Source organism: Nannobrachium achirus, assembly GCF_963921795.1.
Source record: "Nannobrachium achirus genome assembly, chromosome: 12".
NCBI classification, from domain to species: Eukaryota; Metazoa; Chordata; class Actinopteri; order Myctophiformes; family Myctophidae; genus Nannobrachium; species Nannobrachium achirus.
Window position 1 is genome coordinate 33,301,098 of NC_137832.1, and position 57,038 is coordinate 33,358,135.

General features: G+C 40.6%; 6 protein-coding genes across 7 annotated transcripts; 4 read left to right on the forward strand and 2 right to left on the reverse strand.

Moving 5' to 3' along the window:
• The first annotated feature begins 12,726 nt into the window (after positions 1–12,726).
• LOC308295951 (Rieske domain-containing protein-like) lies at positions 12,727–16,518 on the forward strand. The gene is made up of 5 exons (XM_080739030.1): positions 12,727–12,787; positions 13,973–14,041; positions 14,163–14,402; positions 14,707–14,741; positions 15,374–16,518. Exons 3-5 carry the CDS (start codon positions 14,180–14,182, stop codon positions 15,674–15,676), a joined length of 561 nt encoding a protein of 186 aa, XP_080595156.1. The 5' UTR covers positions 12,727–12,787; positions 13,973–14,041; positions 14,163–14,179; the 3' UTR covers positions 15,677–16,518.
• Positions 16,519–16,993: 475 nt separating this feature from the next.
• gtf2h3 (general transcription factor IIH, polypeptide 3) lies at positions 16,994–19,950 on the forward strand (the record flags this gene model as incomplete). Its single annotated transcript, XM_080738584.1, has 14 exons — positions 16,994–17,022; positions 17,117–17,200; positions 17,382–17,461; positions 17,553–17,659; positions 17,767–17,915; positions 18,385–18,447; positions 18,562–18,591; positions 18,868–18,896; positions 18,981–19,055; positions 19,144–19,197; positions 19,340–19,408; positions 19,512–19,647; positions 19,755–19,791; positions 19,881–19,950. The coding sequence occupies exons 2-14, from the start codon at positions 17,191–17,193 to the stop codon at positions 19,948–19,950; spliced, it is 909 nt and encodes a 302-aa protein (XP_080594710.1). The 5' UTR covers positions 16,994–17,022; positions 17,117–17,190.
• Positions 19,951–20,435: 485 nt separating this feature from the next.
• On the reverse strand, positions 20,436–22,846 carry psmd9 (proteasome 26S subunit, non-ATPase 9). The gene is made up of 6 exons (XM_080737972.1): positions 22,700–22,846; positions 22,459–22,558; positions 21,848–22,041; positions 21,162–21,263; positions 20,974–21,062; positions 20,436–20,883 (listed from the first exon to the last, which is right to left on the reverse strand). The coding sequence occupies exons 1-6, from the start codon at positions 22,823–22,825 to the stop codon at positions 20,856–20,858; spliced, it is 639 nt and encodes a 212-aa protein (XP_080594098.1). The 5' UTR covers positions 22,826–22,846; the 3' UTR covers positions 20,436–20,855.
• A 738-nt stretch (positions 22,847–23,584) lies between these two features.
• Positions 23,585–27,435, reverse strand: LOC308296090 (rab5 GDP/GTP exchange factor-like). The gene is made up of 9 exons (XM_080739211.1): positions 27,278–27,435; positions 26,535–26,756; positions 26,289–26,413; positions 25,842–25,993; positions 25,649–25,718; positions 25,404–25,545; positions 25,144–25,238; positions 24,742–24,998; positions 23,585–24,629 (listed from the first exon to the last, which is right to left on the reverse strand). Exons 2-9 carry the CDS (start codon positions 26,738–26,740, stop codon positions 24,219–24,221), a joined length of 1,458 nt encoding a protein of 485 aa, XP_080595337.1. The 5' UTR covers positions 26,741–26,756; positions 27,278–27,435; the 3' UTR covers positions 23,585–24,218.
• A 2,152-nt stretch (positions 27,436–29,587) lies between these two features.
• cfap251 (cilia and flagella associated protein 251) lies at positions 29,588–36,072 on the forward strand (the record flags this gene model as incomplete). Its single annotated transcript, XM_080738585.1, has 20 exons — positions 29,588–29,866; positions 29,977–30,117; positions 30,276–30,385; positions 30,477–30,585; positions 30,993–31,073; positions 31,155–31,232; positions 31,315–31,359; positions 31,515–31,717; positions 31,818–32,006; positions 32,124–32,374; positions 32,528–32,679; positions 33,490–33,663; positions 33,758–33,942; positions 34,057–34,171; positions 34,462–34,625; positions 34,737–34,827; positions 34,951–35,094; positions 35,290–35,518; positions 35,657–35,758; positions 35,957–36,072. The coding sequence occupies 20 exons, from the start codon at positions 29,588–29,590 to the stop codon at positions 36,070–36,072; spliced, it is 2,958 nt and encodes a 985-aa protein (XP_080594711.1).
• A 958-nt stretch (positions 36,073–37,030) lies between these two features.
• On the forward strand, positions 37,031–56,239 carry mlxip (MLX interacting protein). 2 transcript variants are annotated; one of them, XM_080738929.1, is made up of 17 exons: positions 37,031–37,599; positions 41,402–41,508; positions 42,287–42,372; positions 42,654–42,743; positions 42,836–42,877; positions 43,386–43,626; positions 43,982–44,071; positions 44,259–44,353; positions 46,267–46,849; positions 48,261–48,364; positions 49,680–49,791; positions 49,944–50,053; positions 50,338–50,445; positions 51,066–51,193; positions 51,308–51,431; positions 51,760–51,889; positions 52,989–56,239. In XM_080738929.1, exons 1-17 carry the CDS (start codon positions 37,289–37,291, stop codon positions 53,108–53,110), a joined length of 2,583 nt encoding a protein of 860 aa, XP_080595055.1. In that variant the 5' UTR covers positions 37,031–37,288; the 3' UTR covers positions 53,111–56,239. The 2 variants fall into 2 exon arrangements, with proteins under 2 accessions (XP_080595055.1, XP_080595056.1); XM_080738930.1 differs by having other exon boundaries at positions 52,208–53,103.
• The last annotated feature ends 799 nt before the right edge of the window (positions 56,240–57,038 follow it).

Sequence of the window (57,038 nt, forward strand, 5' to 3'; positions counted from 1 at the left end):
AGAAACCAGCAAATAACAGGGATGTGACAGCAAATCTGACCATATCATGCTGCTGACACAGTAATGTTCCTTCTTTGTGACATAAAGCCTCCATCTCTTCTAGCTGCTCCAAATGTGCCTGGACAACACGCAACCTGACATAGAGAGAGGGGGGGGGACAGAGAGAGAGAGAGAGAGAGAGAGAATTATGTTATTCCTTTAGGTTTTGAAATTCAACTTTTATTTAGGAAAATAATTCCCAATTTGACTTTGACCTCTCATATGAACAAAATGTCATTACAATTAACACATTTACTTCCATTTAGATACACTGTAGGCCTATGTCTCTCAGCAAAGTGCAAGATCAGAGTAAACAGCATGAATGAACTCCAGTCGACTAATGACAGGAGTTAACAGTGTGAATGAACTCTCGTCAAAGAATGACAGGGTCAAGTCTGGTCTGGTCAAGTAGAGTACCAAGAAAGCAAGGCTAGCAGTAGACATGAAACCTAGCATCTGCCTAAATAGCATACTATCTACAGTAAATAACATAAATGGCAGCTGTGGACAAGAAAACGACATACATGTACAGCATCTAAATAATGTACCTAGCATACACAGTATGTGAACTATCAATTGAAAGTACTGATACATACAGTAAATATGAACACAACTATTTCAAAGAAGTACTGCTCAAAGAAGTACATCCAAAGGTGTAGACCGCAGACTTACTCTTTTTATACAGTAAATATGACTAATACAAAACATTAGACATAACTAAAAGGTTGCGCTCCTACAGACTTTGCCCTAAAATCACACAAAGCGGTACACAGTATCTCTAAAGTCATGTCATGAACATGGCTCTGCATCGAAAAGTAGAGTGGCATTTTGTCATTGCTAGGACAGAATAAATTGGAACACAGTGTAAGCATTATAGCTTACCGTATATTGCAACATCTTTAACATCTCAACAACAGTCCCAATGGCAATGTCAGTAAAATCCCACATAATTGTTTCTATCATTCAAGCTAGCTACTGTACTGTACTCTGTAATATAACAGTAAGACTCCCTAATCGGGAGATATGTGACCGTCAGGTCACATACACAAACTTTAGAAGGCAATGGTAGCCAATCAGGATGGAATATGGGAAATGGGACAGAGCCATGTTCATGACATGACTTTAGAGATACTGTGTACCGCTTTGCGTGATTTTAGGGCAAAATCTGTAGGAGCAGTGTCCAAAAATGTGTTTTGCAAGAATCGGCCTCATGGTGGTGCTAGAAGAGGGCCATGTGAGGGGTTGTGGCAGCCAAGGAGTGTGTGTGCAAAGTTTGGCATAGATAGGGGCAACGGTGGCGGAGATATTAGTAGGGCAAAAGTGTGACGTGACAGACAGACTGATAGACAGACTGACAGACAGCCGGTGGAGGTTTTGATAGTAACTCCTAACGGTCGCAACAAATCGATTGTTTACTTTGAGGATTGAGGACCTTAGCCTGTTGTCAGCATGCACAACCAATATGATGCTTATCGGCCTAGTAGATTTAATATTAGCTGCTGACAGATACGCACACAGGGCCGAAAGTATGATCTCCTGGCGGAGATAATTAGCGGCACACACTCTGCAACCAGACATTTATAATTTAATTTGGGAAGTTGGTACTCACTGGGCATTATCCAAGTCTTCTTGGGCAGAGTGGTTGTTTGTGCCTCTAATGTGCTGTTGGCTAGTGATCTCAGACTTTGCTAAATTGGTCATTCGGATGGGTCTGTGTAGGTTGTTGGAATGGTGTGATCTGACTGAGTGACACTGGCTCTGTGTTGTGTTCAAATGGCCAAAGTCCCCCTCTGCTTGGGGTGTTATAATGGTAGGGACTGGGTGGTTGTCTGTGTCTCTAAGGGAATGCATCGAAACAATGGTAGACTTGCTGTGAGGAGGTGCTGGTGTAGTTTTTGTGGAAAGATTAGGGATTGCAATTTGTGAGTTGAGCATAGCAGTGTCCCCTGAGCAACAGTTAAGATGTGAAATGGATTGAAGGGGAGAGGGATGTGTAGTGGTATATGGAAAGGGTCTATGAGGAGAAGCCGAGCCAGTGCTGCCAGAAACCTCCGTCCGTGACTGGGCTTGGTGTTTCTGATGGTTGCCTTGGTTCTGGTGGGAGTTCTTGGCCACCACAGGGTTGGAAGGCCTATTTAATCCTGGTAAAAATATAAATAAATAATAAAATACATAAAAAAACAGCAGGATAAACCCAGCTATCACATAAAATAAAGATATTATTTTGATGTTTTCTGTTTTATGGCACCAAACATGGTGATTTTTTATTATTTTTTTATTATTTAAAATGAAATCCATATAAATAGTGTGAAAACCTTTGAAACAGCAGCTACCTCAGTTCTCATCTGTTTAAGATAAAGTTTATGTGTGCATGAAATTACAAATTACATAGTTAAGCAATATAGCATAATATTAATAATACAAATAAGCATGTTATTTGATGGTGAGATATTTTTATCTTGAGCCTCTATGTTGGACCACAACAATATACAGAAATGATATCCAAGCAAAATCTGCTAATACAATCATATGCCACATACTTACACTCAAACCTCCTCACTTACCTATTCCCCAAAGCTCATCAGCAACACTGTAGACGTCTTCCTCTTGCTCAACGTGATCATTTGCCATAGTGGTTTTGAGGGAGGGCGCATAGCTGGACTTCACGCTTAGCAGCTGCAGAAGGGACAGATCACATTTTCCCTCTTGGTCGTCCATCAATGTACATGGTTGTTTTTCATCCTCCTCTATTCTTCTATTGCCCTGTCTCTTCCCTTCATGATCCCCACAAAGGAAAGAATATGTGGCTGCCTCCACCTGAAGCTGGGAGAAACTCAGGAGATCCATGGTGCAGCTGGGAGAATCACCAGAAGAGGATTCCACTGTAGGCAAATTACTTGTGTCATCTTCATCATTGAGACTGTGGTGGATGTGAAAACAAGATAGAGATGCAGTGGATGAGGTCGCTACTGTACTTGGTTCTCCAGAGTGCTTTTTGACTGTCTTGGCAGGTGCTTCGCTTCGAGGAAAGAGGGAACTTGAAATTTCAGATGCCCTCTCTCTTGCACAACTCAATGGCACACACCCCTGTGGAGCATGAACAGGGTTCACATTATGTAGTGATAAAGGCAGGTTGTTGGAGGTGTGATTCGTGTGTTTTGACTCCAGTGAGAGGTCGTTGAGTTCGATGAGGGACGGGATGCTGTCTATATGATCACAGTCAGGAGAGAGGGGCCGTTCAGCTGTCTCTCGATGGTGGAGACGTTTGGGTTGATGGCGTGCGGGCCAGAGGGTGTGGTTGAGGCTATTATTGTCGCTATTACTGTTACTGTCTATGGACCGTAAAGTATAGCTCCCAATTCCAACTTCCTCCTCCTCAGTGCTCCATTCTGCCTCAGTTAGGATGCCTGAGGTGTCTGGTATTTCCACACCATCTTCTGTTGGCCTCCAACTCTCCTGTGAGTCACAGCTAGAGGACACCCGTGCCTCTCCACGACTCAATGTGGCGCTCGATGCCCTGTCTTCTTCTTCGGACTCTGTTGATACCACCCACGCCCACCTTGGCTGTCCTCCTTCCACCTCTGTTTGCCTCCAATCTTCCCTCCTTCCTCTATTCTCTCTTCCCCCTACCCTCTCCTCCCTTGTCTCTCTCTCACCACAGTCCTCTCCACTCACTGTCTCCATTCCGTCCCTAGAGACCCTCCACTCGCCACCTGAACCACCATGAACATCGTCATAATCACCTTCATCTTCATCGTTGTTGCGGCTGGGAGAGGTTAACAAAGAGTGTATTTCATTCAGCCTACCAATCTCTCCACGGGTAAAGTGGAGGTGTTCTCTGTTAACTTTAGGCACGCACAGATCTCCCAGTCCATGACAGACAGGGGGAGAGACAGATGGGCAGGAGGAGGGTTGGTGGGTAGTGGAAGTGGACGGGCAGAAAGAAGGCTGGACAGATTGATGGCCAGACGACGGCTTGAACCGCTGCAGATTCTGATGGTAACATCTCAGATGCCTCTCTCTTTCGGTTTCCCTTTCTCTGACCCTCAGTGAATCCCTTTCTCCCCTGCTGTCCGGAGCACTGCACATTTCACTGGTGTCTCCTCTGTCTCTTTCCCCAGCAGTTACCATTTTCATTCTATTTTCTATAGTGCATTTGTTCCCATGTGTCTCCACTCCTTTCTGACATAATCTACCCACTATTCCATCACTGGTAATATCACAAGAGTGAATCTGCTCTCCCACTGGTTGTCTCACCTTCACCCCCATGTTCAGTCCTGTGATTGCCTGGTCCGTACTCTGTATTTCATGAGACCCTTTGTTCACTTCTCTTCTCTCTACTCTCGCTCTTCTCTCCCCATTTCCTGCTTCCTCTTTCCATTGCATTCTAGCACCAAGTCCTTGTAAACCTCTAACTGGTGTAATATGTTCAAGTCCAATCTCTTTTCTCCCTCGGCCATTCTCTCCCTTTGTCCCAGTGCTGTTCTTTGGTGTGGAGCAGAAGATATCACTCGCTGTGGATACCCTCCTGGAAGGTGTGCTGAGGCCAGCATCACCCCTTTGTCTCCCCAGTTTAATTGGGCTTTTTCCTTGGTTCATGCAGCTAGCACCACTGCTATTGCTGCTGGTCTGGTTCTGTTTAGGGGAGGTGATTCCTTTGCTTCTTCTGACTCCTCTTGCTCCACCTTGCCCTCTAAGCTCCTTCACCCTATGTGAAGATAAACAGACCCACCATTAACGTAGCTTTCAAATACATCATTTCTACCTGTTTTGTCCTTTATGCTGATTTTCTTTTAAGTATATGGCACTACATACATTTTAGATAATGTCTGTACTTTGTTTTTCGAAAGCCTCTTCAAGTTGTCCAGTGGGATTAGGGTTTTTAAAGCAATCTTACATGCCCTATACTGGTTCAGGATCAAATCCCAGTAGAGAGCCACACTGTGCGCCTATGCTGTCTCCCTCTCTGTTTTTTCTACTGTCTATCCCAGTAAATACAAAATAATAATAATACACAATAAACACAAAATTAACACACCAAAAAATAAAAATAATCAAAAATGTATTAAAATTGTGTTCGACATATCTAATTTTTGTTTTGTTTGGACTAGCTCTTTCATCTGTTTACCTGTCGTGACACTTTGCCTATTATGACATACCCAGAAAAGGGACAATAGGGTTCCTGTGGTTAATATCTTAGCCACTCCCATCCCAGACACAGACTTACCGGTCAGCGTATCTCAGTGTATTGAGGGTGTGTTCAGTTGCTAAGTGACCAGGTGAAATGTTTGCAATCATGCATGTCTTTGAGTTACCAACAAAGGAGTCTTTCAAAACCTGCAATGGAAAAACAGCCAAATATATAAACAGTTGAAGAAGGGAACAAAGTGTACCCTGTTTTTGCAAACGAAATCCTTTAGACATCAGTTAAAGGGGAATACGACTCATTTTCAACTTTGAACTATGTCACTGCAAGCCAAAGAGTACATCTTCATTATGTCACTGATCACATGACCCCATCAATCCTCCAGTTCTAGGCAACACAGAAGGGGTGGACATTTTTCAACTCTAAGGTATTAATGACATCGTTCAAAGTTGAAAATGAGTGGTATTCCCCTTTACGTGCGACGTGCGTGCGTGTGCGCATTGGCTACTGTGTGTACACGGTAGGTGTTCTTTACCTGGGTGAGTTTGCTTTGTCGGAAGGGTGTGTGTGACTGCTCCTGGTCCAATGACCGAATGCATTCCTTAAGCTGAGACAAAACATAAATAAATGAGTATATACAGTACAAATTTGCATTCAACTGTAATCTCTGTGTATTCAGTTGGCTTATAGCAGTGTGTGTGCATGCGTGCCGTGCGGGAGCACGTGTGTGTATTTTGTTGAACCCACAGCCAGTAAACTCTGGTTAATCTCAGCTCCCTCCATCCGGCTCCGTCTGTCTGGCTCTCTGGTGTCTGCTGCCCTCTCACTACCTGCCAGGTCCACAAACCACATCCTACACACACACACACATGCACGCACGCACGCACGCACACACGCACGCACGCACACACGCACGCACGCACGCACACACGCACACACGCACACAGTCAAAATGGTGTCAAAGTTGGAATAACTGGAGTCATTATTCAATCTTTAATTGAAATGTTACTATGCAATTAGTCTAGTGAGTCCAACTCTTTGTACACCTTTGCACCACGAGAGTTAAATATACAAAATGTCAAACTAAGAGCACTAACCTGCCAGCTAGTTGCTGTTTTGGACTTCTGATCTGAATCTGTAGCAGAGCGTGAGAGCGAGATGAGACTGGATTCACCCCACTCACTCCCTGAGTACGCTCTTCTGTACCCCATGAGATCACCTACACAAAGAGGACAAAGCCTAATTTATATGTCATACAAATCATGGTGTTAGCTTCTAAATCAGATATGTTTGGTTGTGCATTGAAGTATAAATCATAAATTGGGTGAAGAGGACAGGAAAAAAAAACGGGGGTGGTGATGATAATGTTGTAGAGATTCTTATGAGTTCTTAAGTTTAATAATTTCTTGTGCCTGTTTGTACAACATCTAATAATAATAATAGTATCTTCAAAACTGGACTGTTACATCTACCAGATGTATAGCATATATCTTATAATGTTTTGTTTTTCTTTAACCACTTAAACCCTAGAATCCCTGTTCTGGGGCTAACATTCAGCAAAGATATAGCAGACCTACAAGCTCTGTGAGTTGGTAGATCGTCCATTTTTGGCAAAGAGATTTGGTGTGTATACTAGGGGGAAAAAGAGCAGACCAAGCACAGAGCCAACCTTGGTTAAGGTTACTAAGTAGAGGGTTTAACTTGTTGATGATATAATACTGTATATACACTGTATTGTAAATATAGAAAGGCTGAAGCACATGAAGGATGGTTATACTGTATATGCAGTAGTTTAAAGGACTCTTGTGGACACAGCATGAAAAATTAGCTCAGTTGTAAAGAGAGGGCCTCACCTCTAGCAGTGAGTCCACTGAGTCCACTCTGACCTCCCTGAGCCCTGCAATCTGGACCACTCTCTGGCCATCCTCCCTCGCAAACAACCTACAGCAAGACAAATAGATTAAAATAAGAGATAACAATGTTATGAACAAGATTAAGACACATTTCACATGTGCAGGAATTGGACAAAATGTAAGCAGATGTAGATGAGATGGAAGATAAAGTGGGAAAAGACAACTATACAGTGAATCTGAATCTACTGTATAAGCATTCATAAAAGGACAAATGTCTGCGCGCACATACCGGTACATGCAAATACAGATATACACATACACACCGTTTCCTGTGGTCCAACAGGTCATAAAGCTGGCCGCAGTATATCTCAAAGAAACTGATGTAGACCAGCAATGGCGATTGTCTGTGTGTGGTGGACAGGTGTGTGAAGATGTCCTGAGCCGCCAACACATACAGTCCTGTACTCTCAGGAGAGGAACCTAGCATGGTGTGAGTCTTCCCTGCACCCGTTTGGCCATACGCAAAGCAGGTGGCCTTGCCTCTGCAGACAAAGAACACACATAGAAAATCAGAAAGCATACATGCAGGTGGGCACACTCAGACAAGAAGGTATACACAGTACACACACATGTACAATGAAAACAAAAAATGTCTAGGTCAGTCAAACACCAGTCATTGTATTGTATTACAGAAGTGTAATAAGTATTTAGCCGTACTGTTAGTATTTTGTTACATCCAACAATTTTTTTTTAAATATTTTTCTCAATGTGAGCTTCTTGGGACACAGCCATCGTGAATCATGGTTTAGGAATGACCACAGTTCAATAAAGTGAGAGCACTCTGTTTTGAAAAGTAGTGTACCGGTATATAAAAATGTCATGGTGCGCCCGTAAACATGAACATGCAGTGTGCTTTACATGAAAGTAAAACACAAGATTAAATTAGATCAGTTGTACATATGGCTTAGTAGTATCCCAAATAACACTGATATATCCCAGATTAATTTAGTTTTCCCTTTAGGGTAGGAGCTTTTTTGGTTTTTGGAAGGAGGATATTGCATCTATTTATGTCAAATTAAACACTGTACATGTGCACCATTATCTCATCAGTATTTGGGTAACTCGAGTAACCCAAATACTGATGAGATAATGGTGCACATGTACACTACAGTAAAACACTTAATGACTTGTAATATGGATGGGGTGACCCATCACCTGAACAAAAGTACCAGTACAATATACTGTAAATGTTCTCTACCCTTTGAGCATGTGCTGTACTAGGGGATAGGCTGTTCTCAGATACACCTCCTCATTGGAGCATTCCTCCCCAAACACCTGGTCAAAGTAGAACCTGTGCTACTTGGACAGAGGGGGAGAGGGGAAGGGTGAGGGTGACATACACAGAACTAAGTTTACAGTTGTGTTGTTATTGTTAACTGAAATCAGTTTGTGTGTAGAAGAAGAACTCTGGAAGTGTAAAACGAATATTTAACCGAATTCTGGTAAGTGAAAGCTACTCTTAAATACCTTCTATGCCATAACAGACAAGCTTGCAGACAATTAGACGCCAAAGACTGTTTTTGTCAATCAAATCGATGTTCTTTACTTGACTCAATCTTGTTTATGTAATGTAGTCACCTGTCGTATGTACTGTGTAAGATCCACAGCCTCTTTGCACTCGTGGACCATCACACACTCTCCGTCCTGAGTTGCCACAATATCTGCCTCTCCTTTCTTGTCCTCTGCCCGTGTCAGCGGCCTTTTCCTCACACATACACTGATACGTTGCTCCCCTGCTTGCCTGAAACACACATGTACATGTATTATTCAAAATCAGAATGACAGTGTTAGTGAGAAGCACCTCAAGCAAATCATTTGCCCACTTGCAAAATGATAAGATGCAAAGTGGCATGAATGCCAATGTAAATAAAGGGCTTTTATTTGAAATGCTCAATATCAGGGGCGCCTGCTGGCCTACTGGTCCAGGCGCATACCACTTAGGCATTGCCACATAGGCATGGATGCCTGGCGCCGTCGCCGGTTTGATTCCCGATCCGGACAACCTTTGCCACGTGTCACTCCCCATCTCTCCCCCCATTTCCTGTCAGTCTACTGTCTTATCAATAAAGGCATAAAAGCCCAAAAACTAATATATATATATATAAAAAAAAAAGCTCAATATCAGAATAATCAGATAGGAAAAATTGTAACCAATGCAAGATGAGACATTTCAACTCACTTTTTGTTTGGTGCTAATGGGGAACTCAGCGGTAGTCCATAGTTATAGCTGCATGTTCTCTTTGATTCATAAACAGGTGTGGGTTTGGCCGTCTGCTTACAAATCACATGATCCTCTATGCTTGCAGTAGGTTTTGTCCTCCTGGAAACTGCCATTCTGTCTTTGTTGACTGTTAGCTTGTTGTCTCTACTACGCTGTGGTGTTACTGATGTGTATTTTGGCCTCAGCTTGTAAGCAGAGATGCAAGCAGGGGATGATCTGGTTTGAGAGTTGTGAATGGATAACCGTCTCATTATGTCTTGCTTGGTGGTCTTTCCTGTGCAAAGAATGGATGTATGATGACGGATGTCTGGATTATTTTTGTGGCAACTCCCTTTACATTCAGGTTTTGTGTCAGTAGTACCTGTTTCAAATCCTAACCGCATTTGCAAGGGTATCCCTTGCCGCTGCTCTGATCCACGGATACTGCTTGATTTATGACTTGAATAGATATTATTGAGGACGAGGTGTTGATTATCTGCTTCAAAACTGAAATCCAGTCGTCTTCGTACAGGCGATTGTCTGAGGAAAGTTGACCCCACTTGCCAATGCATTGCAGTGGTGTCCTTGTTTTCACCATCTAGATCCTCCTCACCAGCTCCATCCTCACAAATGTCATCAACATTACGACCGTAAAAAGCATAACCACCACCAGCGGCAGCATCTAGTTTATCAATGTCATCATCATTAACATCTTCATGACCCTGGCTCTTCTTGTCCAGAGTTTTGACCAACTGGACCAGGCGGAATAGGCGAGATTGGTCCTCCATGTTGTGGATCCCGAGGATAGGGTAATCCTCCATAGTCAGTGTTGATAAGTGTACTGCCCGATGCACACCCATGGAGATAAACCTGTGTGTCCAGGGGACAGAGGCAGAGGAAAAAAGGCGATAGCTGTGACCAACTGGAATTTCATCTGTTTCTGTGTTTTAATTTGTGTAAATATGTATTATAAAAGCAAGTGTGTGTGTGTGTGTGTGTGTGTGTGTGTGTGTGTGTGTGTGTGTGTGTGTGTGCGTGCGTGCGTGCGTGCGTGCGCGCGCTCAACCTGGCATAATGATGCTGAAGCCCAACTTCTTTCAGGCATTCGTACAGGCAAGACATCGCTTCCTCCTCTTCTCCACAACTCCTCCCTTTGACATTCAAGCCTCCCTGCTGTGACTGCCTGTTGAGGCAGAGATGTTTGTCTAGTTTTCCCTCAGATGATAAGAAAATCAAACCGTTAAAACAATCCTTATATAAAGGTCTAGCCTATTTAATCTTAAAACTACAGAGCAATTATTTCAAATAAACTTACATTTAGCAGCTGGATTCAGCTGGACACAAATCTTGATATGTTGCAGTAATATCTTTCATAAACACTGCCTCCCGTCTCTCAATGACTTCTGCCGGACCGGCATGGCCAGCAGCAAGTGACTGTGAATACTACCACACTGTACTGTTGTGTTGGCAAAAAGAGTATAACACGCTGGTATGCCGTTGAAATATGAAACTGTCTCAGGGACTGGGAGTCAGGATGAAGCCAGGGCAGTAACGTGCAGTAAGGTCACACATCACAGGAAAGCAGCAAATATGATAAATATAGCATGAGGCTCAGGCAGCAGTTGCTTCTTTGGCGTTTCCAGTATAGACCTAGTGACAGCTGCAATGACATTTGTAAGGGATTAGAATGAAACTCCAAGTGAATGTACATGTCAGGATCCAGAGTGATTTCTAGCCCTTTCTAGCCCTGACACGTCATTCATTCAAGTATATTCCTAATTTTCCCTGGCTAAGTTTAGGTTACAGCAAGATTTAAATTAGTTTATGGATGCGAACATATGCCTACTTGGCTTATTATCTTTCACACCTGGCCACTACACAGTATTAGTAGTGTGGTATAGCTACCAGCTAGGCATCCATATGATAGGCTATATCTCAACAATGGTAAAAGGATAGGTGGGCACTAGTAGGGATATCTGGGCAACTCGATGTAAAATAGGCTATTTTGTCCAAAATGTAATAACTAATATACTAATACTAATACTAATAATATATACTATAATACAAATATTTCTACTATTGCTTAAAAAAAGAACACAACAGAACCATAACAAATTGACAAGCAAATTGACTAAATTTAAACTGTAATAGTTTAGTCTCAAGAGATGACTTACCCATTTAATCCCAATCAGTTCTTGATCGCATAAGAACACAGAACTTTAAGACACCTGGCAGGTAGGCTACAACAACGCCGTAGAACAAGAACAAGAAGAACTGAAGTAACAAAATGCATTAAACTTTCATAAAGTTGTGGTCTTCTTGGGTAGTAGGCTAGTGTTTCCGTACACAGAAAACATCTCCATAACGACGAGAACAGGTTTGAGTGGATGCACTCTTTCCCGCTGTGTACAAAGACCAATGAGCGTGAGCGACATAAGGAGCCAGGAGCTATGAAGACGCGCTCGATATCATTCCTTTAACGCGCCGGGGCACTGGTCTGGTATTTCTTAAAGTGATACAATAGCCTGGCAGGTAAATTACGGATTAGACTTGAATTGGAAGAATGACAGCCGATACATTTCCTAACCTCAGCACTGGAGTGACTAATCCCAGAGGGGCTTATGCCCACGATAGAGGTTACTAAGACAATAAGTCGTAAGTAGGTAAGACGTCCCCATCAAGAAATCCATTGCCTTGTAACATATGGGATGACTTGACTGTGAAATGAAACACAGCTTACATTAAGCCCCTTTTCGACTGACATGGCCCAACACCACACCATTCCACACTGCCCACTTGTGCCAGGTTTTCCACTACAAGGAAGGACCATGGGTAGAGTGGCGTGAAAGGGGTACTAAACGTGGTACTAAAAAATATCCAATACAGAGTAGGTCTGAGCTAGGCCAAACAGGGGCAAACACTTCATAATGACTGACCACTCACTGACTTTTCATTTAGACCACCACGATATAGTTGTAATACATGATGATAGATTCTATTGTGTTACACTGTTATAATCTATAGTGTATTGTAGACCTAATTATCATAGTAATACATTAATACTTTATAGTGTATTATAATCACAGTTATAATCCATTATAATTAGGACAGAATAAAATAAGCTTTTTGGCAGCTGTCTGTAACCTTTTAATTAAACTGCTACTACTACTATGATAGTTTTACAATCCTTCCAGAGTGACCAAGTGCCAAAGCCAAAGGGTTTCAAAAAGTAGACCTATGTATAACTTATAACTCTATCTATCTCAATAAAAAATATAAGCCTGACTATAAAAAGGGGGTTAATCGACAAGTTATTTAAATTCTCAAGTCTACATATTGGCCAAAAAGGATGGAATTGTATTGTCCAGCACATGTTTCATTGGGGATCTATTGAATGTAACACACAACACTGGCACTTCCGTTTCTGTATTTATTTCATATTTATCACAAGTGATGAGAATCTCCAGATAATTTTCAGTCACGTTGAAGGTAGTTCGCAATTAAATTTAAAAACGTGTCGACCTATACTAATTCCTTGTTCTGATAGATATTATGCCTATTTATTATTATTATTTTGAGCGAGATCATAACACTCAAAGTTGGCATTTGCCAACGGTTAGCTAGATGCTGTCATCCAACCAATGTTAACCAAAGATACTAGCCTTAAATTGGATAGAAACTGCAATATTTTCAAGGGATGGAATTGGAAACAGTCTACACGAGAGCCTAATATATTGACTGAAACCCAAGTATACAATTGTGAAAATATAGTTTAAATATGTTCACTAGTTTTTGTGTACTTTTACTGTTTTACATGTCCAACAAATTAACTTGTGTCAAAAACCTTATGATAATGAAGCAATGTTTTCAACCTCCTCCTGCCTGTTGGTAGGGGAGAAAGAGTTGGAATTAGAAAGGCAAGGCTGGGTTGCCTATCCAGGGACAGCAAACTTTGATCATAGCCACATGAAAAATCAAACTCATACATCTTCACATGACCCCATGATAATGTGTACCGAGTTGTGAGTTTTGGACTAAATCTGTAGGATTCGTAAAAAAAAAAAAAAAAAAAAGTGTGATCTGAAGAAAACACTATTGTAGAAAATGAAAATGTAATCTCACTAATCTGGCACAAACATGACCTATAAATTGTGTCATGATCAAAGGAATGTGAAGATCACATGATGACTACAGAGATAATGTATACCACATGAGGATTGAAAAAAAAAAAAGACTCATGGTGGCGCTATAACTGGCCGATTTGGCCTACTGGGAGTGTGGGTGCAAAGTTTCCTGAGCAAAACGGGCCCCTCCAGCAAACTTTGAGCCAATTGTAGTCAATCGTAACAGAATCAGAAAAATATGGCGGGTACATCGATGACTACAGAGATAATGTGTACCAATTTGGATGAGATAACTGACGTTTGGACAAAAACAGTAGCAAAAACTGTGATTTGACATTTGTACATGGCGGTTCCGTGATGATCCAGGGGGGAAATAATTTTGCAAGACAAAATCTGTAGGAGTAAGATAGATAGATATTGATTGCCATACTGAGCAGCAGATATGTTGTGCATTATGTTGACATGTATCTTTGCTTGTTATGGGTTAATGAATGTGAGAGTGTCATGCCTGAGCTGCTGCAACCATACTCATCACCTGTCCCCTGTACAGACTTCCTTTGGAGGCTGGCCTTTTCCAAGGACCAGAAATGACACTGAGTAGGATGATACACAAAAGAAGGTTATTGAATTTGTTAATATTCTAATGTCTGCAGAGGACAAAAAACATCAATCAATCAAAAATGTCCTATCTTGTTTATCTTAACCCTAAATGTACTTTAAACTGTCATCTCAATTGCCAGGAATCCTGTTTTAGGAAATGCTCAACATGTCTTCTGAGGAGAAGATTCCCCAGACGTCTTCTTTCTCTTCTCCATCTCTTGCCGCTACCTCCTCTTCACCTCCCCCTTCCTCCTACTTCATAGGAACGAGAGAAGACATAGTCCAAGCAAGGCGTGTGACTAAACTAGTGAATGGATGCAGAGACATTCTGGTTCTGTACCACCAGGGGAAGCTACATGCTATGGACATGCGCTGCTACCGTAAGGTCATACAGTAGGTCACTGAACTTGGGAGCTGGGTGCTTCCTAAAACATCTATGGCTGGGTGGTAGTGTGGGTGGATACAAGAGGAGTGGGCGCTAAGGAAGATGGTCACCTCTATGTAAAATTGTCTATCCTAAATGTTAAAAAATGTAATATTAAAAAAATTGTTTTAAGTAATGTAAAGTATACATGATGTGAATAGTCATGCACAGTAAATCACTATCAGACTTAATTTTATCCTTCAACTTCTTGTTTATGTCCCCCAAAAAATCACAACTGAATTATTTATTTTTATTAACAGATGCTGGTGGACCATTACAGCAAGGAGACATTGAGGTGAGCCAGATATACAGGTATAATAAGCATATCCCAAGTCGGTCGGATAGGCGGTTGTCCAGAACCGCCAATCCAACCGCTATCAATTTACAATTTGCAGTTTAGGCATTTAGAAGACACTTTTAACCCATTTAGACCTGGTGTAACCTATACGTTGTTATACCTTTCAATTCGGTTGCCATCTCTGTGTCTCATTAGTTATAGCAACACAATTCAAACCTAGGTTAGGTTTTAGAAGGCGTTTTTAGAATCAGCATCAGGTCTAAATGGGTTGTTCCCCCTATGTTGTTCCAGAGCGACTTACAGTAAGCAAGGACAGCACAAGGTAATGCATAGCTATCAATGGAAACAAAACATTTTTTGTACAATTATGTATAAAAAATAATATAACTTTTTCATGTTGATTCTTTGATTTAAGAAATACAATTAAAATAATTAAATAAACTGCTTCTTGATTAATCGATTCCTGCTTGAGCAAGATTAAGAGGATTTAGAGGTTCTAAATGTAGGTTTCGTTATATTGCCCACCCCTATTATTTATTGGGAAGATATTGAGAATTAATATTTGTAAAAAAGGAATTTGTCTACTGCCTTTTTATATTTGTATTATCTCTTTCGGGTGCTCTGCTCAGGAGTTTGATGGCCGCATGTGTATTGTGTGTCCCTGGCACAAGTACAAGATCACATTGGCAGAAGGAGAAGGGCTGTATCAAGCCGTGGATGATCCGACAGCCAAACCCCTGAGAACATACTGGCGTTCAAAAGGCATTAAACAGAGGATTCACAAGGTTTCAGAGATCAACGGGAATGTATATGTAACACTCAATGACTCCAGTGAGGCCTTTGAGTCAGACTCCTACCAGACTGACAGATATAGGTCTGTAGTACTTCCTAAAGCCCAGGCTCCCCAGCCAAAACCCAGGCCAAAGACATAGCCAAGACCTTTAAGATTTTTGTGGTTATTTTCTTCACCTGGCTGAGAGGCAAAAGGCTATGTTTTCGCCCCTGTCCATTTGTGTGTATAGCTAATCTCAGACACCACTGGATTGATCAGCGTCATGTGACAATGAGTACCACTGGAATGATCAGCGTCCAAGGTGTGTGGAGAAGACCTAAGGAGGAGCACCCTTTTCTAGTTCAACTTGTGGTGGCTTTTCTGGAACTGATATTTGCACTGTCTATCGGCATTTGGCAGAAAGAATATGTACCAAGGGGCAAGAGACAATGTTCCAGTGATAATGCTTGGAACATTTTAAAAAGTAACCAAATTGCAAGGCTATATTACAGTGTGTTCTTGTCCATGAGGTGCATTTCAATGTGAATTTCCTGTGTGACTTTTTTTGAATCAATGCGACCGTAGGTTGCAGTTTACCATCAGAACTGTCACATCTTGACCGTGTCTGCCTGCCTGTCTGTCTGTATGGGCAATGCTTGTCTTTTTTGTTGATTGACTCTCATGCTCTGACATCACTGTGATGTCAGGGGAACCAAATCCCTTTTATGCCCATATATGGAGATATGGAGATCCCTGTGATGCCAGGGGAACCAAATCCCTTTTATGCCCATATATGGTGATCCCTGATGTCATCAATATTAAGCCCATATCTTTGAATATCGGGTACCACTGGGGTCTCTCCACATATGGTTAACTGGTCCTACATCACTAACCAGATGGCTAAGACATGGCACAACCTCGCCCTTAGGCGTCTTACTGGTGCTATTACTGCAAATATACAATTATATTTTTTGACTAAATAGCAACCTTTTTCCTTTTCCCCCCCCAGAGGCAATCTTCATAGAAATGAATGTGCAGGATCTCAAATGTAAAATGTAAAATAAAGCATTTGTAATTTATTTGATTATTTCTTGTATACGTGTACTGTATTCTGTATTAGCCAATCAACAAAAACAATATGATCTAATCTCAACTCTATGCTATATCTCAAAATATATATTTAGATTCTCAACTGTAAACAGTTGAACTGGGTTGTACTTGAAAACCAAAAATATTTATATATTGGGCCCTTCGCTTGGATGTTTTCGAGAACAAATGGCCAGCAGGCGAGGCAACCATGTAAAATATCTATTTCTACAGCTTATACACGTTTTAATAACAAAAGAAAACAAACAAAAGTCTGATATCAAATAAATAAAATACAGTCAGGCACTGCACAGGACACGAGCGGTCCGACTGACGTCATCAAGTCGCTGAGTGGTGACGTACGACATGCCGGTTGGTAACAACAATAGTAGCAGTTTTAGCGTGATTTGATGTACAAATGTATGGTGTTTTCACTTCATTTATTGATATTTAACTAAACTACGCTCTATCAAGAAATGTAAAGTAAGCTTTGTATTTCTAATTATCCATACAGCTTTTGATCCAATGAAAGCATCAAGAAACTAACCAGCATCTCTACTCGACTCCTTCCAAGTTTGTCCTCTCGATATGGCATCGGGTATGCTGTTAAGTATTGGCAATATATGCGTATAGAATGTGACATATGGTGCAGGTGCAATTTCTCTGTGCTGATTCTTTGAATTCAGATAGCAGTACTAGAGCTTTATAACTTAAAATGCGTGAAAAGTGCATTGCAATATGGATTAACTCATGTCATGTCATATGTGATTAACATGCAGAGGATGAGTTCAATCTTCTAGTCATTGTTGTGGATGTAAATCCCATATGGTGGGGCCAACAAGCTCAACGAGATCCGGAGGTAATAACACATGCTGTCATGAATTGTACATCTTATAAACACCAAGCTTTATAAATGTTGAGTAAAATCTGTACATTCCATCTCCTTCTAGTTCACTCTATCCAAGTGTTTGGATGCTGTCATGGTAGTTGGTAACTCACACATGGTCATGTCCAGGACAAACAAATTGGCTATTATTGCCAGCCACTGTCAAGACAGGTGACTTAATAAGCACTCTTATTTTTAAATGATCATTTCAGAATGAATGTTGATGTTTTATTAATTTTGATGCATATCTCCCCCATCTACTTCTCGTTATGTCCCAGTTACTTTCTGTATCCCAGTAAGAACTGGAAGGCAGGTGGTGGAGATGGCCATGGAGATGTTCTAGCCTCCAGTGGGGATGGGAAGTATGAACTTCTATCAGTTGCCAATAACCTTATTGCTGAAGAGATAAGGACTGTCATGTCAAAAAGTGAGTGCCAGTCAGCCATTTGTCATTTTACCTTTGTACATTTGACTTAGCGAATTAGCTGTACCGAAGAGGGGATTTAGATATATCTTAATGACCTATTTAAAATAAATTGCTTGGATTTCATCAGAGTTGTCTAATTATTATTAATATATATATTTTTAAGGCACGGTAAAGTTAATAAATTTATATCAACTAGCTCAGTCAATTTAAAGGAGTAGTTCACCTCCAAAACATTTTTTTTCTATTGATTACTCACGCCATGGAGACTTGACTTCAATGATATGTTTTTGTATGTGTCACAGTCCTAAGACAAAGATCGTTGGACACCGGATGGGGACCCAAATGTATTCGGGTCCCCATCCGAAATTTATTGTAATCAAATTATTGTCTTAGGAATGCGACAAAAAACATGCCCCTTTAAGTTTGTCAACACCATCCATTTTTCATTATGCCAATTTTGTCTTTACAGCTGAAGTAAAGGGGCATTCAACTGATACTTTATTGGCTGGATCTCTTGCCAAAGCGCTCTGCTGTATCCTTTCCCTGCAGATTTTTGTATTCTGTATTCGGTTGATGTCTTACAATAGGCTTCAACATTGATCTTGGTTAGCCACACCAACTGGCTTTTCTCAACTTTAAAATTCAGATATTCACAGAGTCACAAAGGAACTGGAAGGTAAATAATACTGTGTACATCTCGGTTTGGTACATGTTCTCCAATACTGAAGGTCTGACAGTGGTTAACATATACATAGGAGTATTTTTGTACAACATAAATTAAGGTAATTTCTAATTTGAATGTCATAAACCTTTGTTTGCTACCGAGTGTATTTTATTTTTATTTTTATAGAACAGATCTGCCATAAGAACCTATGGTTGTAGCATACAAAAAGACGTCATAACTATTAACACTTATAGTCAGTCTTTCAAATATGTGTACACCTTTCTTTAGCTGGACAAGAAATGAAGTCAAGAATCTTGGTAAGCCCTAAATGGTATAATTTAATGATTGGTCTCATTTCATCATTTTAAACACGGGCTCAGTCAGTATTCTTTGCTTGATAGGTGGTGAAAGCAGCAGAAGACTGCGCTCTCCAGTACATGAACTTCATGAATGTGATTTTTGCTGCTCAAAAGCAGGTAACATATTCAAGCTTACTTCTCTTATATGGCTTTGCACAAACTGTTCATTCTATTCACTTTTTTCCCCTTTTTTCTTTTCTTTTAGAATATCTTGATAGATGCCTGTGTGCTAGACTCAGACTCCGGTCTTCTTCAGCAGGTTAGTTCTAAATTCAGATCTAATAATCTACTGTTAAGGGTATTTAATTATTGTGCAATACTTGCTTGTATGGTTTTACATCAAAGAGTTTCTTATGCAGAGTCATGTCTTCCACCGTTATTTTTTTTTCTCTCACTGCTAGGCTTGTGACATCACTGGGGGCTTATACCTAAGAATACCACAGAAGATTGCCCTAGCGCAATACCTCTTGGTGAGTCTACCCCAATTTTATGGTTATGAGAATGTTTACCTTATTTCCATTTAAAACAAATAAAAACAATGGTTATCTATGAATGTTATTGTTGTTTGAATAGTGGGTATTTCTGCCTGATGGTGACCAACGCTCACAGCTGGTGCTGCCACCACCTGCACATGTGGACTACAGAGCTGCGTGCTTTTGCCATCGTAACCTCATCGAAATTGGTTACGTATGTTCTGTGTGTTTATCAAGTGAGTATTTTTTGAAAATGTTTTAATAGATAAACAAAGACTGCTACAGTATATCAAATACATGTATATGGTGATTGTGATGTAACATAATCCTCTCTCATCTTAAGTATTCTGCAGCTTCAGTCCCATCTGCACAACTTGCGAGTGAGTAGTTTTTATTTATTCGTTAAGCATCACAGTGTCAAGAAACTGCTTGAATGTTCTTTGTATTTAAATATTCCCCTCCCCTCTAGGACTGCCTTCAAAATTAAATTGCCTCCAATGGTGAAGTCAAAGAAGAAGAAAATCAAGCCATCCATCTGACTACTTTGTATTTTAATAATGCAGTAATAATGCAGTTTATTTCTGACATAACATTTTGTTTGTAATATCCTAAATAATTATGCTTCTAAGGTAGTAGGGGAGCTAAATGAAAATGTTGACTGACATCCATCCAACTCAACTTTGTTAGATAATATGCTTACATCCTACATTTTTGTATGAAACCTTTTATATTATACTGTATATTGCCAAAAAATAAATAAGCAGTATGTTTCAAAGTATCTTGTGTACTGTACACAATATACAAAGATTTATGGGGCATTATCTGGCATAAAATTGATATGACTTAAGTCAAGCACTGGTAATACATATTGAGGCTGTATTTATTACCTGTATTTATTTATTTCCTTATGGATGGTTCATATTAATCATAAAGCTAGAAGAAATTGGCAAATGACAGCTGGGTTATTCTTTTTTATATATAGATATGTATTGTTTATAAGTAAAAAAAAAACAACACACATCAATACAACAAAACAATATTTATTTTGAGTCCATGATTATATTAAACATTGACCTATTAAGTCGCTGATTAAACCTAGGACAAATTTGTTGGAAGAAATGGTTGAGAGGCATAACAAATCGTTGAGAGGCATAACAAATCTGTGCCTCAAAGTCCAATGTGGGGTGTTAATATAATACCGTCATCCAGTCAAAGGGTAAATGGCCTTTATAAGGATTAGCATCATGTTAAAAGTAGAGAATTTTAATGTGGTAGCAATTTGTTACTTTATTTTCACACATCCCAGTGAAAAGTCCATTTGTGCAGCAATCAATGTAAACGGTGCTTTCTGAATAGCACATGAAAAATAAGGTATTGAAAATCTTGTTTTCTGTGTGTATATAAGATGAGAATAAGGGTGAAAATCCTTGGTTGAATCTCACGATCATCTGTGGATGGGAACAATATTGCATCTGAAAGAAATGGGGAAAATGTATGAATTATGAGTTTGAATTGTCCACTGGTAAAAAAATTATATATTAAGATCTATCAACAGCACTCACCCCAATAGTCCTCTCCCTGACCATCGCTGGGGAGTCAAGGACATCTGAGCTCGTTGACCACTTCTAATCACTGTGACACGTAATGTTTTCTGTAGAGTAAAACAAGTGTTCTGATTAAAATTGTACTTCACAAAAATGATTATAAATGAAATACAAAATGCTTGTTGTGGTTTGTGTCAGTAGCATACCCCTTCACTGTGTTGGACAACAGAAGCAATATTCTGGAGGTTCTGAAAGTTTCCTGTGTTCACAGAACCAAATTCTATGACTTCATCACCAACTTGAAGACCCTGTGGTAGAAAAATAAAAAGCATGTTATGGTGGTACTTACAATAGGGTGACCAGACGTCCCGTTTTACCCGGGACAGTCCCGTTTTCAAGCTGCGTGTCCCGGTGTCCCGACAAATATATCTAAAACACTGATATGTCCCGCTTTTCAACATTCACTGCAAAATTGTCCCGGTTTTCGCCAGAATTAAAATGATAGTAGCTGTTTGCAGTGGTTGCATAGACATTTATCATGTTCTTTTCATGAAAACATGCTCACCTAACCAATCAGAAAACAGGAACAAATTCATTGCGTGTCTGAATTCAACGCTGAGGCTGTTGTCAATCACTCACTGCCTGTTTGCAACCCTGCGGTGCGTGTGTGCGCGTGCACGAACGTTATAGAATGGGCACGTGCGTGCGCGGTAACGTGCGCATTGCTTTTAGGGTCCCAGTTTTTAGGCAACAGTGTTTTGCGTCCCGGTTTGAGTGGCTGGAAATATGGTCACCCTAACTTACAAGAGTAGCCACTGACTGAATGTGATGAGTACAAAAAAGCAAATCACATGTACAGTGCAATGGCTATGCTATTAGATGTGTCACTCACAGCTTGACAGGCAGGAGAGGCTTGTGTTACAGCATCCACTCTTGCAAAGGGAGAGGGTAGAGTAACTTCATGATCCATAGGTTCAGCCTGTGCTTCGGCCTCACACTTGCCACTCTTGGCCTTTTCTCTAGCATGCAGCTTGTGCAATGCATCTTCAATCTCCAGCATGATGGCCTTGTGATCATTCTGCAAGCCTGGTAAATTAAAAGACATACAGTCAAATTGAGTTTGATAAGAATCTCAATGTAAATAAGCCTGCAACAGTGCAAGGCTTACCTGAGTTTCCTTTTAGTTTAAGTTGTACCAGTGAACTGTACTGTCATGAAACTGTACCTTTCCCAATGCAAACTTCTAATAAATACTTCAATCAAAAACAAAATTTGGGGAAAAATACAAGTATTCACTTTGAAAGATTTCACAGTAGCCTACTTTCCAGTGTGGTTTTGACATAATATGTATATAGTCTCACACATTTCATCAGGAAATTACAGTACTGAATTAAGGAAATGGAGCAAAGCAATCATGAGGGAAATTCCCTCCAAAAAGGTTGATAAGCTGTAAATTATAAAGATTTATAACACACACAGTCACACACACACACTCTGTCTTACACGAAATATTGTGTCTTGCCGTTCTGATCTGGTACAAGTTAACATCTGCTCGTGGGAAGCCTTCTGCATCAATCAGGGGACCTGAAACTCCAACACCCTGCTGTAAACAAAAGGGGGCGGTAGGGTGGTAAACATTTTTGTAAACATTCAGTATTGTAAACATTCGTTAGCCTGCTAGCATAGACAACATTACTGACTAGCGACATCACTCTCTAAAAAATCTGACGAAATGGAGTCTTACATCTTCCAACACGTCGTAATAAGCTTTTATCTGCTCTTCAATTTGGTCCTTCTTTTTAACAAGATTATTAACGTCATCCATTGTAATTTCAGATCTTAGATCATTGTTTTCCTCTGTCATCTTCATGGCAGCTCGAATGTACGAAATACCCCGTGAACTACAACGACGAATGTCGCAAAGGTTCAAAATACAACAACGACCCTCAAGTTTAGTACAGCCGACATCCCCCTCTACAGGTTGCCGTTTAAAACAGATAAAGGGTTATCACGTCTAGATCATAGACTGTAGGCCTAGATACGCTAGCAATATTATGTAGGTTGTCATTTTAAAATGTACATTGCACTGATTGCAGACCGTTATTATAACAAATGAATCAAAAATGCATTTATTTATTTTTATTTAATTCAGGATAAGAATTTCGGGAAGGATTTAATATGTATTTCAGGGTGGTTCTAGAGAGACAGAAAGTTAGCAAGAGCCTGGTTCAGATTATAATCAATATGTAAATATGAATATCAGTAGGCTAAGTCTCTTCAGTGAATTCAGATGTCGTAATAGTGGATCTTTAAAAATGTTAACACTCAATACTTAATACAACTTTTATTTTATTTATGTTGACTTTGATTGCCAAATACAGTTCTTTTACACGTCCATAATGGATTAATGGAATGGACGGTCCATTGAATTAATCCCATGCAATAGTAGGCCTAAACTATTTAATTCAACATGTCAATTCCTTGAAAATTGAAAGATACATTTCTTAATTCATATCAATACACAAGACACTGGAAGTGTAAAATCAAATACGTTTATTATGTTGATAAAATCATGTAAACAGTTTTTCAGAAAAACATAATCTTCAAAGTACTGCATTGTTAGGTGACCTAGTCATTTCTTCAAACAAATGCTGTAGGCAACATACAATTTACTATTGTGTAGCTTTGAAAAACTTGACTATAGCATAATTATGTATTTCAGTGATCACAGTTTATAATTTGACATCTTAAAAATGTCCTCAAAACTATTTCTTTCACAAGTCTAAATAGGCACACTGGTGAATATTCAAATCAATCATTAAGGATGTTATACAAGAGCTGTTTGACCAGAAAGCTTAACCATACTTTTCATAATCTACCATAGCTAACGCCAACCCACCTGGAATGTGCACAAAATACAAATTCTCCTGCAAATCTTATAACAGCTAAATGTGTATACAAATAAGAGGCAAACGTGAACTTGGTATCTTAGAAAAATATTTTAGTCCTACGGTATGGTTTCTGGAAGAGGGGCGGGTACGAGGCTAGGTTGTATGCACACAAAAAAGGCACAGCAATGAAGGGCTCTTCACAATGTGCAGTAACAGATTTTGTGAGGTACCTTGTTTTACATATCTGGCCTTTCTCCGGAGTAATTATACATTTCTTGAATCTAGTTGCGATGTACCCAACTTTCCTTAGAGAATAACATAAAAAGAGACAGCCAATTACCAAATCGAGCCAGTCTCTTGCCGTTAATACACCTAACAATCTGTATCTAGTGGACAGCTATCTTGATCTCTGAACACCAGCACAGACTCCTCCTGCAATGGTACATCTTGACCGGAGGATGAGCAACATTTTGACGTCTCACATTCAGCTGTTATTTCTTTTTGAACTAGAACAGACTTGGCCATTGCATCATCCACTTGAGCCTCAACTGCTTGCTCCCAGTGTTGTAACTGCACTTTGAGAGCATTCGTTCCCTGGTCCAGCTTTTCCTGTCTGCTGTTCAGCTCATGCAGCAGATCTTGTGTTGCACTGGCAATCCGTTTCCTCTCACTTCCTCTGTGAACAGAGGGAGCGTGGCGCCGTAGCATGTAGCCTTCGAACTCCTCTGGACTGAGATTCAGTGCAGGCCCATCCAGCTTGTCAATGAAGGCTATAGCACAAGACTAAAATGGAATACCAGAACATATTAATAACAAACATGAAACATACTCAATAGCAAAACCATTGGAGTGTGTTGGTCCAATAAGAGTTTAATTATGATTGCAGTAAACTAACCAAATTTGTGAAATAGTAGCCACTCTCTCCTGCCATTAGACTGTGGGGCAGGCCAAAGCGAATCACATATTGCATGTTTGAGTGGAGTCGAGGTGGGTTGGCCTTAAGCACCACATAAATCAGGCCAGACAGAAAATCATCAGCATTAGCCGGCTCTGAATTTGAAGTGGAAAGAGCTTCAAAGACGTGCTGACTGCATTTAGACACACATGCAAGCTTGTCCTGAGGTGCTCGTTTGGCATCCATCTCGATTATAGCTGTCAAAACAAAGGGCAGAAGACTTAGTAGACATGACACACTAGGATAAATAGATGTAGTAAAGTTATAATAATAGTCATTATGATGCCTTGTTGTCTAACAAGTAATACTTTCCTCACTCAAAGTACTGAATTTGAGAATCACCTGTTATAGCAGGTAGAAAGGGGTCAACTGTGATTGCAGTATTTTGATCCGGGAATGGTACACTCAGCATCTGGGGAGTAACCCAGTTTAAGGACCTAGAAAATGTTGCCAGAAAATCACAAGTTATAACAGAATACCATTGCATTCATGGCACTGGTCAATGCTGCCTACAGGCATTGTTTATGTTTTTTGGCAGAAGTTAAATTAAAAAAATAGGCAAAGGAAAGGAGATATGATACAACTGAACATATACAACTTACCTTATTCTCTTCTGGAGAGCTAGATCCTTCTGTTCATCATCACAGCTATCATGACAAAAAACCCATTTGTGCAAACGAGTCATTATTAGCTTCTCTACATGTTCCATCATCTGAGTAACCTGAGCCTCGGTCAAACTCATACCTGAAAGTAGAATACAAATACAAAAGTGTAAAGATTGGAAATATTTATAAGCTTAAAGAATGATCTGCGGATTGCAAAAAGCTTTAAATCTGTTTGTACTCACCACTAAAATACTCAGCAATATTCTGGTAGAAATCTTGCACAAGGTCAGACTGCTTTTGTACTGGTAGGTCCTATAAAGTTATGAATATGACACTGTTCAGTGCAGTCAGCTTTAAAGTAAGGCTTCATAAGTCATCTTGTGGTGCAATTATTACATTTATGACAATGAGAGAATTAAAAAAAAAGATAGCTACATGGTAAGCCTCCACTGTATTGAGGAAAGCTGTGCAGCGGGACTGTAAACGCTGTGAGGAAGGGTTCCGGAGTAGCTTCAAGAAACCAGTAAAGTCTCCTAGCTCAAGGCTCTGGTAAGCTTTCGAGGCATTTATTTGGCTTTCAGAAGACTCTAAAAAGACAAGAAGACCACACTATTGATTTTGTCTTTGTCAAAAGCCCACTTCTCTAAACTTGAAGCAATCGCTTTCATGCAAATAACAGGTTAGCGATAATGTGGGATCTCACAAAGTGTGTGCTCTCAGTCTGCACATGAGTATGACTCTGGATTCAGTTACATTACACACATGGATGCAGGTGTAAATAATACAAATGATAATATGACCCCTTTTTACTGTATGTTGCTACGAACAACACCCTGGATTAGGTATGACTAAATACACCCATGCTTCGTGAGAAAGAATTACCTCGTTTTGGAGGTGATGGCCCACCCCAAAATAGTCTCCTCATAGTGTTAACTCGACGACCCTTCTCGTTATTCTTTTTCTCCTCAAATTTGGAGAAAGTGAGAGGAGTTCCTTCATTCTTCTGGCTACACAAAATTAAAAATGTAGGCACAAACATTAAAAATTGAAATTCATGCAAATTTCCTATTTGTAAAATGTCAAAGTCCAAAAATGTCAACATTATATTTTAAAAAAAAATGTCTTTACCATGGGTCTTGCCTCTGAACTTCAGCTTTACGGGCTCTCTCTCTCCAGCACTTAGAACAAAAGCCTTGCCATGCAGGGTTACCATAATACCCACATACATTCTTGCAAAGGAGTTCTGCCTGAGAAACTCGGATTCCTCTTTGCTTATCTGTCCACATTGTAGAGCTCATTCCTTCTTGGCTCAACTGATTCTCCGACTTGAACATGAATACAAAAATAAACCTGTAACAGCACAAACAATACATGTTATGTTTATTTCAGTCGATAAATGGCTGCTCATGTACTAGCCAATATCAAAGTGGCAAATAATTCATGCATGTTTTTAATTAGTTGGACATCTGGCTGGCTGGTTTGCCACCATAGTACAGCATAATATTTGAATCCCATTTCTATGAATTCCAAGTTGTTGTAAGCCCACATTGAGTGACGCTGTCATTTTTCATTGACACGTCCACAACAGGCATCATAAGAAACTGAGTCAAAATGCCATCATCAATTCAGGAGTAATACTAGACTACACATACTTATGTAACGCGTTTATGTAGGCTAACGAAATAAACCAATGGCCGTATGTCTTTGTCAGCCAATGTTCGTTTTGGCTCTGTCGTTGTAGTGTATTTCAACTTATAGTGTTACCAAATACTGCTGCATACAAGCTGTTTAACTAACTTTCTTTATCGACTTCTTAACAACAAATAACTAAATAAACTAACCACAACCACAACCAGAGTTAGAAATCTCACCTGTCAGACTCAAATGTTTATGTTGCCTCTGGCACTGCGTGACCTCCTTTCTTTGATTCGTTATTCTCTCAGCACTTTACAAACACCCTCAAGAGATCTACTAAAAAATATATAGCCTACTCTAATGTAGAAAACCCCAAATCCTTGAGATAGCCCAATATATGTAACAAAAGATTGCAAGTGGGTTTGGCTGCAGACCACAGCAGATTAGGGGCGGATTGTGTGAGGGATGCTATTGGATAGTATGTTAGGGGGCGGATTGTGTGAGGGATGCTATTGGATAGTATGAGAATGACTCAATCCGCCCCCTGGAATCTCAATCCACCCCCTATGACGTTGCACGGACGGGGCACCCTCCTGATGGAGGAAGTTCCCACTTTGCTCTGGAGAGTTTTTCAAAGGAGGGAGGGGGGGAGAGAGCCAGGGAGCCTGGAGCTCGGAGCTCCAGGGCCGGCCCCTCGCCGCTCGAGGCCGACCTGGGGGCACTCTCGGTGGGGCAGGCCGGCGACGGCGCTGCCCCCCCGGCCCTGGAGCTCCGGAGGTGGTCGAGTATGCTGGTGCTGGGCGGAAAGTGGCCCAGATGGGTGTCTCTACTCGGGTTTGGGATGCAAAAGGTGGTCCCTGGTTCTCTGGAGGTCCCGGGGACCCCCTGAGCTTGTCTCCCCTGCCCCTGCCTTTTAGTGTTATCAGTGCTTAAAGTGGGCACTGAGCCAGGGAGCCTGGAGCTCGGAGCTCCAGAGCACCAGGGCCGACCCTCCACACCCTCTAGGCCGACTAGGGGCTCCCTCCTCGGCCACACTCCACCCAGCGCCGGCCTCTATACCAGCAAGCTCCATGGGGACCTGTGGATATTCTGGATTTAGAAAAAATCTCGCTTCTATAGCAGATACCCAAGCTCGCCAAACGCTTTAGGCTCCTATTCAACCGCCCTTTGGGCCTCGCGCTCGAGCCTGGTACCGTCGGAACCGGCTCGCCGCCCCGCACACGATGGTGCCATCGCGGACCCCCGCGGACCCCCAGGGCCGGCGCCAGGCCCCGAAAACCGGGCCTGGCGACCTCCAGGGACCACCGGGGACCACCAGCGGCGGTCCCCGGTGGTCCCTGGCGGGCCTCCGAGCACCGCCGCCCGGGGACCCCCTCCAGGGACCCCCCGGGCCCACCAGCCGTTTTTCTTCTAAGTCCAGCAGGACTCTGAAACATTTCCCTGAATTCCCTCTTGTAAGTCCAGCAGTACTCAGAAGAAAAACGGCTTATCAGTTTTTCTTCTAAGTCCAGCAGGACTCTGAAACATTTCCCTCACCAGACTTCCGCCCCGTCCGTGCAACGTCATAGGGGGTGGATTGAGATTCCAGGGGGCGGATTGAGTCATTCTCATACTATCCAATAGCATCCCTCACACAATCCGCCCCCCTAATCTGTGGTCTGCAGCCAGACATGTCTCAAAGATTGGGTGCGAAAAAAAACAACACAGCTGGCTTGAACCAAACTTCTAAACTTCTTTAAGGAAGTGGAACGCAATGATCAGATCAGCTGCTTATGACGGTATGCTAACGTGTGACTCAACCGGAAACACTGGAAAAGCGTGTTAGAGGCGCGTGTATCTATAATGCATCTAGCTTGAGGCAAGACCCAAATTCAGAGGGAACATTTTTAACTCAAATCTTTGCTTCTGGGCCGGGGGGGTCCCCGGAGGCCGGAACAAAATATTTTGAGATGGGGGTCCGCACCGTCCGCAGCCAAATACACCCTTGATCCTCGGCCGATTCTACAAATGTCTTCTAAATCCTATATTTTCTGAAAAAACATATGTTGCTATATCAGTGGTTCTCAAACTGTGTCATGTCAAGGACCCCCAAAAAGTATATGTATTTGGCTGCGCGGACCCCCATCTCAAAATATTTTGTTCCAGGGACCCCCAGAAGGTAGAAGCAAAGATTTGAGTTACAAATTTTCTCTCTGCCTCGAGCTAGATGCATTATAAATAGAGGAAAGGCTCCACCCATCCTTAACTCTCCCATCATGCTCAGAAGGTAACTATGGTAACAAGACGCTTTTCTTGTTGAAGACATTGTGGACTTGCAGTTTGTGGCTATTCAGTCTTTCTGGGTAAGAAGTAATGTATATTCCTCTTATTCTTCTTTATTTATATTTAGTGCTATTAGCCTGATCTACGAATGTTAAAGTTACATATAACTTATATGTAACAGTGTAAATATGATATAAGACTCTTTTGTTAAGAGTTATGATTCCTTTGATTCTTTTTACTGCAATTGCGGTGGTGGAACTGATGAAAAAATGTGCTTAGTTAATATGTCAGATGCTGAGCCTGAGAAAGACGAACCCATGGAAAGCCATAAAGAGGAAAAGCAAGAAGACTCTAGCTATATGGGAGACAAGCATCCAAGAAATGATCAAGGAGAGGACTGGGGAAGTAATGAGGAGTCAGAGAATACTAATGGAGATGGGAATGTGCAATCAGAGGCATATCCCATGAGAAATGGGGATTTGTTTCTTTCACAAGTCTATACTGCTACCACAAAGACACTCCTTCCAAAGGAGAAGCTACCTCACATCAGAGCACACCCTTTGGTAAGAATGCCTTGACATAATGTCTTACTACTGTCTACTAAATATACTATATCGTCTCAACAAGTTATATTTGGGTATGTAACACATCTGCAAATCTGTCAATCATCCAGACACTTGAATGGGCTTTTGGCATAGATAACACACTACCTGTCTTCAGTCTGCAAGACCATGATCAGCTAGTCATCCTGTATGCTGGTTCCCATGTTGGTATAATATACAATCACACCTCCAACTCCCAGCACCTTCTTCAGGTAAACATCACATGCCCTCGGTTTTCTCTCTAAACAAAGTAATTTCATTCGAATCAAATTGAGGTAAAGCAGCTCAGACAATCATTTGAATAACATTGGTCAGTCATAATGTGTGATTGGTTATCCTTGTAGTTACAATTTAAAAACCTTCTCCATAGGGTCACTGTAGCCCTATTTCCTGTTTGTGTGTGAGTGAAGACAGACGCTGGCTGGTGACAGCAGACAAAGGATCAGGCAGCATGGTCATTATTTGGGACTCATACTCAGGGTAGCTCTCTGTTGTACATAATAGGAAATACATGCATAATAACATTAATTTTCATTCTTGATTGTAAGCACACATTTGGCCAATATTCCAGGATTCCTGTACGTACATTGTTTGACTGCCACCCTGACGGGGGTGTTGTGGCACTGGCTTTGTCAAGAGATGCCAAACACGTGGTAACTCTTGGAGCTGAAGAAGTTCAGGTGAGATTGACAATGAATTTGGAACTTTTATACAAAGTAAAACATAGTCTACACTGAACAACAATATATGTATGCTCTCAAATGGATTAATATACTATTCATATACTCTTAGACTGATTATTTTGATTTTGGACTCTCTGGAACCTCCATGAGGCCTAAAAACACTTCAATGAGTACACTTCACTATAAAGAAGTTGTGTTCCCAAATATGGATTCAACTTTTCAAGGAAATACACTATAACTAATACTACTCTTTAGAATTAAATTAATGCATTCCTTTCAAGTAATTAAACAAAATGTAAATGAATAGGCCTAATAGTTGATAAACATTGATGTCTCATTGCAGTAACAATGTAAATTGTCAACACACTACAGCTGTTGTAACCGGGCTGATGTTTTTTTTACAGCGTGTATGTATCTGGGATTGGACTAATGATATAAAAACGCCTTTGTGGGTTACTGAACTTTGTCCTGACCATGGATTTCAAGTAAGGCAGTTGTTTTCTATCTTATTTTGTACATGTTTTGTCATGTACATTATACATTTCCTGATTGTATCTCCTTTTCAGAAGTACATTATTTTCAATCCAAATGATGACACTGAGCTGCTCAGCAACAGTGTGAGCCAAGTCCTATTTTATAAAAGGGTAAGTACCATAAATCTTTGTCACTACAGGGAGAATCTAACAGTTTTTATTCAGGCCGCCCTAAACAGTTCTTCATTTTCAGACCAAGACAAATCTGGAATACATCGCCCCTGAGCTCCATGACAAGGTAGATAGATATATTATCGGGTGAAATTGTTTTTAATGGCAATTAAATTGATTGATTTTGATGGATGGTTCACTATTTTCCTTTGATTACTTTAGCCCAATTCCTTCACTGTTGTTGTTGTTGTTGTTGTTGTTGTTGTTGTTGTCCCTTGTAAGACTTTCAGAAAGGCTGTGGGGTCTCTCAGCCAGTCTGTGTTTCATTGGAAGGGGCACCAGGCCCTAACAGCAACTTCGGCAGGCAACCTTGTACTGTGGGACATGGTTAGAGGCTTTGCTCCGAGCAGAACCCTTGTCAGAGAAGCCATCAAGCTCATCCCCCTCCAGAAAGAACCCATCACTGTGCTCACTCGAACTGACAGGTCCCCAATGCCTGTAGTGTTAATAGATACAATACTTACTTGATATGTAATTACTGGTCTCTCACTTTTTTTTTCTTTTTTTCTCTCCATGGTTTTACAGTTGTATTGTAACAGGGGACACTGCAGGCCAGATTCAATTTTATGACGAGAACATCAAGCTTATCGGCTGTTACAGAGAATTCTGCCTGGATGCAATCGCGTCCATCTCTTTTTCCAAAGAGTGTGCACCCAAGAGTCCTCAAGGATATCAAAAGGAAGGCACTGTGGAGGTCAAGCCATTCATTTTCAGGTGTGAGAATTATGTCTTCTTATCTGTTCATTTATATTCAGCCATACTGTGTCACAAAACAAAACAACCAACATAACAATTACATCCATCTTACTATGCTCTTCTCCTCTCCTCTAGAAATGTTCTTGTGAGCACGGTCACTTCAACAGTGGTACATATAAATACACAAGATGGTGTGCCTCAAACACTGTTGCGTGAACATTGTAAACCGCTGCATGCAGTAGCTTGCCATCCCAAACAGCCAGTTGTTGCAATGGGCAGTCACAGTGGCATTCTGAAGCTGTGGGACTATAACTGCAAAGTCACCATCTCTAGCAGGGTCTTTGATACAGAGAAGCAGATCCAGTGTATTGCCTTTGATCCCCAAGGTGATCAAACATGTCCATTATTTTGGTAGAAGCAGACAATTTATAACATTTGTTCCATTTAGCTGTGGAATTTGCCATTTTATCTTATCACATAGAAAATAATACAGTATCTCTGGATTATGTTGCAATGTAATAGTCTTCATGTCTGATTAGGATTTCACCTGGCTGTTGGCTTTGCCAGTGGAGTAGTCCACGTGCTTGATGCCTGTACGCTACAAAGTGATGCAGAGGAGTGTTTCAGTTACAGTCAAGACTGCATCACACACATCACTTTCTCTTCAGACTCACAGTATCTTGCCACTGCGGTAAGCAAATTATAATTATTCTTGGTGTCCGATGTTGACTGGGGTTAAATTCTGCCATGTTGTCTTTGGCTTGGCTAGGCATATTAGCTACATGTTTGTGCGCGTGTGTGCGTGCGCGCGTGTGTGTGTGTGTGTGTGTGTGTGTGTGTGTGTGTGTGTGTGTGTGTGTGTGTGTGTGTGTGTGTGTGTGTTCGTTTGTGTGCCTGCATGTGTGTGTCGGGGGGGGGGGGGGGGGGTTTGAAAATAAGTGGATGGCGACTCCATGTGTATCAAAAGAGATATGGTTGTCGGTTTGCAGCGACACGGAACATGTAGTGTAGTTTATAATTCATTGTTAGAGGTGCATAACAACTAATTTGGGGAGGAATGGAACAATGGCCCATTGCTTGTTCTTTTTTTGAACAGTCAATCCGCTCCTACATGTCATCTGTATTAGTACGAATCTCCATGTATGGAGATCCATGCTCATACAACTCATTCACTGCCAAGGACATACCTTGACAGAATATGATTTCTGACCACTAGGTGGCACTGTTGTTGACTAAGCCAAAACCATTGGCTTTGACTCTAGGCTCCTCTGCAGCTGTTGATAAACATGTTTTGCATGGGAATGTCAAAACCGGATTTTTTTCCCCCTGATTTCATGGCATCCATGAGCATACATGTTTGAGACCATTGATAAAAAAATAAAAAAATAAAAGAGGAAGAAATATTTGACTTTAAAAGGTCAAAGATCGAGGTCAAACTCTGGCATTGTGGGCCTTTGGTGGTTAAAAAACGTAGATCTTTCACTTCTGATGTCACTGTTAGGATGCTGGGAAAGCAGTGATGGTGTTCCACTTGCAGACCAATAATGGGTTACAGCATTGGAGCTATGTCGGCCGACACCACTCCCACTACAAGCCCATCAAAGACCTTCTGTTTGGGGTTTACCTGGACAGTACACGACCCAGACTGCTCTCTCTGGGAATGGACCGGAGGCTGGTGAGTGGGAACTCTTTTGGTGGCTTGTGGCTTTGTTCTACGCACCTTTAGTGTAACATTTTTAATCTGTGTATTGTGTGGATCTGCATGATAGGTGGAGTATGACCTAGACAACAGCAAGGAGAACAAGCTTCTGATCTTGAGCTCTGAACAAATTGAGCAAAGTGCTGTGCCAACATGCATGACCTGGTATCCACCCCTCACCACAGAGCATTTTCTTCTCACTGCTTCAGACCAATTTAAAATGAAGCTATTCAACAGCACTACCAAAATGTGCAGGTCTGATGTTATAACATGTTATAATAGGCAATTATTTGAGAAGCATAGTACGTTACCATTCTTTGATTCTTTTCACAGGAAATATTCAATTTACTGTGCTTTTTTCAAATTTAGAAAGACGCTCCTTGGCCCAACATACGGTTCTCCAGTTGAGAAGATCGTCATGCTTCCCATGACTAAAGAACATGATACACGCTCGTATTACCTGGCATACATCACAAACGATAAGGTTATTTCTACCTTTTTTTATTAACCACATTATTCTATCATGTTCTCACCTTTCAGTACCTGAATTAGCTACTTTGTCAGCATTTTGAATTTAGTCACTTGATTTAATACATGGGAATTAGAAAACTAAATCAGTGTAGAGCTTGAAGGTGAAGTCAGTAGGAAATTAACATGTTAATTAAATTACACACTAATACATTATGTACACATTTTGGGTGTATGAAAATGTGTATTGTTCATTCTAATTAATCATATATTACAAAACATAACGTTATTTTTCTTTCATTCAAGGTGGGTCTCCAAATTATGCCCATCGACGGAAACCCCTACAAATCCAATGCTTTGATCTGCCATCCGACAGGGGTGTCTGCTCTGGCCTGCTCCTATGATGGTCGATTTGTTTTTACCGCTGGGGGATCTGATAGCACTGTCTTTTCATGGGAAATTAGCCTAAAGTAAGGTTTGATATTACTACTCTGATTAACCCAAAGTTATATGGGCACCATAGTCCTGTTTTTGTTTGTTTGCAGTTAATGAGCAGTACGATGTTTTCCTGTTGTAAACAGTGCATTAGAAGCAGCAGCAGCCCTCGGTGGTAAAGACCTGTTGCCTTACTACACGCTTTTAGAAGGAGGAAGAGAGGGAGAGTTCTACAGAGTGCGCTAAATATCCTTTTTCATATTTTATAAAATTTTCTCAGATTTCACATTTAATCACATAATTCTAGCACATTTTTGTGTACAATCACTCATTTCTAAATAAAAAACTGTTCTCTTTTAGGAAATGGAAGACTATTTCTATTATTGTCAGTTGCATAATCAGGGTATTGACACAATGGAGAGTCGACAAGTGTCAACCTTAATTCCCTTGGCAGAGGTGCCTTTTGTAATGCGGGCACTAGACTTCTTCCCTACAGAGCAAGAGGTACAATTTGTAGAATATTGTGCCTCCTCACTCAGTAAACCTACGGTATATTAAACATTTCTCACTTCAGCGGAAATTGTCTACAGTTGTACGCCTCACTTTTGTAAATATGACAGTGATATTGCATTGTGCATTAATGTACTGTATGTACACCATATGAATGGATGACTAGCCTAAATGTTTTGTTTCCTCAAGCTGGAAGATATGAAGAATGAGGTCAAGTTCAGCAGGTATGCTGAAACTGGGAGATATGTGACTGACATTGACTTGGAGGAGTTCATTAAACTCTACATCAACCACCGGCCAGCCTGCATTTCCAAGGATGAGCAACTCGTTCAAACATTTCAGGTCCTGTGTGACCGTCATGAGATGGGGGACCCTATACTACACAGAAGCAAGCTTTTGGAACTCCTACAGGCCCGAGGTTTGTTGCAGGCAGAACAAGTGTTGCGATTATGGTGATATGATGACTGCCTTTGAATTATAATACTAATAATAGTATTTTACTGTTGCCTGACTTCATGTATTTGAAGGACCATGATTGTTTTGTTATTTTTGACAGGGGAACACTTGACCGAGGATGAGGTGGCAGAGTGTTTTAGCACACTTTTAGGTTTGAGATCAAAGGAGAAAATGCCTGACCTTGAAACCAATAAATGTGAAGGTCTGTACAAAAGCTCCAATGTATATAACACACTTCATTTTAATATTTCATTGCTACACCACACCACACCACTCACCTTATTGATGGTTGTTGTTTTTGTGTGTGTGTGTGTGTGTGTGTGTGTGTGTGTGTGTGTGTGTGTGTGTGCGTGCGTGCGTGCGTGCGTGCGTGCGTGTGTGTGTGTGCGTGTGTATTCAGAACAAGCTCTGGAGACTGTTATTCCAGAAGAGATATCCATGGAGACATTTACCAGTCATATCCTGGGCTTCCCTTCATATTCAAAGGGAAATGGCAAGTCATCCCCTCCAGAGTGAAAGACCGGCAGCAGTCTGTTAATGTGTCCTGATTCAGTTGTTTTTCTTAAATTAGTTCAAGGCATTTTATTTTGTAGTTTGACAGTACATGTGTATAAATTGGCTTAAGAATAATAATATGCTTCATTAAAGAAATAATAAAGCGATTTGACTGAGTATTGTTTTGCTAATATAGCCTATATGTATTTATATATTTTTAAGCAAAAGACACACAGAAAAAATACCATTCAGTGATCAATTTCATATAATTCTATTCAGAATTAACGTTTCAATGGTTTTGTAAACCTGTCAAATTGTGGTGAGACCAAGTTCCTACAATAATCTCCAAAAAAGGGGGACTAAAAGGCTGGACACTGCATTGTTTGCCTGGAGCATTCATCCATGTAGGACAAGGCATTCACATTTCTGGGAATTAAAAGAAAATCCATAATCAAAATATAAATAAACAATTAGTTTTTCCTGTTACATTTAGGCAGCAGCTCTTATCAGACTACATATTGTTTTGTATTATTTTGTTTGCATACATCTTTAAATTAGATGTCTATTTCTGTATATTTTGAAATGTAGATACATTAGACGTTTGCCTGGGACCCAAACTAGTGAAAACAGCAGCTTTGTTTTCTAATTTATGGAATTTCTTAGATTTATTTTATTTATTCATGACATTACTCATTGCAGGTTTTTAATTCATGAAAATCTTAGCATTTTGGGGAATGTTTAAATGTTAGGAAATAATAAATAAAACACATATAAATGTGTCTGTGACCCAGTGTTTGGGAAACAGTGTATTAAATAATTTATAACATTTATGTTAACTTCATATTACATAACAAAATAGTGTGCGTTCGGGTTCAAGTTCTTGAGAGGGTGTAGCTGTGACTCTGGCCAATCAGAGACGCCTCCAAGAGCAGCAAGTTCCTGCTCTGAAGAAAGAAACAACTTTTGTCAGCTGGTTTCTCTCGATGGCAGCTAACGTAACGTCAGTTATCAGAGACAAGGCAGCAACAAGTGGACTATAACTCGTTTTCAGTAGTCACCCAAAAATGCGTGAAGCGACGACTCCAGTTCGGTGGCGCACAAACAAATAACTTCATTGCTGGACCCCGACACACCTTTAGCAAACCACATGAAAGGAAGGGTTCCCCTGCTTAACGTTAGATAGCTAGCCAGCCAGCTAGCTTCTCGGCTAACGTTAGCTGTTTTGTCTGAGCAAGACATGGCCACCAGAGAACTACGACAGAAATATCGGCGTTCTATAAAGCAGGAGCAAGATGACGACTCCGACGCCGAGGAACCTCACTTTTCAGGATTCAAAAAGTGCGACGGACGAGAGTCCCAGATTATCCACAGCGGACACTTCATGGTCTCTTCGCCGCACATCGAGCACCCCCCGAAGAAGGGCTACGACTTCGACACAGTCAACAAACAGACATGTCAGACGTATCATTTTGGGAAGACCTTTACATCACATCTTTCCATAGATGCGTCGCTGACAAAGCTTTTTGAGTGTATGACCCTTGCGTACAGGTAAACAACAATAACATTCCTATCAGACGGTGTCCGGATCCTCCTGACACCCTCAATAATGTGTAACGTTTACCATCATTTCCATTGATTTGTCTGCAAATGTTAGATTGGGGTTATCTATTAAATATTAGATTTCTTATATTGCAGCAGGCTGATAGGGGACACTGGTTGCCCACTGGAGCCAACTCTAGTGCCAGTTAAAGGAAACCATTTTAATAGTTATTTTTGAGTGACTTGACTTGACTTCCAATTTTCCAGTTTCCCCAATACACGCCCAAAGTCCAGAGTCACGAGTCTTACCAGTATCTGCAGTTGACTGTCTTCTTCAACAGCATTTGGTCATGTTAGACACACTTTCCTCTGAATTCACAAAAAGAGAGAGTACTCTTGTTACCAACATAACATGTTGAGCCTTGTGAACTTGTCTGACTGGTGTATATATAATGTATATCGCACTTAATTCATGCATTTAGCTTAATTAAAGCTCATATTTTGTTAGATACAGATACTGTGAAAAAGAACATCATGCTAGCATGTTTAAAGAATTATCAAGGTCTTTTGTAATGACAATATCAAAACCCATCTCCCCAGCTGTACTTAGTGTTACTAACATGAGAGGAGAGGCATGATAACAATGAAAGCCCTACAGCCAACACAATTCTGGCATCCCAAATTCAGCCTCTTAGTTGCTGCTCTTTTGTTAGGATTAGCCTGATTCAAAAATAACACAAATAACACCATAATAAACTGTCTTGATATGGTTTTGGACCACTGTTGTCTTCAAGAACTCCTTTAATGTGTTATATCATCAGCTATGCAAGAATATCCCTTGGGTGTAGTCTAAAGGTATGGTTAACTGACATGTACCATTCTTATTGTCTAATAAGACTTAAACTCTAAGTTAGCGTTCATAATTTTGAGGCCAGGGAAGTGAATCAGTCATGTGGCTTGCTAGTTGCTTATATAATTTTCTTGCACATCAAAGTGAGTAACTGCACTCAGTGAATGAATGAGAGCATTTAAGGAAATTGTCTTGCCAGGATATAAATGGTTCTCTATTGGATGAAGTTAACCAGTCCAGATGGCCTCTGGTTAGATTGGGAAAAGGTCTGGAAGGATGCAGTAGGGTTGGGATCCTTTAAAGGATTTTAACGATTCTGGTTATGCATACTTGAAGTAGTTTTCACGTGAGGTACACAGGGATCTTCTGGGTTACTGGAGGGGGGTCCCAAATGGACACTTAAAGGTCTTTAACTCTGAGAGAGTACAAATCGAACCAAATGGACCCCTACTTCAGGTTCTGACTGAGAGTGTACAGATGGAACCAACAGGTTCTGAGAGTCATGGTGGTCCTTGACATTTAAAAGTTTGATAACCACTGACTGTGATAAAAAAAAACGGTTCTGGAAATGGTTCGAAATGGGATGGAAGCAGAACCGATTCAGTTTCCTCAATGTTGGATCCTATTCCCGAATCCCAACCCTAGGAGGCAGTAGGGCAACATACACACACAAAGGCTTTGTATATCAAATCAAATGTGTATGTTTTGTAGAGTGAAATATAATTTATTCCCAACCTGTCCTCAAGTGTGCTGCTTTAATTTCAGGACTAGAAATCTCTGTATGATTGTCAAGATATGACCTCCATGCTGGCCACTGGGTGGGAAATTGCATGTCACTGTGGTATAAAAAAAAAAATCACTTTTTGGTGTATCAATATCCATTTAGAGCCTGAATTCTAAGTAATGATGGGTATTCACAGTGATATGGTCGAAACTCCAAAGTAAACATCATTAAGACTAAAATGTTTTGGGCATACAGTAGAGCAGGCTTGCTTCTCGTTTTATGTCTGTAGGTGAAAAGCCAGCTGCTCTGAGAGGATCTCCCTCTGACTTTTCTTCTATTTATAGAACAGGATAGGAAGGGAATACCAGTTTTGGTAACCTTTCCCCTTTCATCCCCCCAAATGCAAAAGTAAATTCTATACCGTAAGCTGCCTACTGTATTGTGTGTCTGTGGGAACGTTTACTTACAGAAGGACAAGCAATGGCTCTTATCAAGAGTTAATTTCTGTAAATCTCATGGGAAAAATATGTATTTTTTGTTAACTCATACCTTGTATGGACATCCAAAACAGTTATATTTCAGGAAATAGTTTTTTTTATAACCTGTGTTCCTGTGGATGGTCCCAAACTTTAATTCATACAAACATTAAAAAAGGAAGCAGAAATTTTAGATCTACAAGCACACAATTCTCAGCTTGTGACAAGACATGTTGAGAATGTGAACGTAGATCAGTTTATACTGTATACAGAAAGTTTCTGCCTGATGCTGACAATATAGTTTGTGCTCAACTGGCTGAGCCACCAGCACACCAACATATCACAGTCACACCTACCCTTTTCTCTCTTTAGTTCTTATGCCAATTCCCTGATTTCTGCGTACAAGCTTATTGTTGTATAGCCATGGCCTCGTCTCTTGTCCTACGTCGAAGAGGCCGGCTTCTGAAAGTTGTCTGTATTGGGGAAAGGTGGCAATTATAGAGATAAACTGCACTCACATGCTGCACTGTTTGCCCAAGCCCCACATGATTTGAAGCGGGCAAATGTCTAATATCTCTTTTGGGTCTCGAGCTAAACATTTTGGGAACCACTGGTATAGGGTACCCCAGGCCTAGCCAGTTATGTTGTATCTGGTAGGTTGTAGATGTAGATATATACAATACAGTATGTTCAGGGAGGGAACAGACCCCTAATGGACAGTTGGACACTTACTATTTTGTAAGTCTTGTGTAATCTTGTCACTGCTGACCCCTACTGTTTGGGGTTCTAGGGATGGTATTGAAACCACATGCCTCCACCGATGCACATGGAATCACCTGCCACTTCTGTTTCACCTGCCTGTGAACGGCTTCACCGGGAGGTCGTAATGAGAACGGAGGAACACCCTATTCCTCATAGTCCAACAACCCTACCGTGCACACCGTCCTTGACCAACCTCGCTAGTGCTGGGATAACAAACTCCTATTCTGGCCAGTTCCCTACCGCAAACATGGCCAAATGTTGGTTGAAACGCACTGCCTAGATGGATGCATGCACCATGGATGATTCAAACCATAGATATAAAAAGCTAGATGCCTAATCCGCCCCTGCAGTTCATTGGAGCGACATACAACAACAGCTGGAGGCTGGACGTCCGAGAGTGCCGGAGACCACGCTGCCAGTCAAAGTGACTACTGGCCAATCACAATCATCTTTTCCGGGACTTATCAATTCAATTCTACAGAGCTTTATTGGCACGTCTCCATCCAGTTCTGATGTTGCGCGGCTCAGCTGTTCTTAGAGGCCCGCCCCAACTTGGCTTACCAACCTCCGTTTCTTTGACGCACGTGGAAGTGGGAAACGACTGGTCGCCACCTAGTCCCGCGATGCATATGCCCCAGAGCCGAAGGAGGCGTCTACCTTTATATGTCTATGGTTCAAATGCCTACGGCAGGAACGTCCTCCGCCCCAAACTTATCATACTTTTTACGAGCTCTTGACCTTGGCCAGCAGAAGTCTGTTTATCTTGTGAAGTTGCCAACACTACCATGGTGTGTTGGTCATGGTGACCTTTGACTGCATCCTGTACTTTTCTTTATATTTTGGACAACATCTCTCCATTTTTTTCACCATTTGCACTCAGGACAAGCAGCTCATCCAGTCCAAGCATTGTTTTTAATTAGTTCATGTTTTGTGCATGTTCATGAGAAATTTGAGACAGAATGAGATTGAGTTACAGTGTTGTTTTCTTCTATTTTTCAGTGGCAAGTTGGTATCTCCCAAATGGAAAAACTTCAAAGGCCTGAAACTGTTGTGGAGAGACAAGATTCGTCTCAACAATGCCATCTGGAGAGCCTGGTATATGCAATGTAAGAGTCCTGCTCTAGTACTGTGTCGGGTGTTTGGTATCATGTTTGGTATTCTTGTAATGTAGATGGCATTGGCAGTTGACACCTGAATAATGGACTGGTTTTGACAATGCAGAATGACCAAGTGTCTGAAAGCCCAGGGCTCAAGGCTCAGGAAGAGTTTTTTCCCCCGAGACTGTCAGGGCCATGAACGAGGACAAACACACATTGAACCTGTAAATACACTGAAGTACATATTAAGTACCGTACATCTGTGCACAGTCTATAATCCAGATTCTAATCCCATACATATTTTCCCATTGCTGCGAAAACCGTTTTTACATTTTACTTGTACTATTGCCAACTTGATCTAACTTACTTTATTCTTATCATCTTTTTTCTTTTTGTCTTTACATCCAGTATTGTCATTATTATCATGTCATTATGATAATAATGTTATTAACACTGTTTTACGGAATGTCCCACACCAACATTTAGCTGATTCTACCTGTAGTGATTATAAAACCATCTGGAACCTTGAATTTGGAACTTAACACTTAAAGATAAAGTGGGAATCTCTAGACAAATTACAATTTCAGTGAATAACACTTAATTCTTTTAACCACTTAGTATCAAAATGATCCTCAGTGATGGCATTGAGAATTATTTCATTTCAGTAACATGTAACAGTAACTCTTAACATGCATGAACCCTCAACCACAGAAAACTGATACCTCAGGTATTGTTTGTCATATTTGTAACCTTTACAACTGTAAATAAGTCATATTTATCATTCCAGATGTGGAGAAAAGGGAGAATCCTGTTTGTCATTTTGTGACTCCACTTGATGGAACTATAGATTCAGAAGTCCATCGACCTGCAGAGGTAAGGACAGACACATAGTGGGATTGGGATTTGTGTATAACCAGCAGTACTACCCATTACTGTTGTTTCTCTAGTAACCAAATTCCTTCCTTTGATCTCTTATTTTTATTTATTTTTTATCTCACACCACCATAGCTAATTTATTGTGTTTTTGCCAGTCTTGCATGTTCTTCTCTGTTGCTCTGCAATTTTTGTTTACCCCTAACCTTATATTTCTTCCCTGTGCTTCAATAATTTTGTTCTTTTTAATTGCTTTCCCCCCCTCCCTTCACCTTCCATAGGCCATCGCCACAGAGGGGAAATATTGGAAAAGAAGAATTGAAATCGTCATAAGAGAGTATCACAAATGGCGGACATACTTCAAAAAAAGGGTGTGGTATTGGAATTAATGTCACATCCTAAAACAAAAACGTGGCTTTTTGGTCCATTATAAATTCATCATATAACACAAATTCTATTACAGCTACAGAAACACAAGGATGATGACCTCTCAAGTCTGCTCAAGGTATGGTCAAGATCCTACTATGTTATATGAGCTCAAATCCTAACAATGTCAACATCTGGTTTACAAGGATAAAAATAAAGATTGAGAACTAACCTGGTTCCTAACAAAATGACTCATTGCTCTTTCTTTGCAACCAATTTGGATTTATGCGAATGATTCCTTATTAGGCAAATCACAAGTGCATTTACCACTAAGAAAAAGGAAAGAATTTGCTTGTTTATGATTATCATATTATGTAGTTGTCTTTGCTGTCATGGAAATTGTATTCCTAACAAAGTAGATGCATGTGCAATATACATGTTAACACTAACTAAATGTAACAAGCATTTCTGCAGTGGTTGGAGGTAGTCTTCCTACTCTAAAATTGAGAAATGTTGACCCTGGTGTACACCTACTGGTGACAGCCAGTACTGTGTTTTGTCTGATTTCTTCTGGACTTTAAGCTGTACTGACTCCTGCATGTATTTGTTACTCACTGGCTTGTTTGTTGCATTTTGAACACCAAAAGGAGCCAGAAGAGCAGTTTTCACTGTTTGGAGAAGTCTTTCCAGACACACTGCGTGCCTCCTTTTATCAGGATGAAGAGATCGCTGCTCGCCGCGCGTCTCGTAAGAGCCACGACTCCCCTGTCCCCATGGAGATGGATCCACTCTTTGACGTAGATGTGCTGATGTCTGAGTTCTCCGACACGTTGTTCTCAACATTGGCCTCTCACCAGCCCATGGCCTGGCCCAACCCACGTGAGATTGGTGAGAGAAAACATAAGCTGATTTAAAAATAAATAAACTGCTAAAAGTTTGAGAATTTTTAAATAACAAAGCATGCATCCATCTCAAAACTACTGGCTATGTTGCCATGGAATTTACTGTGCACCTTCATACTCATCAAATGATGAAGTTGATGACAACTGATTATGGTTACTCCATGGCCTTTCCTCTAGTCTAGTTCCGACAGCCCTATCGACGGCAAGCGCCTCTTGCCGACAAGTTGCCGATTGCTCCCGGTCGGCAGCAGTCACTTTCCGCCGCCGATTTGTGGCCGAATCGGTGCGGTTAAAACCTTGCTTTACTGCTTTCCCTGATGATGCCCCTCTACCCTCTTCAGCTCATGCAGGGAATGCAGATATGATCCAGCCTGGGTTGATCCCGTTACAGCCCAACCTGGACTTCATGGATTCCTTTGAGCCACTGCAAGGTAAGCAGTAAGGCACAACGTCCATTATAATAGTGTTACACAAACTAATGGCACACTCCTTTTACCCGGCTCAAGCGCACAGTGGTAGCTTTAATGTTCTAGTACCTCGTACTACAACAGTGGGCTTAGCCTAACACTTTAAAAAGTAGTTTGTTTTACTAACATCTAACATAGACTCTTGTTCCAGACTTATTTCACAGCCTCCGTCAGCCTGTCTTCCCTTCTGTTTCCCCCACTGCATCATCTGTTACCCCTCTACCCAGCAGCAGCACCCAATCACAGGTAAACACCAACCCAAAGCTTAGTCCCTAACACACATTCCAGTGTCACACAGAGCTCACATTAGAGGTGTATTTTGTTCTTGGACATGTTTAAAACAAAAGGGATTTTGATTTGGAATTCCTCGCTTAACATTCACCATTTTCTAAATGCATGTATTAAACATAATATAATCACTGTCAGGTGGAAAGGTTCTATATATATTTTTAAGATAATATTGTTTTGGGCTTTTCTGCCTATTCGAGGAAACAGAGACAATCAGGGAATGACACACAGCAAATCCCAGGCCCGGGAATTGAACCCAGGACATGATGCTCTCAAACATCAAAGCCCTTGTATGCGCCTTTACCATGTGCCCCACCATATTTAATCTTGATTTTTTTTTCCTTAAAAGTTTTCCTCCTTGAATCTGTTTATTGAAGTTTTAAAGATTACAAGAAAGACAGTGATGATCAAAACTGTAATGGAGCAGCAAAGCTGGAAAGTGTTAAATAAGACTTTCACCAAGACAAGAGCTAGGCACTGTAAAACATAACATTAAAATAAAAGAAGTTCACTCTTGCTAAAAGTACATTTGTAGCCTACAGTAGCTCCTAAGTCTGAATGAATTGAAAAAAGGAAGAGTAGCAAAATGAATGTCCTGTTTTGTACAAAAGTAGTGAATAGCCGATGTACACACTCACAGTGTGTCATGACGTGAGGTTGTAGATCTATTATTTCAGTTTTTGCCTATAATGACATGCGCAAAATAGGGATGTTAGGTTGAAAGTGGTTAAGTCTGTATGTGCGTTTTTATAAATATTTTTTATACTTTTTTTGTTAATACTTTTTTGTTTCCATTTCCTGAAAAGTAATGGTTTTGGACATAGAAGGTTTCCACCCCACAGTGACGATATGTAACATGATTATCTTAGTGAAGTTTTTTGTATCATTTATCAACTGTAAACGTACCTTACTGTAGTCGCTTGGATGACTATAAAAGTGCGGGAATATGTGCACATATTGGCAGCTCCTGAAGGGTAAAAGTCATGAGACCCATCTGTCCTATTTCTGCTTCGTATTAAATGAGCTACTTTAACAAAGCACAGCCATTTTACTTGAAAACATCATTTTAACAGGTGGACAAAAAAGGTAACATGCTTGTAGTCACTCACTTCGTCAAACCTTTGGCCATAGCATATACAGTGGGAAGGAGATTCACTCTCTTTACTGTATTTATTAGTCCCCCCAGGAATCTGCGATTGTCGAGATTATCGCCGATTTCTCGGCCATCCGTGGATTTGTCTGACGTCAGCGGAATAATAATGTCAGCAAAGTGGCGGTTTGCCGGCGGGACGGCACAGCAGTACAACCTGACATTATATAAGTTACTACTACTATAATATAAAACGATTTGTACATGGCGAGGCCACCTCATAGGACTTTGCTTCACAGGGCCCTGGGGTGATGGATGGTCCCTCATTCCTACTGTATCTGTGTCCTGACCTAGTTCCTCTATGCCTATGGTCCTGATAATAGAGAATAAATATTACACCCATAGTAGGTATCCTCTAAAATGGGGTCACTATGGGCATGGTTTGGTTCTTTGGTCTTTTCTGCTTCACTGCCGAAGCTTTCTTACCTTTTATGATCTAAGTCTAAATTGTTTGATAACTGGTCATTTTTGGTTGTCTGCTGAATATTAACTATCATGCAGCGGAAACAAGACTTTTTCTCTGCAGACTCCTGGGGGGACTATTCTAAGTGATTTGATTGTGTGATGTGGCTACAATTCCTTTTTACTTCCCAAAACAAATATTGTCTATCTTGCACTCTGCCTACATATACCAGCCTAACCATATATTCTTATGTAATATGACACTGACAGCAGAGGATTAAGCATGTGGGTCGTCTTTTAATTTCTCATCCCTTGCTAGGTCCAATTAATATCAACCATGCACCTCTCAGCGGATCACATCTCATCCCCTGGCCCCCTGCCTATCACCTCCATGGCCAATCAAACCAGTGGGACAAGTGGGGGTGATCCTGGATTTGTACAAAGCTACATGACGCTCTTTCCTGGGCAGGTGGCCTCCAGTAGTCAAACTGGAGTTTCCTCAATCGCCCAGCCCTTAGCCCACCCCACGCTGCCTCACTGCCTGCCAGGTCCAGTTATAGCCTCGGCAGCAACTCTGGTTCCTTCACCCCTGGACGATACCTCAACACTGGATGCCAGTGGAGCACACACTGTGATTACACATACAGCCACCTCGCCTGTCACGTCAAGTGATACTGCCCCCACCTTCAGTCGCAGCTCAGAGTATAGCGCCTTACCTGCACATCCTCCACATCCAGCACCCCACCTCCAGCCACTGGCACCATCGCCTGCCACTCCTCTTCAGCAACCCCAGACTTTTGTACTTCCTCAACCCATTAAGCCTACCAGTTCAAACAAAAAGCGCCACATGCAAAGGATTGTTCCTGCTAACACCCTCCCTTCCTCTCACCTCATCCTCACAGGTCTGTCACGTATCTCAGATTGATATACATACATTCATTCATTCTATATGAAAAGAAAACATGGATTTGTTACTTGCATGAAAATGTACATACCGGTACATAGATTAATCAGATTTAGAATGAATATTATAGGCCATAGTTAAGACAGCTTTGATAAGGAAGAACCTTAATGTCAAACAGTTTAATAAGGAGTTGATTTTCTTTGCATATCCCCTAAGAAAGAAAGTGAGGATCAGAGCCTAGGTTTTGACTGATTGATTGAATACTTTATTAGTCAAAAATGTAAACGGACATTAAGGCTAAAAGGCTAGTATTCGGGTTCAGTGAGTTCAGCCATTTTGTGTACCTGAACGGCAAAGAGCATATGAAACTAACCTTTGAGTAAGAGGACGGATTTTAACCATCAGCTGCCCTACCCTAACATACGTTAATGATGTGATAGTAATAGCGCAGTGAAGCTGTACCAACTCGACATACAAGCTGCACAGCTTTGGTAACTAAGACGTGTAGTTGTAATTACGGGGAGGCAGTGGCTCTGTCGGAATGTAGAGCGGACACTTGGGAAACGGAAGGTTTCAATCCCTGTCTCCCCCTGTTGTCAGGAGCAAGAGGCTGAACCCCTAACGTTGGTGCAGGTCAGCTTCCTCTGCTGTCGGTGTGATGAAAGCGATATATAAATGCACCATTTACCATTTACTGCAAGGGTCTTCAACAGGGGGTCCGGGACCCCTAGTTACTATAGGGGGTCCTCCAAATCTTTGTGAAATAGAAACCTTTTTCTCCTTTTTTATATTAACGATTTGAACCCTAGAGTCCATATTCTGAGGACTTTGGCCAAAAATAGCAGATCTACAAGCTCACAACGCCTCGTGCTGCGAGGTGTTGTGACTTGTGAGCTTGTAGATCGGCTATTTTCGGCAAAGAGGTTGGTGTAGAGGGGAAAAAGATCAGACTAAGTACAGAGTGAAAGGTAAAGTTTATTAAGTATTGACGGTTCAAGTCGTTAAATATCTGAAAACATAAATTGACATGAATCCAAAATACACTGATGATTGTGCTGTCAAACAGTGAAGCTATATGGAATCTATGAAAAGATTGTGGGGGTCCCTGCTTCATTTCTCTCTCAACCAAGGGGACCTTGGTCTGAAAACGTTGAAGATCTCTGATTTACTGGGAAGTCATGATTGGTTGGTGTTACGCACCACCTCAGCAATCCTTCTCCCAGGGGTCTAGTGCAGGAAAGCAGGATTGGACTGAAGCGGGGATAGACGCCCGCATTCTTGGCTAATACACATCTTTGTGAATCAAAAAAGAAAGCAAAGTGATTGGAAAAGTCCACAGCGGTTCATGATGTTAGATGTTTCTATGTTTATATTGATGCTTTTCACACTCTTGATATTTGCTTTTCCAGCTCCCTTCACAGGCACTGCAGTGATTGTCACACCAACACCTCTGAAAGATGTAGTTCCAAGTGCAGGAGTTGTGAATGTCATTGCTTCCTCTAGCCTCCGAGGGGTATGGCAATTTCTTTTGGAAATACGTTGCAATAATTGACATGCATTTATAGATTATAATAATCATTAAAAAAATAATGCCTTTGCAAGTTTGAAATCCTTATGTAATACATAAATAACACAGGGACACACAGTCCCCTAATTACTAAGTATATTTACAGTACCTGGTAAAGTGTAGTATATTGTTGGGTAATGAGGCCTTCGCTAAGTCCCTCCCCAACCCATCCTTGTCCAATACCATATTAGCAAACAGTTACTAAGAGAGGAGCACTGGCAAGCTCTGCTTCTCACCCATCGACTTGCATGTTATATGACAGCTTTTTCCCCATGTAAATAATCGATCATTTCAGTAGCAAAAGCTTCAATATGTCTCCTAAACCAGTCAACAAGGTCTGTGCAGTAGGCTACGCATTGGAAAAATCAGCATAACATTATTTCAATAAACTAAACACAGGGAAATGTTAGAGGGAGAAATAGCCCTGAAACAATTCGGTCGTATCTCACGTATCTTGACACTAAGGTCTAAGAGGCACTTGCCCATCGGGCAAGTACAGGTCATGTTTTACTTGCCCAAAGGTCATGCCTACTTTCCCGAAAAGTTAATCGTTCATTATAAAATGACATAACACTACTTATTTCTTTACTTTCTGGGGCTGTGAATAAAAAATGTCATTCCTAAAATACCAAATACCTACATAACTATGATTGAATATGTCTATGGTTTCACACTTCAAGTGTAGCAACAGTAAAAACAGCACATTGAACAGTGTTCTTATTTTACATTCCACAGACCAGAAAACAGAGCATGCTGGCCACGTTCAGGTGTTTAGACAGATATCTGATTTATAGACGGTTGCGTCCCCTCTCAAATGAGCACTTGCCCGATCGGGCAACCTGAAAGCAAACTTCACCTGCCCGAAAGGTTTATTTACCTGCCAGGGGCAGGTGGGCAAGCCTTAGTGTCAATGCCTGTCACGACCGTCATCCGTACCCATACACATAAAGGCCCATACAAGGAGATATGCACGTGTGTTGTGTTTGCACCACTCATTTCACACCTGTGCGAACTTTTTTTAAAGCTAAAATGTAACTGTAAAAAGATGCCTTGTTTGTTTTAGTGGTATTAAAAAACGTCTGCACCAGGTAGATAGGTGAAGTTACATAGTGCGGCATTAAGTCTCATAATCTGTCCTTTTTGTTAGGCGTTCAGTAAATTAAGAAAAGAAAAGCAAAGGCAAAAATGAAATTATCGAAACTGTTGCGATCAAGATTCTGGATTATGTCAAATTCATTTGTCATAATTTTTTCTCTTTCAGACTCCTGGATTTCATATATTGCCTCAGACACACAAGTCTCCCCAGCCAATTGTCCCTAAAGAAGAGACTTATTCTTCTAGCCGCAAGAAGCAAAACCCCTCCACTAGCGCTGGTAATGTATATTCAACTCATTAGATTGCATACAGGCATGGGATAATTATACATAATAAGTCTTGAAGATTGCTCATAATAAGTCTTGAACATTACTGCTATCAATATTATATCCAAGAAATCTATCCCTTATATTTCCATTTTTCCTTTCAGTCCACAGTAGGCAAAGTTCAGGTCAAGGATCACCATGTGGGTCAGACCAAGTCCCCAGTCCCCAGTCCCCCCTCAGCGGTACTGTCCTAACAAAGAATGAACCAAGCCAGGTGTGTGTGCACAACATGTGTCATTATCAGTTTTGAATGATGTGTTTGCATGCATGATATTTGCATCTTTGTTATCATTGCTGCCATTGTTTTCATATGGACAGTGACACCATAAAACAACTTTTCCTAAGTTGTGAACAATTCAATCTCAATATAAATATTAGAATTCATTGAAAGGCACTTGAGGATGTGTGAAAGCCTTGTGTTTAACATCAGTGCCATTTTCCTGTTCTAGTATGTGTGCTAGTATGTGTTTTTAATGTCTGATGTCTGTTATGTAACAGAGCCGAAGGGTGACTCACATATCAGCTGAGCAGAAGAGACGCTTCAACATTAACATTGGATTTAAAACACTGCGCAACATGGTTCCCACCCTCAAATCCCAGTCCAATGTAAGCCTTATATCAGTGTTCTCTGTATAGGCCACAAGTGTGTGAAATTACTTTGTTTTGAAAACGGAGATGAAAATAAAATCACGTTTTATAATTTGAAAGTTTAAATATGTGTTTGAATTACAAATGATAAATGGAGATTTTGTTCTGTTTAATATTTTATTGTATAGACCTGTGAGCTTGTAGATTGGCTAATTGAACTATTTTGTAATGTTTTTCAAAATAAACGGTAAGGCGGCCTGCAAGATGTGGCCCTTTTGTACATGGGCTACTTCTGTTGGAATGTTATAGGTCTGATCTCCAAAAAACATCCATACAAATAACTGCAGCCAATACATCAACTGAACAAAATTTTTTTAGTGATTGTATTTTACTACAGAAACATGCCATGAGAAAGAATGTTACATCTCATGGAATTTCCTAATGAAATCGTGAGGCCATCTGTAATATGTGTAACGTGTGATGTAAGACAAGCATAGTTATCTTTTGATCTTCAATACAAAATTGTACTTGATACGTACGGTGTGTAGAATTTATAGAGACCGTGTAATCTGCCGTAAAATGGGTTGAATGGCTTTTCTAATTCACTCACTCACTATTCACTCACCAACTGCATTCAGATCAGCAATGCAGGCACGTTACAGAAGACAGTGGATCACATTGGTAAGCTCCAGCAGGAGAGGCAACAGATGCAGGATGAGGCTCGGAGGCTACGAGAGGAGATTGAAGAGCTTAACACCTCTATAAAGTATGTTCCTAACAGTAGCTCCCAACAGCACTCTTACCAATGCACAGAGAGCATACAAGCAAGCATGTGGGTGATGTGAGGTTCTTATGTCTGCCTGTCATCTCTTAACTGTAGCCAGTGTCAGGAGCAGCTGCCTGCCACAGGGGTGCCCATCACACGTCACCGTTTCGACCACATGCGGGAAAAGTTTGATGAGTATGTGAAAAGCCGCACTCTTCAAAACTGGAAGTTCTGGATTGTATCCTTAACCTTTGTTACTTACACACATAGAGATACAGTAGATATGATGCTGTTACATCCAGGTAGCTCTGTGTTATGTTATCCTTTCACTATTTAGATAGACTTTTGGATACAATATCACATCCTGTGCCTATTCAATGTAAAATGTAAAAGTTATGTGCAGTGTATTGGTGCATGTCTTCTTTTTCTTTTGAATTGTCTTGAAACGGCAAGATTTTACAACACACATTGTTTAAAGAAGTTATTAATTGCTTGGCTGTTCAACAGGGCATTTCTGTACACAAAGTCAGGCAAAATGGGTTTTGACCCTTGACCATCTATTCTAGTTCAGCATCATCATCAAGCCTCTCTTTGAATCATTCAATGGAATGGTTTCTACTACAAGTAAAGCCAAGCTGTGTCAGACCACATTGCAGTGGCTTGACCGTCACTGCTCACTTCCTGTGCTCAGACCTAGTAAGTAAAAAAACACAATAGTCTCCTTTAACATACAAATACACGTTACTTCACCAGCCTCATCACCCACATTTACTTACCAATACATTTTTGTTTCTTCTATCGCCTCAGAAGGGATGTGATGATATACTTTAATGTCAGAGATTTCACTTTCTATCATGTATGAGTTGAACATTTTCCGTATCTAAATTTGCTATTGGCAGTGGCATTGTTTGCTCTAGGCCTTTTGCTTATGAAGGAGAACAAAATCAGTCAATATTGTGTCTGAGTGCCCTCTGTTTTATTGCATTGTTGGCTTGCTTTGCTCTGGCTGCACAGCTGAACCGATGGCTCTCTGCTCATCAACTCCCTCCACAGCCACTTATTCCTTAACAACTTAATCCTCAAGTGAATCGGGACAGCTAATGGCCGGTTTCCGGCAATGGCATGGGACACACTCCAAAAACTACAGGCAGTTGTTGTTTTATGAGACTGTATGGCTTTTTGGCCAATGTCGACTTGGTGTGTCAGGGTGTTAACAGTAGACCTAGAATCAGGTGTAGGAATCCCATAAACTAGTGACTTCACAGTAGTTTGTCCTGGGATGATAGCTGATGACTAAGACATTTAGGGCATGCCATTACTTTCAGTTTTATGTGCAAAACTGAAAGTGATTGGATGAGATTTACACAGCTAATCTAAAAGCAGACTGATATTCCAACTGACGCAATTAGTCACAGGAAATAACCTGTGTTCCAATGTAGTTATTGTTTAGTAACAAGCTAATATTTATAAAACGCACAGACAGACTTAATCACTTTCAACCTGGCGTCCCTATTTTTGGGGATGTCATTGGTGAAATGTTAGCATTGCAACGCTTTGCAAGCTTGTAGATGTTGTGCAACACGGCTATACGGCAGTATGAAATAGGGCATTAACTTATAAAAAATACAAATTAAAGATGATATATAGAGATCTTCTGCCCTTCAGCGACATTATCTGTTAATAATTGGTAAACGGCAAAGCTAAATTACAATAGAAAAAATAATCATCACCACCCTTGCACAGTCCAGGCCTTTGACAGCCACGTCATGGTTGATGTCTTGTGGTTGTTTTGCAGTGGTCCTCAGTACTCTACGCCAGCTAAGCACAAGCACATCCATTCTCAGTGACCCGTCCCTGCTGCATCAAGAAGCCTTACAGGATGTGACCAGCAACCAAACACCTTGTGGGGACTCATAGCCATGCTCTGAGGACCTTGTGGGGACTCATAGCCATGCTCTGAGGAGAGGTGAGGTTGTGAAAGATTGACACTGGAAAAGCAATCCGTGGAACTGCTCATGCTTTATCTTATGGCCGTTCAACAAAGTTACTCTTGGCGTCTTCCAGTTATCTGCTACTTCCCAGGCAATGCAGTAGTGGTGTCAGCATTTGCTTTATTCAAACTTGTAATGGTATGGACACACATTGAACGCCACCTTTAGTGTCATTTTGTGTGATTTATTTTTTATTTTATTTTATTTTTTCACATTACAGGTATTACAGTTGGTCTGTATACATGACTCTTGGATTTTGGTACCTTTTAGAACAAACTTGCTTTATTTTAATGAGAATTATGCTTTTGTGATGAAAAAATACAGAAAAAGTGTATTTGTAAAAGGGAAAATGTTTCAGATTGTTTCTATTCATGGTTTCTCAGATTTGGTGTTCACAGAATTCATAATCATAGGATTAATTATGAACACCATTGTGTCTGTTATTTTTCTTTCATTCACCAGTGGTCTCACATTCAAACTGTTAGGTAACTGTCAAATGACAGTAAAAGCCAACATTCAGCGCAGAATTAAATTAAATTTAAACTACAATAATGGTAGTGTGCAGGCTGAACGTTCTTTCAGCCTTGAATAGGAGTGTAGAGCTGCTTGAAGCAACCCAACATTTCTGCTAATGTTGCTGTTTTTACATACACGTATTCGTATTGCACATGGTAGCGATTTTCTTCAACTGTAATACAACCCTGCTTATATTTACAATTTTACCTACAGTACACTATCATGGTTGGGTAGGGCTATGATTTCAGTCTCATGCACAAAGATGTTGGAATGTTAAGCTCCACCTCTGCCCCTGGCAGAGCAATGTTTTGAGATTTGGCATTTGCGGTCAAGTTCATAGGACTTGCACTATCCCATACATTTAATAACAGCTGGAGTATAATTCTTATACAATATTATTGTTACTTCATAGAATCATATGCGCTTCAGCAGAAACACTGCCAGTGTGAACAGCAGACGTGTGTGAGATGCAAACGTTGCAGCATCGCTGACACCACACTGAGGTGATGCTAGCCTAGTAAACTGACTCGACCATCTTCTGTTCGAATCTGAGAATTCCTCGCATTCGAATGAAGGCAGGAAGAGTCTGTTTTACGAGGCTAAGGTGATGCGCCCCATGTGTTTCAAGCCTCGTTCTCCGTCCATGAAAATATGCTTCCTTCCTTTTATTTCACCTGCTCTCTTGCACGCTGCATGGTGGAAACTGCATGGCAAATCAATCAAAAAGCCAAAAAAGGCCTCATTGGGCTCTTCACAACATCATGGATAAGATGCATAGAGCCTTTGCGAGGAGCACCACACCACTCACTGTAACAACAATATAGATGTATTACAAATATACAGTATTACAAGAGTTTAGCTAAATGTGTAGTAGGAGTAACTATACTTTTTGTTTACTCAGGGCTGTGCTGGTTAGCGTAATAATTACGCTTGTGCTTTTTCTCTAGAACCAAATGAACAAAACTCAATCAAATCAGGATCTTTTCCAAGGGAAGACAGGTCAGCGTGTTGTGTGAACATCTAAAGCTTGTCGACTTGCAAGCATACAGGCAATATGTCATGGTTCTATATCGAAATGTGTTCTTGTTATGTTAATATTCAAGTCGCCTTTAGTTTTAGCCCATGCTAGGCTAATCATGGGATTTTTGTTCACAGAGTCTAGTTGGCTGCGGGTTTTAAAAGGTGTAGTACATAGAAACAAGTTCAAAGCCATATCAGAGAGTTGGGTATAGATTATTTACCAGTCCAATTAGTTCTGTGTGTTTTTCTTTTTTGTTTGTTTTTTTGTTATTTACTGCAAATATATCAAAGCCTTTTGTTGAGAAGTTTGAGAACCATGGAATTGGGGAAATGTAGCTTGTGTAATCACTGTATGGTCAATTTAAGTGCAATGACCTTTGCAGGATGATTGTCTTCTTTTCTTTTTGTCGCCTCCAGTTATGCTAGGCATGTTGAGTGGTTCAACAGTCCTCAGGCAGTCTTCAATGGAACTGGTGGCTTGTGTTACTTTGTATTTATTTCTTTTCTATAGAACAACAATGTTTACTTATAGAAACAAAAGTACAATTGAGAGTGATGTTTTGTTTTTGTTACTTATCTACAGACTATTAATAGTGTATACATTTTACTGGATGATTTTAGGCCTCACTTCAATAAGATTGTTTTATCAATAAACATTTACCTCTCCTAGTAAAGTCTCTCATGTTACAATGTAACAGGATATTGTCAGCAGTTATTAAAAAATAATGCAGTTGAGCTTATCTACAATGTCTTCCCAAAATATAATTGTGGGAACTGCAGACCTTGTTAAACTGCATGTGTTATTGGTCTAGGTAAAGCATTTTTGGAGCGGTGAAAGCGCTCCCAATCGACAGGTATGTCTGTGGCTGGCTGGCTATGTGGCTGGCTGGCTGGCTGGCTGGGTATGTCCGTAGCATGGCAATACCTTGAGTGGCCACACAAGTTAAAGGAGGGGCGCTGTTGTGCAGGCACAAACACACACACACACACACACACACACACACACACACACACACACACACACACACACACAGATTCACCGCTCCACTTCGAACCGAGGTTTGATTTTTTTTAATTGCATCTACAGTATAAATGTTTTTTTATTTTCAATCATAAATTCAAGTGGCAGGAAGTGGCTGTAATAATTGAAATGTGTAGTTGAAGACCGTCATCCACATGTAGTGGATGTTACACATTAGATCTTCAAGTGGCCTTGGAGTCTGATGTGAAAATCAGGTTGGTATCTACAGGAAAATGCTTAGTTTTCACAGATTTCTTTTGTATGAAACATTGCACAATATAGCCTTGCATATCAGATCTGCCTACTTCTCTCCAAATGTAGTGTTGTACAAATTACCTTTACAAGTAAAGACGTTTTCTCATGCTGTACCATTGTGTTCTTTGTTCTCCTCAACTACTGTTGCTAGTTTTAACGTGTTGATTCAGGATAAAACAAAATGAAACCACAATTGTAACATTTCATAGATGGATTTATCATTTACATTGTTTTTTTTTTGTTTTGTTTACATTGCGTTACATCAGGTTCTATACATTTATGAATATAAATGTTCAAATTGATTTGTTCAATAGTGCATAGATTTTCATCATGTTTCTGAAGAACTTTGCAATCCTGTGATCTTTTGGAGGTTTGAATACTTTATTAGAAATGTACAGTAAGACATTGAGGCTAAAAGGATAAAACAAATAAAATCCTGGGGACTTCTTTCCATTGTGGTCCTATTTATTCAATGAATCCAAAGCATTAAAAGATGACACAATAATACATACCAGTCAGGTTCATACTTCAATATAAATTGTTAATATTCATGTGTATGACCCATTAGACTAGTGTTTCTTAATGGGAGTGGTAGCACCCCCGGGGGCATTCAGAGAACATTGGGGGCACCCTGCTGGCACAGGCAGAAGGATTTCAGTGATGATGTTGGCAGTTATCCCCAAGATGGGTTAAAAATGTATCTGGTGCTTTTCCTTTCAAAGCCTTTGTAATCTAAGAAATATAATTATTATATCACGTTAACAACATTTATAGTACAGGTAGTTGGCTGTATTCAAAGGCCTAAACCTATATGAAAATGTGAAAAATGTAATTAATGTATTAACCGCCACACACACAGTTTGATGTACCTTTTGGTAAAAAAAACAAATTACTAAAAGGAAAGCACTATGTGGTTACTCACATATTCTCCTTGTTCTATTTGAGCTGAGAGACGATTAAGTGAAAGTGAACTATAAGTCGCTGGTCTGACAGACATTTGCATGATTATACAGTAAAACTAAGCACGAGCCTGGAGAAGAAA

Excerpts from the sequence above, each read along its gene's own strand:
- mlxip (XM_080738929.1), top strand. The coding sequence starts at position 37,289 with ATGGCCACCAGAGAACTACGACAGAAATATCGGCGTTCTATAAAGCAG. Across the intron at positions 51,194-51,307 it reads GAGCTTAACACCTCTATAAA|CCAGTGTCAGGAGCAGCTGC; the intron begins GTATGTTCCTAA and ends TCTTAACTGTAG. Across the intron at positions 51,432-51,759 it reads AAAACTGGAAGTTCTGGATT|TTCAGCATCATCATCAAGCC; the intron begins GTATCCTTAACC and ends CATCTATTCTAG.
- LOC308296090 (XM_080739211.1), bottom strand. The coding sequence starts at position 26,740 with ATGTTCAAGTCGGAGAATCAGTTGAGCCAAGAAGGAATGAGCTCTACA. Across the intron at positions 25,719-25,841 it reads ATACAGTGGAGGCTTACCAT|GACCTACCAGTACAAAAGCA; the intron begins GTAGCTATCTTT and ends ATAACTTTATAG. Across the intron at positions 25,546-25,648 it reads TATTGCTGAGTATTTTAGTG|GTATGAGTTTGACCGAGGCT; the intron begins GTGAGTACAAAC and ends TTCTACTTTCAG.
- LOC308295951 (XM_080739030.1), top strand. The coding sequence starts at position 14,180 with ATGCTCAACATGTCTTCTGAGGAGAAGATTCCCCAGACGTCTTCTTTC. Across the intron at positions 14,403-14,706 it reads TATGGACATGCGCTGCTACC|ATGCTGGTGGACCATTACAG; the intron begins GTAAGGTCATAC and ends TTTTATTAACAG. Across the intron at positions 14,742-15,373 it reads TACAGCAAGGAGACATTGAG|GAGTTTGATGGCCGCATGTG; the intron begins GTGAGCCAGATA and ends TGCTCTGCTCAG.
- psmd9 (XM_080737972.1), bottom strand. The coding sequence starts at position 22,825 with ATGAAGATGACAGAGGAAAACAATGATCTAAGATCTGAAATTACAATG. Across the intron at positions 22,559-22,699 it reads ATTACGACGTGTTGGAAGAT|CAGGGTGTTGGAGTTTCAGG; the intron begins GTAAGACTCCAT and ends TTTTGTTTACAG. Across the intron at positions 20,884-20,973 it reads TCAGGGAGAGGACTATTGGG|ATGCAATATTGTTCCCATCC; the intron begins GTGAGTGCTGTT and ends CATTTCTTTCAG.